Source organism: Canis lupus, chromosome 14, assembly GCF_048164855.1.
Source record: "Canis lupus baileyi chromosome 14, mCanLup2.hap1, whole genome shotgun sequence".
NCBI classification, from domain to species: Eukaryota; Metazoa; Chordata; class Mammalia; order Carnivora; family Canidae; genus Canis; species Canis lupus.
The window spans coordinates 33,975,277-34,047,365 of NC_132851.1; the positions used below are offsets into that span (position 1 = coordinate 33,975,277).

At 39.8% G+C, this 72,089-nt stretch overlaps 1 protein-coding gene and 1 long non-coding RNA gene across 7 annotated transcripts; one reads left to right on the forward strand and one right to left on the reverse strand.

Moving 5' to 3' along the window:
* The first annotated feature begins 25,925 nt into the window (after positions 1-25,925).
* LOC140603427 (small ribosomal subunit protein eS24-like) lies at positions 25,926-26,520 on the forward strand. The gene is made up of 2 exons (XM_072773888.1): positions 25,926-26,082; positions 26,163-26,520. Exons 1-2 carry the CDS (start codon positions 25,926-25,928, stop codon positions 26,402-26,404), a joined length of 399 nt encoding a protein of 132 aa, XP_072629989.1. The 3' UTR covers positions 26,405-26,520.
* An 8,005-nt stretch (positions 26,521-34,525) lies between these two features.
* Positions 34,526-52,696, reverse strand: LOC140603886 (uncharacterized). Of its 6 annotated transcripts, XR_012006875.1 has the most exons (7): positions 52,058-52,696; positions 45,495-45,740; positions 43,869-44,009; positions 42,376-42,578; positions 40,855-41,018; positions 35,287-35,452; positions 34,526-34,844 (listed from the first exon to the last, which is right to left on the reverse strand). It is a non-coding gene; the product is annotated as an uncharacterized lncRNA (long non-coding RNA). The 6 variants fall into 6 exon arrangements; XR_012006879.1 differs by lacking the exon at positions 40,855-41,018 and having other exon boundaries at positions 35,287-35,449; positions 52,058-52,687; XR_012006877.1 differs by lacking the exon at positions 40,855-41,018 and having other exon boundaries at positions 35,302-35,452; positions 52,058-52,686.
* Between the last annotated feature and the right edge of the window lie 19,393 nt (positions 52,697-72,089).

Genomic DNA, 72,089 nt, shown 5'->3' on the forward strand with positions numbered 1-72,089 from the left:
AAACAGGCAGATTAGGTCACTGCTGGGAAGAGCTTCTTCCATGGCCCATTGATTTGCTTTCATTGGTCATTTCTTTTCCTGGCAGAAAAGTCTGTCAATGATATTAGGTAGATGCAACTTACCATGCATTACAGAAGTTTAAAACTCTGGAGAAGTGAATGAAAAAGAGGGAAAAAAATAGCTATAGCCTAAAATAAGAATACCAGATGTTAGTGTATTTGTGTGTGGGGGTGGGGTGGGGAGGAGGTTACCATGGAGATCAAGGGCTTGCAACATATTTTGCATGATATAGCAGAACAAGCCCTAGACTGGAACAGGCCCCTGCACATCTCTCTGACATCCCAGTGCTTCCATCCTGACAACTGTGTACTATGGGCCAAACCAGGCACCTGTATGCCACCCAGGATTGTATCAGCTCATGGGGGAGCTGGATGAGAAATTACCAGCAACACAACCTCACCATCTGGTACTAAATGGATCTAAATGTTCTTGGAAATATCCCTTGAACCCATTATTTCAAGGGTTATGAAAAATAACAAGATGGCAGCCACCATTGATTGATCACATCCTTAGTGCAAGACATTGGACTATGTGGCTACATTTATTGATTCTCTAAGTTACATGCTGAGGTATAAATGTCTATGTCTGCCTTACAAACACAACTGAGGCTTAGAGACATAAAGCAAAATGCTCATGATCACTCAGTACCCAAGGGAGGAGCTTGGACTCAAACCACCAGCCATGCTTTTCTCATCCAATACTCTGGTTCTGCCTTTTCTTTTCTTTTTTTTTTCTTTTCTTTTCTTTTCTTTTCTTTTCTTTTCTTTTCTTTTCTTTTCTTTTCCGTTCTGTTCTTTTCTTTTCTTTTTTTCTTTTCTTTCTTTTCCTTTCTTTTCTTTTCTTCTTTTCTTTTCTTTTCTTTTCTTTTCTTTTTTTTCTTTTCTTTTCTTTTCTTTTCTTTTCTTTCTTTTCTTTTCTTTTCTTTTCTTTCTTTTCTTTTCTTTTCTTTTCTTTTCTTTTCTTTTCTTTTCTTTTCTTTTCTTTTCTTTTCTTTTCTTTTCTTTTCTTTTCTTTTTTTTTCCCTCACCTTGTTGACCTGGTTGTTGGAGGTCAGTTTCTTCTTCCCTGAACAATTCTTCATTACCTTGCTGGTTTTTCTCCTCTAAGCTACTCACTACTCCATTTGTGCTGAGACCTTACCCCAAGGTTGACTCACTTGACAGAGGCATCAATACACACAACTGGGTTTGCTTCCCAAACATCAAATTCCTTACTGAAATCCTGCACCTTCTTCTCTAAGTTCAGTGGCTAGGTCATGGTATAGCTCTCCCCTGATACGGCATGCTAATTTTAGGAGATGCAAGTTCTGGACTTTGCTCTTTCACTAACATGTGCAAATCATGAAGCACTTTGGGTCTGCTTCTGCATCTTAGGGTAGAGGGACCTTAAGATGATTTCCTTTCAACATTGAGGTGGAGATGCACATAATTTTATATCTAGCTCTTGCCATGTAGCAGACTGTGCTAAAGATATCTAAATGGAATTCAGCAAAAGAACAAAGTATTGTGAATGGAATAATCTGGGAAGCATTAGATTAAAATGTTTTTAGGATTGGGGATTCAATAGGTGAAGAAGATAGACCTGTAGTGCAGCCTGAGAAAACATGATGGACAACGACAGAAAGAACATGGAATGAGCTCAATGGCAAGTGTGGCAATGTAGCAGGAGCTAGTTTGTTGCTCAAGAAGGGATTGAAGCAGAAATTTCATTCAGTTTATTTTACAGATGGGACTATCTGGGAGTCACTGGGACTTAGCCACTCATCCAAGGAACTCATAATCAGTTCATTTCAGGGACATAATTAAATAGTCCAACTAACTGTTTTTTGTTGAATTGACTAGTTTGTCTTTATAAGATGATTAACACCCAAAGCTCTTGGAGTAACAGTTAAGATAACACACTTAAAAGATCACAAAGAAGCTAAGAAATCATTACTGCCAGGGGATACGACAAGGATAGATAGAAATGATTGAAAGAGTAGAGGCACTGAGGTGTTGCAGCATTTCCCCTAGTTGGCAACAGGACTTATCTATCAAGTTATCAAAATTAGATCCTACCTTTCTAAAAAACTACTCCCCCTGACTATTTTTTGTCCATGACTTTTTTTTAAAGATTTTTAAAATTTATTTATTCATGAGACACACACACACACACACACACACACACACACACAGATTGGCAGAGACATAGGCAGAGGGAGTAGCAGTATCCATGCAGGGAGCTTGACGTGGGACTCGATCCTGGGTCTCCAGGATCAGGCCCTGAGCCAAAGGTGGCACTAAACTGCCGAGCCACCCGGGCTGCCCCTGTCCATGACTTCTAAGTATGAAACAAGTAGGGAAAAGTGATCAATAAATCAAGGAATTCTGAAGATTACTTTATATGACCCAGCTTTTCCTTCTTTAGTAACCAAAGTAAATGATCCTACTACAGCTGCTCTAAATCCCCAACATCTCATACCATTTTGCAGCAGGGAGGCTTAGTTTCCTTTGGGCTAGGAATGTTTTGAGAATATAACAAAGGCTTTTAAGCCTGCATGGATACAGAAACCAGACCAAAAAAAAAATGTACTTAATTAAAAACACACAATATGTAATCATTTGATCTCTGAACTTTATATACTCCAAAAGCATGTGTGTCCACATGGAATGTTAATCCACTTGGAATTTATAAACTCTGGTTAAGGAATTTATAAACTCCTATTTTATACTTTACAAAATGAGTTCCAAAATTCAATTAAAATGTACAGCTCATTTGTAGTGATGAAGAAACTGAGGTATGAAGTGACCTTCCTTCAATCACACGGCTCATGTGTGGAGGAGCCAAACCTAGTTCCAGAGCTTTTGGTCATGTTACATGACGCTGTTATTACCTCCATCGTCCATGCAGTTCCTTTGATAAATTCTGGAAGGTAGGAATAAGTGAGATGTAGTACAGAGTGCATTTTACAGCTAATTGTAGAGAAGCAAGGGTCAAAGAGATGAAGAGTCATCTCTGTAAGCTGCCTCTTCCAGAAATGGCAGGATGAGCTTTTGAGAGTGTAAATTAGGCACACGCAGGGAGCCAACAAGAACACTGCATCATGTGGAAGCTCACATCCTGGTGTTCTTCAAATATTCATCTGCTTCCCTGTGTTGAAACATCAATTAACCATAAGTCAGTTTCCCCATCCCATTATGCTGTTCTTCCTTTGGCTACAACTAGGTCTCTCTCATTCAGGAGACAATCAATGAAAGATAGATTTGCCAGGCTTAATTGAATCTTCCGTATTCAAGACTGACTCTTCTATTTGATAAGAAAAGAGATATTTAAATAGACTCTTGTCACCTGAATGTCAAAATCTCTTCATTGGGCTTGCATAATGGATGTTCAGACCATCCGTTTCTTGCCTGAGCCACATATCTGCCTCTAAAACTCATCTCCTCTACCAGGGCTTGAGAATCATAACAACCCAGAGCATACCTTATTCATCTTTGTGTACCTAAGTTTTAGCATTTCATTGTTTATTTCACACATTTTTAAGCATGGACCTTGTGCAAGTCTCTGTGGATCTGATGGGAGATAATGGGAAGCAAACATTAGCATGAGCTTCAAGGCTCTCAAATGGCCCTGAACTGACTTTCCAACCTACCTGGTATGTTCCCTGTGAACGTTCATGCCACAACCACAAGGAAACACGTAATGTCCCTCACCATACCCACCCTTTGTTGATTCTGTGGTCTTGCTAACTCCCCTCCACCCCTGTAATGTCTTTCTTACCTCTGTCCCTGGGTATGTACTAAACTAACCTAACCGCCATGATTTCCGAACACAAGATGATTAGGGGCCATCCTATTCTCCCATCACGTTTACATTTTGCAAATTCTTCTTGCTTACCTGTCCTGTCACACATCTCCTGAGTATCTCTTTGAACCTTCCCTGCTTCCACCCAGACAGTGAGCCCCTGGTCGAAAGCGACCCTATCTTATTTACTTTTCTAGCCCAATCCGAACCTAGTATAATATGTTACACAATGTGTGCATTCAATCAACTTTTGTTCCATGTAGAACTGAATTGAAAAACAAAATGTGACAGAGAAAATGTCCTGCAGCCTGAAACCTCCACAAGTATCCTAAATGGCCTGAAAAATTTAATGAGTAGAATAATATAGGTTTCTCCTAGGACTTCCTTCCATGTCTATTCTTGTGAAGCAAAATGCTCACTTATCTACTTTTACAGGAAATGGATTCTGCCTAGAGAAAGAATAATTCTGGAGCCCATCGTCCTCAAATTAAAACCCAGTGTGGGGTTCAAGGACAAACATTGAATCCTGCCAACACTGGTGCGTTTGTGGGAAGGTTGCACGGCTCTTCAGACAGGAAAGATTTACATCAAACCAGCCAAAATGTATGTTGATAGATGAAGGAGAGGAAAACTGATGCTTCCATGATTGTTAATAAGTATACATTTTAGATACATTAAGTTAAGCAAAATGTCTCTGTTCTACATTTTGTAAGAGAACATAAATGATTTCGTTTTGCATTTATTAAATAGGTATCCTTTAGACATCTAGTACATCCCAGGTGATGTACTAAGGTGAGAGATAGAATAAAGAACGTGGGGTTGGGAGGTAAGGATCTGAGTCCCAGCATCACTGCTTATTGGTGTGTGGACTTTGGCATTTTACGTGACGAATCAGAGCTCCTATTTCCAGGTCTATGAAGTTGGAATAATAGTGATTCAGACCCCTACTTCCTTGCAAAGACTGGACCTTGCATTTAGGTTTTGGACATTTTTGATATTGTAAATAGCCATCCCCCCCCTTGGGATTTTTATTTTAACGTGAGATTTTATTTTCTCCTTCCAAAAGTATATATGTTTCTGTTCGAATGATAATAATAGTTTATATTAAGCATGACAGAGAAAAGTGGTCCTAGTTAGGTGAGACGAGACTAAGTTTAAAAATTAAAGTGTAGATAGATATTTATATAGGTTTAAGCAGGTATGATGTGCAGATAACATGCAGCAAAGCACACACATACTCTGTCCACAGGTAGGGATTATATCATCGCTATGGACATTTTTTAATAGAAAACAAGGTTCCCCCATATTATGCACCTTACGGCATCTCCATAAGAAGGGTACAGTGATACTTTATAAGATTTTGTGATAACGAATTGTATACTTATTGATAATCTTCACTTAGGAGCTGTTTCTTAGCTTATTCATCCACCAAGAATGGTAGCCAAAAGATGCTTATTCCTGCTGAGCAAGACATTACACTGACTCAGGTAAAATGCCATATGAAGGCAGGGTTCTCTATTGCTAGTTACATCATTTCTCAAATTGCATGCCTCTTTCTCTGATCATAGACCCCCTCTATGATTCTGGCTGAGTTGCCAGCTCTGAAGAGTTGGGACTCTCACATAGTCCCCACGCAAGTCAGCAGCAGTTCCTGGCTGGGTGCCTTCATGGAACTTCACAGATCCCACTTCCACGAGGACATGCTACTGGGAACTTCGTTTCCACCTCCAGAAGCACTGATTTCATATGCTTCAACCTCATGTTTGTTGAATTGAAACGCTTGCATCATACTTAATAGAATGCTTTCCATCATACCCAACATCCAATTTCACAGCAACCCTTGTAGACTGTCTCAAAATGCTATCTGAAGTCAACTTCTCTGAAAGTCTTGCTCTTGTAATCCATTTCACACCTGGAATACTTATTTTCCTGTTTCCACTCATAGTAATGCCTGGTTCATTGTTCACAAGGGTTACTCAATCATATCCTCCAATGGCTTGCCAGTTACAATAAGTACAAACTGCCCATCATGATTACAAAACACTACTACATCTGGCCTCCCCTGGGTTCCCATCGCACATCCTTCTGCTGTCCCTCCTGTTTGCTATGTTGTGACCACACTGGTGTTTCTGACTACATCAAGCTCAATTCCATTGAGCCTCGGAGTCACATGCCCTTGGACATGGTCTTCCCTTCATCTAGAAGGCTCATTCCTCTTATTGTCACAAGACTCTTCTCTCAAAAGGCCTCCTTTGGCATCCTAATGCTTTTCTTCCCACTTTCAGCCATTCTTTACTATACCAACGATACATGACAGGATCCAAGATGGTTTCTGTTTAGCATTTCCCCCTAGTGAAATAGTAGTTCCATGTGGATCGGAACTCTGTTTTGTTTAATTCCATATCCCTACCACTAAAAAATAACTATAGTAATTAGCAGGCAGTTAGAATGCAAGTAAGAAATATTTTTTAAATAACTGGAAAGGGCCACCATAATTTTGGTAGCACCAGTTGTATGTAGGTATAGTATTTATGTATAGCTGCCTCTGTATGTGTGTGTGTTTTCTTTTGCTTCCTTGAGGCTGGGTGTCAGTTATGCTCTTGATGTAAAAGGAGAAATTGCTTGTCCCCATGGGCTCCCAACAGTCTTGATACAGAGCTCATTACTTCTTTGTATTTTCCAGAAAAAGAAGCATACTTATATCAAACATAATAATCACTCTGAATTTCACTGACATTTCCATGGGGGAATGTGGGAGTAGATTTCCATTGCACATCACACAGAAAGCAAATTCACAAATTCCCACTAGACGTTTATATTCTTCCTAAAATCCCTCTTGGTAATGCCAATAACAGAGTGGCTGCTTCTGTTTTTATCCGTCCCTGTCTAGCTTCTATCCTCTGAGATCCAGAAACTTCCAATGAGACCTCTAAATCATCTAAAGTTTTATTATACCGATGAGTTTAATGGCACTTTGGCAGTTCCAAACTTGCACAGCCATCAATTAGAACCAAACCAAATCAAACCAAAGCAACTGAAAGTCTTTAGGGGACTGAGATTCACACAATAAATAATTTTATATCTCTAATTTTCTCTAATTATATATTAAACAAGATTGGATTTTCATATAGATGTATTTCCTGTCCAATTTGCTGAGTCCTCACTCTGAGTAAGAGAACTATATTCAAGCCCAAGGTCTTTGTGAACTAACAATGCAGCATGGGATTGTGGAGTTACACTCAGGAGGACCTGAGTTACACAGATTCCTTTCTATTGTGTTTGGGTAAGTTCTTCATCATCCAGACTCTGGTTTCTCATCTATGCAGCAAAACTGAAAATGGCAATACTCCCCATGTCAAGAGGCTGCTGTGGCTTTTAGTTGGCATAGTCTTTACAGAATGCTTTTCCCCATGCCTTTCACATAGTGCGCCTTAGTAAATGCAAATTTTTGTTACAAACTATGTGCTTTGGGTGAATTCCCTAACCTCTCTGTGCCTTGCTATTCTTAGTCAGCTGGGTATAATGATACCTCAAACGTTTTAACGATAAATCAGTGAGACCAGGCATTGGAAGATGTTCATGATTTGGGGGAGGAAGGTTTGTAAATTGGTAAAAGATGGTTTGGGGGACATTAGAGTGGGGATGAACCTGGCTTACCCGGCCAAGGTGGTTGCATGGTGCTTTTTGCAAAATGTAAAGTAACTAAAACATTTTACTTCTGTCACCCAAGATCCAATGACTCTGAAGAGGGGAAAAAATGCATGGAGAAGAAGAAACTCCCTGATGTCAGCATCTAATTCAGATCAGCCTAGTCCCAAGGTGATCCTCTGAGATACGCAGCGATTGGGAGCCCCTCACTACAGAATGGGATGCTCTTCTGCAAGGCACTCAGGCTCCACCTAAACCTGGTTCTCATTACATCATTTTCTACTCTGGTACTTCTCTCCCTAGGCTGCTGGGCAGGAAATAGACCCCAGGTAATCAGTCGCATTAAACAGAACATCCAGATGCCTGCTGAAAAGGAGACTTTAAAATTAGATTCTGCTTCAATTAGCAGGCAGTGTTCCTCTCTTCCTCAAGCCTCACTCCCCTTCAAGGAGAAGGGTGCATTCTGGAGACAAATGCACAGACAAGATTCCTATCCTAAAACCCACTGGGTCCTTAGCGGGAGGGGATTGCAGGCTAGGCTAGGATCTGCTGAGCCGAGGCTACTCACATCAGGGATGTTTTCCCTTCTTTGTCTCCACCCTCATTCAGATAGCTGTGTGAGAGTCCTCAGATTTCCTCAGCTGCTGTGGGATCTTGCATTAGGAGCGGGGAAACAAGGGGTGGCAGGAAGAGCGTCTCTAAGCTCCTCCACATCACACAGGCTGAAATGATCCTATTCACTGGTGCACAGGTAGCCATTTCTTTACCTTGATTTGGTCATTAAACTTTTCCAGCTGCTTCAATACATTTTCCCCGAGGCCCCTGTTAGGGTTGCTGCTTCTCCCATGATTAGAACACAGCCAATTGGCCTTCTGGACCTATTGCTACCCCTTTTCTAATGATCTTATAATGGCTGCTGGGTTTATTTAAGCCACCTGACAGATAATGATGTCAATTATGCAAACCCCAAATAATTCCTTCTCATTTGAAACCATTTCTTGTTTAGTTCTGTTTTGTAAGACATGGAGCCAGGGACTAGCAAGATAAATGCCAATCTCAGATATATGTCTTAAATTTCTCAAAATGGTTTGGGTTCAAGCTCCAATACAGGCATAAATTGCAATGGAAATAATAAAACTAGCTTCTTCCATAGATAGCATGTTGACAGAATTAAATTAAATGAGTTAATATACTTACAGTTCTTTGGGGATCATCGGTGATTACTACTTTGTTAGCTATTGGCATTGTTACTCATAACAAGTAGAGCATTCCTCTATTGGAATGTGCAAGGAAGTGAGTTCGAGGGAGTAGGGCAGAGGTGATTGTGGATGGAGAATGGGAGGGTGGTAAAAGGCGAGCTATTTGCTACTGAGTTTATTTGCATTTTATTTCCTATGGAGACAAAGGGAGTTGAATAAGGCAAGGGACAGATGACTTAGTGTTTTAGGTCATGCATCTGGAGGGCCATGAGGGATTTTCACTTAAGCTCCTGAAGCTGCAGCCCAGAGCACCTGCCCACATGGTGATGGGGTTGGCAGCCCAGAGCACGTGCATGGTGATAGGGTTGGCAGACCAGAGCACCTGCATGGTGATGGGGTTGGCAGCCGAGAGCACCTGCATGGTGATGGCATTTGCAGCCCACAGTGCCTCCGTGGTGGTGGGGTTTATAGGGCAATGGGAAACCTGGAGGTCTGAGCAGACACTGGCCCCCTCACAGCTCCACATCCTGTGTTAGTTCAGTCACCTTCACTTCACACACCCCTAGAACTCAGGGATGCTCTAAGAGCAGGTTCACATTCCTATTGGTTTGTCACTGACTCAGGGTTTTATCCTTCCAACTTCCATCCTTCCACTTTTGCTCTTAGCAGCTTTTGTGGGTGAATAGCGTAGAAAAGGAGATGAAGATAGGCTATTCTATACAGTCGTCCTTGGAGCAGTGACTTTTTCTTTGTCATTCATTGCAAATTGCCTAAGGAAAGGCATGTGGCCTCTGCACACCATGCCTCTAAATTGTCCGGTATTTTGGTGGAATTTGCTTTTGTGTGTTCTAATCTCATCATGATGAATTCTGACTCTCGCTCATTGAACTCCTCTTAGCTGTATTTTAATTTTGCTCTGCCAGGAAAGGGTTTTTTCCCAGTAGAGGTTTGACCAGGACTCTTGCTGGCTAAATTTCAAACCATTGTTCTTGGCAAATGGTTACTATTTCTCTGTGCTGGCCCACCTGTTTTTATGCATGCAGTGCCTTATGTCTATCTACTCTTTGGGGTGGAAACCAAATGTTTTCCTTCTCTGCAGACTGCAGCCCTTCTCAGTGTTTCACCTAAGATACCAACTACCCTTGCATCACTGCTGGGAATCAAAGAACTCCAAACATAGGTAATTTTTGTTTTCAATGTTTCCTACTAGTATAATCAGAAATTTTTGGATTTTGAGGTTCAGACACCAACTTAGAATGGATAATAAAGAAGGAAGGAAGGAAGGAAGGAAGGAAGGAAGGAAGGAAGGAAGGAAGGAAGGATAGAGAGAGAGAGAAGGGAAGGGAAGGAGAGATGAAGCAGTTACTGCTTCATGTGGCTTGGAAAGTCCAGGCATTTATCTAGCTTCAATCAGGGTGAAGTCAAGGAATTGGAGGTAGCCTAATACCATCAGTCACCTGGGTCTATCCTCAGGGGTCAGGAACCAAGAAATGTGGTTGCTTCTGGAAGCTGAAAAAGGAAAGAAAACAATTCTCCTCTAGAACCTCCAGAAGGAACACGACCCTTCTGATACCTTGGTTTTAGCCCCAGAAATCCAATTTGGGTTTCTGACCCCCAGAACCATGTGATAATACATTTATGCCATTTTGGTCATTTGTTTATGGCAATTTGTCATAAGAGCAGTAGAAAACCAGTGCATTTGTGTCAAGCTTTTTCCTGCCTATAAAGATTTTCATTGCACACTCATGTTGCTGTTTCCCACCAGCATGCAGAGAAGGTGGGGTGTGTGCCAGGATTAACTGCATTACCATCCTACAGTACTGGGGTGATGAGAAGTTTTCTTTCTTCCCTCACTTCCATTTTTTTCTCCTGCCCATCATTTTCAAGGTTGCCCTATGTACCCACCAACCCTTGATTCTTCTCTATAAAAAATAAACAACTTATTCTGCCTTGGTTGATACAAATTCAGTGTCTAAACCCCAGGATAAGTGGTATAATCTCAAGAAATGCTAATAGTATTCCATCTTCCCTCTTAAGAACTGGACTATCATTTACTTTCTTGTTCTCTATAGAAATATAGTTCATTATTTTCCCCTTCATTCAGGCTTCTCTCTTCTTGTGCATTTGTTGATTTGGCTTCTTTTGTCCATCACTTAAAAATCAGTGTGTCTCTTGGCTAGGAAAGCCCCAGTTTTCTGCCTCTTACATGTTGAAAGTCAACTCTCCAACTCTCTCCCTCTTTTTTTGAGGGGGGAGAGGCAGCGGGAGAAGGGGAGATCTTAAGTAGGCTCCATGGAGCCTGTCTTGGGGCTCAATCCCAGACCCTTGAGGTCATGACCTGAGCCAAAATAAAGAATCAGACATTTAACCAACTGAGCCACCCAGGTGCCCCAAAGGCAGCTCTCTTCTTTCAGCAGCTGGGATCAGAACTTGTGAGACATATTTGACTCATTTCTCTTCTTCTTTTTAGTTACCTGCATCAGATCCCTCAGTAAGTCCTGGTGGCTTGGCCTGGATTTCGTATTTACCCAAATCTGATCCCTTTCTCACAACCTCCTCTGCTACCATTGTGGTCCAAGCCAGCTTTTGTCTCTCACCTGAATGATGACATTCTTTTTCCCATCTTCTCTCCCTGCAACCACACCTGCCCCCAGGGCTATCATGAACCCTGCAGGCAAAGTAATCCCTGGAACATGAATCTGGTTATAGTACTCCTCGATGCAGTCCTAGCCCAGAAGAAAACCATGCCCTCAGAGTAGTTCACACAACCCATGCAATCTGGGCCTTCTCTACTTACCCGACTTCCTCTCCCACCACTTCTCTCATGCTTATTTTGCTGTGGCCGCACAGGCTTCCCTGTCCATCCCAGGTCACATGAGACGTGCTTCTATTCCATGGCGTTCAAATTTGCTACTTGATCTTCTCAGAACGTTCTTCTTTCTGATGTCCATATGGTTCACTCCCTCACTACTTCCAAGTCTGTGCAAATGTCCTCAGTTAGGCCTCCACCTGTCACCATATTCAAAACTTCAACCTCTGCTGCACCACTTGCTTTGTTCTAAACATCCGTGTAACTTACTCTTCCTACATGTTTACTATCAGAGCACACAAGTGAGATGTAAGGGCCAGGAATTTTGTCTACTTGCTTTTCTTTAAAGATTTGATTGTTTATTTAAGAAAGAAAGAGCAGGAACTTGAGTAGGGAAGGGGCAGAAGGACAAGCAGACTTCCTGCTGAGCAGGGAGCCTGACACGGGGCTCAATCCCATGACCCTGAGTTCATGACCTGAACTGAAGTCAGATGCTTAACTGAGCCACCCAGGTGCTGCATTTCTGTCTACTTTCTATTGACAGCTGTTTCCCTGATATTTGGAGCCTGTACTAGAGCACATGCTAAAAATAAATAAATTTGCCCATTCTATTCATTTTTCTGGGGCAACATCCTACAGTTGTATAACTTCAGCTCCCATTTGTGTGGTGAGTGTGGCTCTAGAGGATCAACACCTCCGTCCACTCAGTTGCCCCAATCAGAAATTAGGAATTACTCCTTCCCCAAGCCTTTACTGTGTTGAGCTTTCTTTTTGATGCTGACAGGAGAGGGTGGGTACTGGGATGGTGAGTGAGTTCCCTATATCAAACCGCTTCAGTGGGCACAAGATTGAGTGCTTAGTTTTAGGTTTTATTTTTTTATGAATGTCCAAATCTGTGCTTCCCCCTGCTTTCCCAGACTTGTGTGGCCATTTGGAAATGTCTGGTTTGTGTTCATCTCTCCCTCATTTCTGGAGCAGGGGCAGAGACCCCACCACATCTCCTGTGCTCTACATCCATGCCTCTTTTGAACATTAAAGGTCGATTGATGCAAAAAAAAAAAAAAAAAGGGGGAGGGGGGCAGGAAGAAAAGAAAAAGAAATTAGGGGTTACATGTATTTCCTTCAGCCCTTGAACATTCATCATGTTCCCCGCCTTGGCCAGCACAGTGCTGTAAACCAGGGTCACCCTTGCAACAAAAAAGAAACCATCCTTGCCTTCATGAGCTAATAGTCAAATAGCTAATCAGAAAAGAGAGGAACACTGGGTGGAGAAGACATTTACTTTACATTCTTCCAGTTCTCCAGGAGGGAAGGGAACTTTTTGTGCCCAAAGATTAAAGGATAGGAGTCATAATGACAGTAATAATAATGTTTCAGCCAACCTTAGCAATCTCCCACATTATATCTACCATGTGTCAGACTTTACATACATTACACCCAGCCTTGGGAGGGGGTAGTATTACTGTCTCCACTTCACCAGTGTGGAAGCAGGACAAAGAGGTTACTAGCTTGTTCAAAGATCCAGGGGAAGTAAGTATCTGAGTTGGATTTGGGTCCAGACAGTCTGGTCCCAGTGTCCAAGTCTTCGCCACTATAAGAACAATTCACTCTCTTCCTCCCGTCAGTGAGTAGGAAAATGGGAACAGGCATTTGAAGCTGAGAACACTCTGAGTTTGCTTTTTCTTCTTAGCTGTCCCAGCACTATCCCCAAAGGCTCCCCCTGACTGCTACCAGTTTCTGGAAGCATGCCCTCTTCTCTTCCTTCAATTCTATGTGAAGCCTCTGCTTTCTGCAGTGACTAATTTTAATTTTTGTTCTATCAGCTTTCCAACTCTTGTGTAACCAGTCCTGTGTACTCGATCTCTCCATTTGAAATACTCATTGTGGTCTTATTTTCCTGCCTGGACCCTGGCTGATCCAGCTTCACAATGTGATGTCTCTGGTTCTCAGGAGAACGCTACCTTCTGTACACGATTTTTCCCACTTTATACTGTAGAAAACCAAAGTTCAGATAAGTTAACCCATCTAATTTTCAAGGTCATACATACTCATCTGGGACTGACTATTTTCAATACCTGCACTAACTTCATGGGATGATGGTTGACATTTACGAATTAAACATTCAAGGACTTGCCAATTCAAAGCTGGACGTCTCACTTAAATTGTCCCCTTCAAAGCTCTATTGTTATCCTCAAAGTGTTTCAACATTCCACATCATTTGCTTTTAAATTTCATCAGTGGAAGGATATCTTCAGTCTGTCAATCTCCGAAGGAATATGTGTGCTTAAGAAAAAGTTGATAGAGTTAGATCTTGAATAAAATGATCTTATTATACTTGAAAACATCATTGGAATTAAACATGATATAACTGCAAAATGACAAAACCACATTTCCTGTGAGATGCTTGAATTGGTTCTGAATTCATTTACTGAGCTCCAGTTAAGCAGTTAAATCTGGAGTGGAAACACTGACTTGCAGAGTCAGTTCCTAAGGAGAGAACAGCTCATGGGGCTTGAGTGGATTTTCTTTCTTTTCTTTTTTTTTTTTTTTTTCTCAGAAAGGAATTTGAGGAGGGAAAATTAATGTTAATGCATGCTTGTTAAATACTAGCATCGCTCTGCGTGTATGAGAGACCCGTGTCACAGAGGTGACAGGTAAGAATAAGAAGGTGCATGAACTTGTTTTGGGTTCCAGGCACAAGTTCCTAGGATGCCACCGTGGAAAACGCTGCAAACAAGCAAACATACAATTAAGTTGTACAGCGGAGAATCATCTTATTTTGCCTGTCAGTCCTCAGCAGCCGTACGTCTCCCACAATCTTACTTTATTAAAATGTCATTCTTTACCCACTCTTCAGGAATTGTATACTACAATTAATCTTTCTTAGGGATGCAAATTAACAGGCAAGCAGAAAGGGTGTTTGGCTTGGTTTCCTAAGCAAAAAGATGCAGCTCTCACAGTCACCATGGCCTGGGAATGTTTGGGTGCCAACCCACTTTCCCTTTTAGAAAGCTTCAGGAATACAGAGTCTATTTCCATGTTGTTGAAAATTACGTGTCTGTATTCAACACCACCACGGTGCAGCTTGTGCGAGGAAGAGAGGCCGACCAGCAGATGAGCAAGGACCTGAGGAATAGGCAGTGGGGGGAGAAGGGGCTGGCTCCCTGGGAAGTGCTTTACAACAGCAAAGTGGGAGGACACAATGAAAACAGAAGCTGCAGAGAGATCGAGAAAAAGAGACACTGTTGATGTCTTTGGGTGTTTCTCTACCGTGAGAAACAGGACATTTCCCCTATCCAGAGAGACAGAGCTGGGACAAGTGGAGGCTGGATGGGAGCAGGTCAAGTGGGAAGGCAGTGTGCTCCGGGGATGGCTTGTTTTCTGACTTTCGAGTGGGAAGTTGGGCTGTTTGTGGGAAGGTGTTGATGGATGAGGAGAGCATTTAAGGTGGATTCTGGAAGATGGACTAAGGAGATGCAGTCTAGGGTCTCACAACTGAGGTACTCAATATGGACCCAAGTCCAAAGTATAGGGAGCTGATGGGGCCGTCACATTCTTTATCATCCCACCGGCCATTCTGCATCAGGACAGACCATTTCCTATGTGTGTCTTTCTCTGTGCTTCCCTCAGGCCTGGGGGCAGGGGCAGCTGCCCCGCTGGTTCATAGACTCTACCAGTTATGACTGTCCAGTGCCCAAGCCACACTGATTTTTTAATTGTAGATAGCTCTCCTGTCTTTCTGGGGCAGTCGAATGACTCACACACACACAAAAAAAAGGTATTAAAAAGCAATTGAATTATACCAATCATGTGCCCCTCATCCTGTGTGATGTTGTAAAATAAAAGAATATATATTTTGGTCTTCCTTTCACATTTCTGAAATAGCTCTGAGTGATAGAAGGTGAAAGGAGCATTTTGTTGTTGTTCTTCATGAGAAGCCCCTTTCAGCCTTACTGGAGTTTATGTTCATGAGAGGACTTTTGGAAAAGACTCTAAGGATGAGGGGCTGGTGCCAGGAGAACCAACCACTCGATTAGAGGTGATGAGAAGATTGGAAATTTCAGTTTCATCCCTACTCGGGGAAGGGGCAGGGTAGGGTTGAACTAATCTCCAACGACTAATAATTTCATCAATCAGGCCTAGGTAATGAAGCCTCCATAAAAACCCTTACCATTAGGGTTTGGAGCACTTTTGAGTTGGTGAACATTTTGAGATACTGGCAAAGGGATGTACCTGGAGAAAGCATGGACACCCTACACCCACCCCTTCCCACATACCTTATTCTGTGCTATTGGTGGCTCCTGAGTTGTGGCCTTTGTGATAGTCAGTAGCAGTTAAATGTTTCCCTGGGTGTTGTGAGCCATTCTAGCAAATGATCAAGCCAGACAAAGGGGTTGTGGGAACCCCCTAGTTCATAGCTCATCAGTCGAAATGTAGGTGACAACCTGAGACGTGTGACTGTGTCTGAAGTCAAGGGCCATCTTGTCTAGTGGGACTGAGCCCTTGATTTCCAGGCTGTGTGCTAAACTCCTGGCAGTTCATGTCAGAACTATTTGGTGTGAGGAAAACCAGCCTACACATTTTATGTGAGTAGAGGAAAACTGGTGTTTAACTTTGCTGGGTAAGACTTCCCTGCACAGGAAGTCAGAATGAGTGGCCTGCAGCTTCACTTTGGTCCATCTCAGAGGCACAGAAGATCCTTGACAGCCAGACTCAGTGGAAGAGTGCAGGGACAAGGCCAGGCACCTAGCGATTTTGACAGCTACAACTGCTCTGTTGTGCTAATGGGCTTCTCTTAATGCAGAGAGATCAGCCTTTGCAATTTGCTCCACAGCTCTGGGCCAGCTTTGCAGAGGCCTTATTGCTCCCACTCAGGCCATGCACACTGCCAGTTGGAGCAAGGGTGTGTAGTAAGTACATCTGTGTGGATAACCCTTCCAGGGCTCCCTGCACTCCAATTATTGACTGAGGCGGCTCCCTGAGCCTGGATAATTGCCCATAGAAAGCATCAATGCTGATAATTAGAACTGGCCAAGAGGCAAATGTGGCCTCTGAGAGTGACCATATTGGCCTTGATACCTATTTAAGAAAAATTCAACTATGTCTCCATTGCTGTGGCACAATTTTTCTGTGTGAGTTTATAGAAAGTGCTCTTATGGCTCCCGTTTTCCCATTTTCTCACTCATGGCCTCATCATAAGGCATCGCTCTGAGCTGCCCTCTCTCATGTGCACTGTATTCCCTGGAGAAGAGCCTTGCTTCTTTACCTCCGTGTTTCCCAGAATTAGTTGTCCTGCCAGTAGGGAGGCAAGAGTGTGAGCTTTGGAGTCAGACAGAGGTGGGCTGGGATCCCAGTTCTGTCACTTATGAGTTACATGATGCTGGGAGGGTCACTTCACCTTGCCATGCCTCAATATCTCCACCTGTAAGATGGGGTAAGAATAGCCCCCCTATATCAGAGTGTTGTGAGGATTCACTGAGTGAATGCACGTACGGTGCTGAGAACAATGCCCAGCATGTAGCAAGCTTTCCACAAATGTTAGACACTATTTCCCTCAAATTTGGGCCTTTTTTCAAGGGCTTTCCTGTAGGCTTGTTTTAAAATGTATGTTTTAGGGACACCTGGGTGGCTCAGTGGTTGGCATGTGCCTTCAGCTCAGGGCGTGATCCCAGGGTCCGGGATCGAGTTCTGCATCAGGTTCCTTGAAGGGAGCCTGCTTCCTCCTCTGCCTGTGTCTCTGCCTCTTTCTCTGTCTCTCATGAATAAATAAATAAAATATTTTAAAATAGAATAGAATAGAATGTCCATTTAATGTAATTTGGGTAGGGTGAGACCCACAGATCCTGAGACAACCACCTTTCAGACCTGGGTGTTGTATGTAAGTGATAAGCCACTGAATTCTATCTGGAAACCAATATTGTACCATATGGTAACTAAGTAGCATTTACATAATAAATAAAACAATGGTTTGTTACTCACAGTTCCCAACAGGAAGGGGCATCACAGCACAGGTCCCTCAAGGGGAAGCACCCGGGCTGGTCAGGAGGCAGAGGGAGTAGGGGGAGAATGGGAGTGATTGAGGACAATAGCCTTCACTGGGGCTTCCAGGGCTAGGGCACAGGGTCTGTCTCTAGTTGGCTGGCACCTGGCCCTACGATGATTAGGGCAGGTGAATAGTGGCCCAGAGTATAAGAACCCAATAAAGGAGGTAGTTGGGGTATGGACTCTGGGTTAGGTAGTTTGCATTCGTATGTCTTGCTCGTAGGAAGTCACTTATTATCCTAGGAGTAATTACCATGGAAGGCAGAGGCTTTCCAGGGTCAGCACAGCCCAGATTTCAAAGGATCAGAAATACAGAAAAGAGTAAAGCATGATTAATTCAAGTCTTTCCTCAGATATGTCCCCAAATAAAAGGGGAGAATCAAGAAAGTCAGCCATCTCTGTGTACCCACGCCATAGTATCCAAGAACCTTAGAAGAGTTGTTTTCTCGCTCATCTAAAGTTCACATCCCTCAGTTTGAGGCAACACCTCTCTACATCATTGCCCTGCTTCTGATTCCTATGGCAGTAGGGTTAGTATTCACAAGCACGGAGTCGAATGCTGGTTTCAAATACGTTTTCTTCAAGGTAAGGACACTATTCGTCTGTCCCTGGACCCCAACTTTGTCTTCAGGGATTTAGTTTTGTTCCTCTCCTCTGTTTACTCATGACAACAAGAGTGAGCTCTTAAAAATGCAAACTTTTTTTTTAAATTTTTATTTATTTATGATAGTCACAGAGAGAGAGAGAGAGAGAGAGAGGCAGAGACACAGGCAGAGGGAGAGGGAGAAGCAAGCTCCATGCACCGGGAGCCCGACGTGGGACTCGATCCCAGGTCTCCAGGATTGCGCCCTGGGCCAAAGGCAGGTGCCAAACCGCTGCGCCACCCAGGGATCCCTAAAAATGCAAACTTCATCATGTTATTCCCTTGCTTAAAATGATCTCTTCCTGGGACAGCCTGGGTGGCTCAGTGGTTGAGCATCTGCCTTTGGCTCAGGTCATGATCCCAGGGTCCTGGGATCGAGTTCCACATCAGGTTCCTCGAAGGGAGCCTGCTTCTGCCTCTGCCTATGTCTCTGCCTCTCTCTCTGTGTCTCTCATGAATAAATAAATAAAATCTTTTAAAAAAATGATCTCCTATGGCTTTAAGGAAAAGACCAACACTATTAACTTGGTCTACACAGCCCGCTAGACCAGGGTCCTGCTACCTCCCCAACATTGACAAGTGTGTTTCTCTTTTGATCACTGCCTACCCCAGGCTGCATTGTTGTTCCTTTCCTTCTGTCCATGCATCATGCTGTCTTTACTTAAATAACCTTCAATGTATCGTTTACATCACCTGAAGATAGATTCTCACCACCTACGTCTGCATATTCTCATGGCAGATTTTAAGATACCTTTCAAAACTCAGGAATTCTTTGAGAGAATCTTTTTTGTTCATCCCAAATGAGGTCAGGACCTTAAAAATCACTTCTATGGCATCAAATTTCTGCTTTATCATAGTTTAATTAAGTTGTTAAATTTAGAGACTTTAAAAAAGATTTTTATTTATTCATTTGAGAGAGAGAAACAGAAAGAGAGAGCAAGATAAAGAGCACAAGTGGACGGAGAGGCAGAGGGGGAGGTAGAAGGAGAGAGAGAGAATCTCTCAAGCAGACTCTCTACTAAGCATGGAGCCCAATGCACTCTGGATCTCAACCCCAAGCTCACAACCCCAGCTGAATCCAAGAGTTGGATAGTCAACCAACTGGGCCACCTGGGTGTCCCCAATTTAGAGACTTTTAGCGTTTTTAAAAAATGTTTGTTGGCTTGTAAATTATATGAAGCCAGGGTCTATGCCTGTCTTATTTAATTCACAATCACCAATGTACAATGCCTGGCACTTGTTTGGAAAATACCATGGCGATTTATCTCAAATCCTATTTTAGAATTTTATAGGGATTGCTGTTAAAATCAATTCCTTCTCTTTGACTTGGTAATAATTGTCTTGAATATGTCTCAAAGACTTGAAGGTTCTTTTTCACTTGTAAATAGTGATATTCAAAATGTGTACTTCATGGGATTATTATAAGAATTTAATAAAAACATTCATGTGAAAACATTGTATAAATGGTAATGCAATATACAAATGCAATGGGTATTATTACAAGGAGTTAATTGATACATTTTTTAAAAAATGCAGTCTTAGTTCGAGGATGCAACTCTGATTTACATAAATTGTTCATTTCATTGTGATTTATTTCAAGATAATTAACAGCTGATACAAGAACAATGAACTATGACCTTTGAGCTCATGATACGGAAAAAAAAAATTGTTTACAGGGAAAGGATATGATATCCATGCTCTCCCATGCCCTTTTAAGTGAGAGGACCTGATGGACCTGATTAGCAGAGTGTCTGATTAACAGAAGTCATCAGGAGCAAGGTTTTTTAGGTATGCATCTGGGATATTAGGTATCTGGATAAGGTAGCAGCACAGAACACCAAAGCCCAGAGGGATAACCTGATTAAAAGTACTTACTAGGACAACCTAGGTGAAACTATTTGAAGAATCACATACCTATGCCATGCCCAGAGTAGTGAGAAAAGAAGACTGCATGGTTCATCTTAGGTGAACTTACTCTCTTTGACGCTACCCCATGATCTCCTCTTCTAAAGTGTGCAGTGAGGAGTAGCTTCTGCTTGGGTTTTGCCAAAACACATAATGACCATGTGTTTTGTTTGGGCCCAATGAATGATACAAGTGTAAAGGTGACAAGTACCACTTCTAAGAAGAAATTTTAAAAGCCATCATTTGGGACGTCTACTGCCCCTCCTCAGAAGCCACAAATAGCTTGAACTCTCGTGACCACAAAAAGTAAATGAGAAAGAGGGTTTAAGTTGACACACAACTGGATTTGGAATAGGTAGGAGGGAGATAATACAGGAAAATTTGCTTGGATATCTCAAGACTTTTTTTGTTTGTTCGTTTTGTGTTGTTATTCCTAAATATATATAAAGCCAAGTGGTGCATAATGAGAGCTTTGTGTCTTAAAGGCCAAGAACCTGCTGGAAACATCAGTGAGGGAAGCCATTTTCAATGGGATGCTCATCTGCAGGTACGTGATAAACCTGTCACTGGCACAGGTCATTGCTTTGCCTCTTCCCTGTCATCTCTCAGACTCACTCAAGGATGCCTTCACCAGCCTCCTCTAGAATCTTTACCTGATGTACCCAAATCCAGGATATGGACTCCCATTCACTGCTTCTGTAGCCGCCCTGTGGTCCTTCTCCAGAGCACATGTCAAGCAACTACTCCTGAACAACTTTGACACTAGATTATCCATTCTCAACAGGGATGGTGTCATGCAGTGATGAAAATTAGTTCTCTGGGACAAAAGAGATTTTAGATGTTATAATGGTTTGTGGCCCTCCAAAGGGCCACAGTCATAAGCATGATGGTAAAATTAGGGACAGGGGATATAATATTATAGTTATTAGAAAGAGAGAGATTGAGAGAGAGAGAGAGAGACTCCTTAAGGCAGTGATGCTAAGAAAAGAAGCTGAGGAATAGTGCAGTAGACTCAATTCTTTTAGGCTATGTCAGGAGGGTTGACATGCTTGCTTTCACAGTGCACATGTTAGGGACATCATACTTTTGAATAAGGGAATCAATCAATGAATAAAACCCAGGTTGGAGATCTTTGGATAAAGGAAGACGGACTGACCAAGATTAGCAGGGGACTTGACCCCAGGACTGACATCAAGACCCCACCTACGTCTACCATATTGGTTCTTCAGGGCATGTTAGACCAAGTCACTAGGAGGCAATGCTGTAGACTCAACTAGGGGAAGAGTGGCGGCAGAAACAGCTCCCGACAGGCACTGATACAGTTTTGGGTGATTTTCTCATTTTAATCACTTGAGAAGGAAAAACACAACTCACTTGTTATTCATTCCTCTAATAATCTCTTTCCACCTTGACCTTTCAACACCGACTGCTGCCCTGCAAACTGCCTTGGAAGTGGCAACAAAAAAATGCGGAACTTTCAGAGTTCGTAATAAACTTTGATACATGTAAAATCAATTTTTGTTGGCATAATTTGAAAGGGCAGTTCATCGTTTGTAATTAGAAACCGTCATGAGGTTTGAAGCGCCAAGTGTTCTCACCTGGAGGAGAATATTAAACTTTAATGAAGGTCTTTTTCCAGAATGGTTGAAAATTTCTCGATGATAATGTCACTATAGGGAAAAATACCTTTGCAGAGGTGCTGCTTAGCTGTGTCTGGGAAACCCTGCTGCAGAAGGATGTGAGGATTTCAACTTCCTTCTAGCATGGCCACTGGGACCTGCATCACGGGTCCAGGCACCTCCTTCACGCCTGTGATTCAGGTCTGCCCTCTGGCAAAGGGTTTCAATGGTGGTAGCAGAGCACATTCAGTTAGCAAGTAGTGAGCCCTGTGAGCCAGGCATGGTGCTAGGCTCGCTGGGAAAGCTTTTGTCAAGTATCAAGTTACGTCCATAGTAGAGGTTCCAAAACACAACAAACATACTCCGTCCACCTTCCCTGCATCATATTTTCTTTCGTCTTCCCTCAAGAAGTCCCCATAGTCTGCTATCTTTCACTAACCAAAGTATATTTATAAATTAAGCTTCCTTTTGATCCTCACTTTAATATTTTACTTGTAAAACTAATGTAAAGGCATTACAAACATTTGAAAAAATAAGAAAAATACGTGCAGGAATAAAAAAAATCCACACTAACGAAAAAAATCACACTGATCCTCAAACTAATTAAAAGGAACGATGCCACTACTGATATCCACAGAAATTAAAAAAACAGCTCCAGATCTGAATTTCCCTTTCCAATCCATTCTATATGAATACACATATTCTATGTGCATATTTTAATATCCACACTAATTGAAAAAATATGTTTTGGTTTCTCTTCCAGTCCATTCTCTATGTATATTTTGCATAGTTATAAACCAAATGCACATGCAATTTTATCTCGATTTCAATTTTAAACATTATAACGGAATTATTTCCATTATTTCTATGGCTGTTTCTAATTGACATTTGCAACATGACATAGCAGAGGAATCCATCTCACTAGTGCCTTCTTGGTCATTTATGTTGCTCTTAGGTTTTTGATGTGATGTATATTGGTCTAGAAAAAGTAAATATTCTCATGTAAGCAGTCTTTCCTCAACCTACAGAATGGGAGAAGATATTTACAAATGACCTATCAGATAAAGGGCTAGTTTCCAATATCTATAAGGAACTTATTAAACTCAGCAGCAAAGAAACAAACAATCCAATCATGAAATGAGCAAAAGACATGAACAGAAATCTCACAGACGAAGACATAGACATGGCCAACAAGCATATGAGGAAATGCTCTGCATCACTTGCCATCAGGGAAATACAAATCAAAACCACAATGAGATCCCACCTCACACCAGTGAGAATGGGGAAAATTAACAAGGCAGGAAACCACAAATGTTGGAGAGGATGCGGAGAAAGGGGAGCCCTCATACACTGTTGGTGGGAATGTGAACTGGTGCAGCCACTCTGGAAAACTGTGTGGAGGTTCCTCAAAGAGTTAAAAATAGACCTGCCCTACGACCCAGCAATTGCACTGTTGGGGATTTACCCCAAAGATTCAGATGCAATGAAATGCCAGGACACCTGCACCCCGATGTTTCTAGCAGCAATGTCCACAATAGCCAAACTATGGAAGGAGCCTCAGTGTCCATTGAAAGATGAATGGATAAAGATGTGGTCTATGTATACAATGGAATATTCCTCAGCCATTAGAAATGACAAATACCCCCCATTTGCTTCGACGTGGATGGAACTGGAGGGTATTATGCTGAGTGAAAAGGAAAATTACAAACATTATATGGTCTCATTCATTTGGGGAATATAAAAATTAGTGAAACAGAATAAAGGGAAAGGAGAGAAAATGCTTGAAAATATCAGTGAGGGTGACAAAACATGAGAGACACCTAACTCTGGTAAATGAACAAGGGGTTGTGGAAGGGGAGGTGGGTGGGGGGTGGGGGTGACTGGGTGATGGGAACTGAGGGGGACACTTGACGGGATGAGCACTGGGTGTTATGCTATATGTTGGCAAATTGAACTCCAATAAAAAAAAATAAGCAGTTTTTCCTTTTAGATTATTTTCTTTACATAGACTCTCAGAAATAAGATTACCAGAACAACATTAGCGTGGTTTTTCAAGTAAAAAATAATTTTCGAAAAGAAATGTACACTAACAGTGGCATAGCTATCCCACATTTACCAGAACCCAGTTCTCTACTTATTGAAAACAAATACACTCAAAACAAAAACTCAACTCTTTTTTTAATAGTGAATGATATTTTAATCCTATATTTTTTGTTAATCAAAGAGATTTGCTATTTACTAGATCCCTAGATCAGCAGAAGCTGATTGGATTTATTACAGAAAGTTGAGATAATTATTAATTATTAATAATTATAATTATATAAATCATTGACATTTCACTTAGAGATTTTCTCAAGATTAAACATGATTTCTATTTGGCTTTTTAAATCATTGAAAATAACTCCAGGATCCCTCTTAGTAATTTCCCGACCACCACATGTGATCTTGCTGGGGGGCCACACAGGTGTGACATTCTACGCTCATAGACTCTTTGAGCTGGAAGGAGCATCATACACCAATCTGTTTCATGGCATTTATTTTAAACATCAAGAAACCGACATTTCAAATGAACCAGAGTGTTAGAGACAAAAGGGCCCACTCGGATCCCTGACAGTCGCTAAGTTGCTAAGCGATCTTTATTTTTTCTTTCTCTCTCTTCCTGGAAACACTCTACTGATCGTGATTTCAGCAGTTTGCCAGCAATAGCTCTGCGGTCATAGATTCTATGCTTCAAGGTGTCCCACCCAGAAAGGAGCTGCAACACTTTCTCTTTGCATGTGTCCCCTGGGGTTTGTATCCGTTTCCACAGATGTGTCCAAAGGTCAAGCCAAATATTTTGTCAACATATATACATTTAAAAAATAAATTTAGGCCTATAGAATTCTTCCAATTTAATCTATTGTGTGAAAACCCTAAGTATGTCTCCTTATATGAAATTTCAGCTCCAGGATAGGAGAAATTTCCCTGAGTTTTTTCTCAGCACACTGACATTCCAAGCAGAGTCACACTTTGTTCTCACACTCCACATCTTCCCTCTCCGTGCACAACTTAAAAGTTGACAAGACAGTGGATTGTAGAGCAAAGAAGCAATAACAGTTTGTCCAAAACCTGCCTGTATGTTCTCAAAATAAAAATAGTTCAGCTAAATAAAATCCTATAACATTCATTTAAAATAGATAACTTCTCTCTTCTCGTACTTCTGAGAGTAGCAGGGAACATTTCGGAGAACTTCTGTTGGTTAAGCTCATACTCACTAGCAGGTAGCTTAACAATGAAGAAGCTGCAATTTGGAAGAATGCCTTTGAGTTCCAATCTAAACTGTCCACTCTTTGAACTTGTGAAAATTGTTCTACTTCTTCATATTTAAGTCAAGGTTGGGTTTATTGCCCACTGAATGTGAGAAACAACTGAATTCCTGCAACTAACATGCTTAGCACTGAATCTGTCCAAACAGCACTGAGGGCTCCTGAAAGTGTAACTCATAGTAATGGTTGTCTTTTTATTACACGTGCACAAACTCACACACACTCTCCCACACACATCTGCCTCCATTCCAACCCAAAGTTCTTCTCACTTCTTAAATCAGATGCCTCTTTTCTTCCTTTGAACTGCAGCCCCCATGACAGTAAGTCAGCAGACTCAAAAATGATTGGAACTGTCCCCCATAAAATTCAAATGGTGGCATCTGACCTCTATGATGATTATGTTTGAAATATTTTTTAAAATTTAAAAAATAGAAGATTGTGGGGCTCCTGCATGGCACAATTGATTATGTATTGGACTCTTGATTTTGGCTCAGGTCCTGATCTCAGGGTCATAAGATCAAGCCTTAAGTCAGGCTCTCTGCTTATCGAGGAGTCTGCTTCTCTATCTCCCTCTCCCTTTATCTCTCCTGCCTGTGTTCTCTTTCTCCCTCTCAAATAAATGAATACATACATACATACATACATACATACATAAATAAATCTTAAAAAAAAACAACCATAGACAATTGAGTCCACAGGATGAGTACAGGACAACTTAAAAAACAAACAAAAAGGTTTGGAAAAAAGAATCAAATAAATTTGTGAAAGTGGAAACCTGCCATCATTAAAGTACATACATATACACATACATAAAAATTATAAAAACATGAGCTAAAGAGTAAACCTTCCAATACGGCATTGAAAGGAGAGTGTGTCTCTTCCTTCCATGCTGCTTGAAGCTTGGCCACCGTCATGAACGACACAGTAATAATCCGGACCAGGAAGTTCATGACCAACCTACTGCTTCAGGAGAAACAGATGGTCATTGATGTTCTTCACCCCAGGAAGACAGAAATTCAGGAAAAACTAGCCAAAATGTACAAGACTACACCAGATGTCATATTTGTTTGTCTGTTTTTATAAATTTATTTTTTATTGGTGTTCAATTTGTCAACATATAGAATAACACCCAGTGCTCATCCCGTCAAGTGCCCATATTTGTATTTCGATTCAGAACCCATTTTGATGGTGGCAAGACAACTCACTTTGGCAGTTTTATGATTTATGATTCCTTGGATTACACAAAGAAAAATGAACCCAAACATAAACTTGCAAGACATGGCCTGTATGAGAAGAAAAAGACATCAAGAAAACAGTTCAAAGAACGCAAAAGCAGAATGAAGAAAGTCAGGGAGACTGCAAAAGCCAATGTTGGTGCTGGCAAAAAGTGAGCTGGAGATTGGACAACAGAAGGAGTAAAGATTCTGCAGTGGCTTTATCTGTGGTGATTGTGCAGATTTTTCATGAGAGGATTAATAAACTAAGAATGTTAAAAAAAAAAAAAAAAGGAGAGTGTGTGAATAAACCACCCAGAATTCACTGTGACAACAGAACAGAATATAGAAGAAACTTGACGTTTCGATCGTGGATCAAAAAAGATGAAAGAGAATCCTAAATCCTGATTCCTTTCCTTTTTTTTTTTTCTTCCTCCCTTCTCCTCATCCTCCTCCTTTGCCATCACCTATTACCCCATTAACTACTTTTGGCTGACCTTTTATATTCTGTGCAATACTTTTAAGTGTATTATCTCCCTGGATCTTCACAGTAGATCTTTGAGATAATTGGATTTAGAATTGTTACCCCATTTGACAGATGAATTAACTGCCACTCCAAGAAGAAGGTAACAGAAAGTGCCAGGAAAAAGCCTACTTTTGGGTATTCAAAACCTAATTTTATGCATGACTTTGGATGAGACAAACATGCTGTGGGTCACTCTGCTCACGTTTCTCAAGAGGAGCCAAGGCTCCCTTTCTTCAGGACTGCTTTGAAGATGAAGTGTGATGAGCACAGAACTGCAGAGAGCGGTGCAAATCTTACCATGACTCCTTGCTAACGGGACCTCCTGGACGTGAGTGTTGTACTGTGAAGTGTTACAATGATGAAGTGATGATCCATCTCGGGTATTTTCTTTGTTTTACCCAAATCCGGTTCCCAGTCCCATGTCCCCATGTCACTCACCTCTGCAAGCTCTGGAGAGCCAGTTGGGGGTGTATGATTCTTCTGGATGCCTTTCAGCAGTCTGGCCCATTGCCAAGCAAATGAAACACAGTTGTGCCACATAGAAATGGGGTTCTCAATGTCTTTGCATCACTATTCTCTCCATCCTGAACTTCTCACCCAGACAGCAAGAACTTCCTGGAACTTGCTGGTTTCTGGCTTGGGGGCTCATTTTTCCGATCGCCATCTGACCCGCTTCTCAGCTCTTCAGTACACTTCTTTAGGTTGCCTGTTACTTCTGCTCAACCTTGATTCTTTTCGTTCTTTGGTTTTGCTCCCATTCATTATTTGGAGTAAATTGCATGCAGATCCAGCTGTGTGTAAAATCTCAAGATTTAAAATGATTACAGAGGCCTATAGCACAACCCCCTATGTTCCTCAATACACTTGTTAGATTGACAGGCAGACTTTGTTCAAACATCTCTAAATGCAGGGAGCTTTACCTGTGTTTACCTACCACACAGAGGAGATTTTTCATACTATGCAGACACACTTGATACAAGTTAGAAACATATTTTCTTATGTTTCTTCTGCCTGGAATGATCTTCCTAGCTTCTCTGCCTTCTCCAGACTTCTGTCTTCAAGTATTGGGTCCCAACGCCTTCAAAGAGACTTAGGCATTCCTCCTTGTCTGATCCCTGTGCCCTTGTGCAAGCCTTAATTAAAGCACAGATTACATCGTGCGAGACTGTGAAATCGTTTATAGGAAAAGCCACACAGTTGTATCTGGTTTGTCTGAATAGCACCTGAAACAGTGCCAGTTACATAGTCCATATGTCTTTGCTGAATGAATGAAGAAGAAGTAAATGACTAAACCGAATGAATAAATGAATGAAATACAGTGCTGGATTTTGAATGTGACTCTCCATAAAAATTAGCCCATGTATTTGAAAAATGTGATCTTCTTCCCTGATTAATTAAACAGAAAAAAATATGCCAATGTACTATCCTGGTATATCCTTTCTACGTTAGACTCTAATGGGTAAAGCAACCTCTAATTTTAAAATGATACTTTTAAAAAGAGCAAAATTATGTACTTTAGGTTTGCAACATAAAAAATGCCACCGTAATGACCATCTGCACCATGAGACTATTGAGCTAGATTAAGTCTGACATTAACAAGAATTCTAACAAGGCATTACCTCCTGAAATCACGGATAAGACCCAGGGACTCCAGCTCCTAAAATCCCAACAGGATAATACAGGTCCTAATAAGATAAGAGAAAACCAGAAATATCTTTTAATTCTGTGGAGTCAAATTGTTTTAAGATAAATTCAGTGAATGAAGACAAAGCAAAAGCAAGAAGAGAATTTGGCTGTTGTGATCATGAGCAGGGAATCTAGCGGTTAATAGGCTACTGTTTGCAATTCACTGCGACGGAAAACATCCTTGTCACAAACGTGATGTTGTTGTGGCTGCTATGTAAACCACCATGTGTGGGAGATCACCCTAATGCTGTTACTCTGGCACCCAGAAAAGTCGAGCCTTCACCGTGCATTGTATTGTTGTGCTCACTTTATGGATGAGGAAGAAGAGGCTCAGGAAGGCTGACTTACATGCTTAGGATCTCATAGCTACTGAAAGGAATCCAAGCTAACTAGAGAATGCATTATTTTTTCTGAGTTACGCTGCCTCGTCATGTATTACCAAGAAGAATCATATTATCTTTCTCCGTCTGCACCTGGATAATACAATTCAGGTAGGATTTGCCTGTGATTATCTGGTGACCTGATGACAGGGAATCAGAGGATGTGTGTTATGGATTTGGCTGCCTGCATCAGCCCCATGAAAGATGGGCTTCTGACCCCTTCCTTCCTCCTCTCTTGGTACAGCATCGATGTGAACCACATGTGGGTCACTCAAACCATTCGTTCATTCACTAATACTTGTGTTTTAGACCTAATGGAGACAATATTTTCGCATGTAAGATCTCTGTGAGATAGAGATTTTCCTAAGTCAAGAATATGGATACACAAGAGTTTAAGACATTTGGGAAGAAGCAAATCTATGAAGTAGTGGACCTTGATCAAATCCGCCCCTTGTAAATTCACTAACCATCCCATCTCCCTTACTTTAAGGGCTTACAAGGTACAAAGCGTAATGGCATAGTGGAAGAAAGAGAAAATAATTCATTACTTCTGCCCTTAAGGAGGATTGTGCTGTCTTCTGGTGGCATTTTTAACTAAGTATTTGAGTAAGCTTGGATCTTAACAGCCCAAGTATGGGGGATATTTATAAAGAGAGAAGGTAGCCCCTAGGCTAGGGTGATAGGTTTATGCCTATTTTTCACACAGGACTCCATGCTTATAGGAGGAGCCCTTCCTTTGGTTTCATACTCTATTGCGCTGTCTTAAAATCAGGAATAATTTGTTAACAAAGGACCCTGCATTTCCATTTTGCATTAGACCCTGAAAAGTTTGTAGCTGGTCCTGGATGGCCCTAAATCAGAGCCTTGAATCCATAGGGAGAATTAAAGTCAGAGGGACAAGAAGCCAGCCACACTGTAAACATCACATTATGATGCATTAGGTGCTGATTCAGATGAGTTCTTGCTTCTCAGGTTTGGATAGAGATGGTCAGCACTGTGGATCCTAAAATTATTTTATGTAACTTGCATATATATGTTTAGGTGTTCCAGGACAATTTAGCTTGATTATGCAAAATCAATTTTCATGATTTTTTCCAACTATTGCAAAAATTTTCAAACATACAAAAAAATGGAAAGGACGATACAAATACATGGTAATTGTGCATTGAATTATTTATATAGAAATACTCAAACCACACATATTTTGTTGAGCATTTGAAAATGTTTCAGGCATCATGAAGCTTTGGGCTTCCATATTTAATCATGCCTCTTTTAGTAATAAGAGCTATTTTGGGGCACCTGGTCGGCTCAGTCAGTTGAACATTTGCCTCAGGCTCAGGTCATGATCTCAGGGTCCTGGGATCGAGCCCTTCTTCAAGTTTCCTGCTCAGTAGGGAATCTGCTTCTCCCTCTTCCTATCCCCCACTGTGATCTCTCTCTCTCTCTCTCCCCCCAAATACATAAATAAAATATTTTTTAAAAAATAAGAGCAATTTTCTAAGTAACCCCATTGCTCTTGTAACTCCTAATAAAAGTAAGCAAATACCATCACTTATTTTTTAACATTTTTTATTTATTTATTCATGAGAGACACGGGCAGAGGGAGAAGCAGGCTCCCTGCAGGGGAACCAGATGCGGAACTCGATCCCAGGACCCCGGGATCATGACCTGAGCCAAAGGCAGATGCTCAACCACTAAGCCACCCAGGTGCTTCCAAATACCATCACTTAATGTCAAAATATATTCAAAATATCCCAGTTTTCCCAAAACATTTTTTATTTTCAGCTCAAGAATCTCACACCATTCACATACTGCATTTGGTTTTAATGTCTCTCTGTTCTCTTTTAATCCATAACAGATGGTGATATACCAAATTATTTTTTAAGAAAATAATCCATGATTACAATAAAAAAGAAAAACACCAATTGCTACTCTCAAAGGTGGCAAATCCAGCTTTCCTCAGTCTGAAAAAAAATTAATTAAAGGGAAAGAAGTGACATATATTCTGCCTTTTTTAGAAGGAATATCCAGATCATGAGGGAAAGAAGGGTCTTCTCCACAGAAGAATGACAACCAATAACTACAGAGAGAAGGACATGATTACAAAATGACACTTGTACAGCCTCCAATGAAATAGTTTAGGGAAGGATCATTTGTAGATGCATAAAACCATTAGGCACAAGACAGTTTTGGAAAAGGATATTCACTCAACATGAGATCACTCTGAGGATTACTTACTAGTCCTAAAATGAAAAATGTATCTTCATAAGGGATCTCCTTGGTCATCATCACTTAGCAAAGGCATCAAACATCATTGTTGTCCCTGGGACCACCTGATATTATGATCCCCCTGGGGAGATGTGATATGAAATAGATAGTATCACCTGAAGGAGTTTTCTCCTCCTTCCCAAAATTTTATTCTATATCTAAGCAGATGTGAATCTTAAACTCTAGCTTTTGGAAAACGTAGAGAACAGACTAGCTACCTAAATGATGTCATAGGCAAACAATTTGATAAATCTGGAGGGTAGGACAGTCCACAGGGCAACTCCTTGGGTGCTTAAAAAATATCAAAGTCCAAAGAAACACACACACACACACACACACACGTCAAAGTCATGGGGAAAAAAAGGTGGGAAGATATTTAATAGTTTAAGAGTAAAATGTTATATTGTATGTATGCTTCATCCTTTGTGGTTGGTTAAAAACATATATATGCATCTACATTAGAGTTTATTTAAACACATTTATTAACACATTTTAATTAGTAAATGAATATAAAATCAAGGGTTAGTTTTTAATAGGCTTGATTGATAAAGAGGGCTTCGTTTGGGATCCAAACCTAATATTCATTCTTCTTTCCCCTATTGTGCACTGTGATGAAAATCGGTATTTCTTAATTTGCTCATTCCCTTTTTGTATTTATTAAGGCCACATAATAATTAGTGTTATCTTTATTTAATTGTATGTTGTCTTCACCTTTCTTTTGCTTAAATGTAGGATACATCTAAATTAAATGTTTTATTCAGCTATTAAATCTGGGATTCTGAACAAACCCAAATATTCTCAGTGTCAAACACATCAAGCAAAAATAAGATTTATCTGGAACATATTCATATTCATTGAAGAGTCCTATATACCTTATGGTGGAAGCAGTAAGGAGAAAGAGAAGAAGGCGAAGGTAGTTTTCTAAGATGGAATTGGGTATGAAGGTAGATCTAGAGAGCTATATTTATTTAAATGTGTCTTCCTTCCCCACCTTTACATCACTTTCGTGGTGTTTAGAGGTGGGAGAGAATGGGAAAGCATGCATTAAATTGTGAAATACTCTGAAGCATGCAGTTCTTATCTTCTTAAGTCTTTATGAAACAGGAATCTCAGAACTAGGCCTAAGATGGCCATTATCTTTTCCAGAAATATATATATACATTATGATAGCCACTTACTCCTCTAAGAATCTCCAAACTAGATCCATCAAGGTTGTGCTACCTCACTTGAACGTCTGGCAGGCAACAGTAAAAGCATAGAGTTGTTACTTACGACAATTACAAATAAAGTCAGCGATAAATAATCATACTCTGCTAGAGCTGAGGACCTAAGAATTGTAACAAATGGGTTTTCTCTCTCTTATTTCTGTGACTAAAGGAAATGAAACTATCTACCGTGCCATGATTAAAGGTGGCAATAGTGAAATGACAGATTAATGAATCATGTTTTCAATATTTATCTTAAAATGAAAAAATGAAATGGCACTAGATTTATTTGAACACTTTGGTTAAATTAGCCAAGAGTTAAATATTCTGCATTTCTGTGACTCAGACGTGAGAGTATTATGAGACCCTTGACTGATATCTCTGTGTTCTGACACATGACTGTCACTTTCCCCCTCCACCTTCTTTCTCACCATTCTTACCAACCAATTTTAAAGGAACTACGTAGCACAGCTCAAATGAGCATGATTGTTCCAGTGCCTTTTGCATGTTTGTGATGGTGCTCTGCGATGATTAGGGTTACTACAAACCATTAGACTGAGGACTTGTTGGAACTTGTTCACTTTTAATGAGATTCTCCTGAGCAAAATATGTGTGTATATGTATAACAAGAAACTTCAAATGAAGTAACAGCACATTATCTGGAATTTTATCATCCAGATGGCTCAGGTGGAAAGGCCCCTGTCTCTGTAGGCTCTGCAGTAGCTTTTCCTTCCAAAATATGAATCTCATGCTGTTCCATTTCACTGCTGCTGGAAGATATCCAATCTCATCCCAGCAAATAACACCAATGAAAGAATGAGGTGACTGGGAAGACATTGCACAGCAACCTGGAATCTGACACAAATACTTAGTTTCATTTTCTTTATCAGCATTATTATTATTTTGGTTTCTCTATCTTTGCATATAAGCCAAGTAAAGAATTCAAAACTCGTGGAAAAATGTCCCTGCCTCAGCTCCCCCTCTCCTCTCCTAGCATGGGTAGAGCTCTTGTAGTCCATGTTTTTATGTAGGCACGTGATACCTATTTTTATCACTGACCTTACTGCAGTTACTACTTTATTGTGACTTCACTGTGATATGCTCACACCCTGACCTTCCTTTCTATAATGGGAGCTTCAAGAAGAAGGTAGGAAGCCTTTCTTGTCATTAAGTCTCTACCCTCTTTCTAGCAAATGTCTCACATGTTAAGAGTTGAATAAAATGAATGAATGGTTGGATGGGTGGATGGATGGATGGATGGATGGATGGATGGATGGATGGTTGGATGGTTGGATGGGTGGATAGTTGAATGTAAAGATGGATAGATTTTTGTTATCTCCATATATGTTCTAACATTTTGCCTCCTCTAAACCAACTCTTTTTGATGACAAGGGGCATCATTACTATATCTATATTCTTGAAAAAAATTTGACTTCCTATCTTTCTCATTACAAGTTGTACTATTTCATTAATTTCCTTCTTGTTTTCTTTCTGTAGATGCTGCTATAGATATAAATGCTCTTTAATTCCTGACGTTGGTAATGTTTGACCGCTATTTTTGTTTTATAAGTCTAACCAGATTCTTGATCCATTGATTGATCTTTTGGAAGAGCCATATTTTGGTTTTCTTTCTTTCTTTTTTTCTTATAGATTTATTTTTTATTGGTGTTTGTTTTTTTTTTATTGTCTATTCATTAATCTTCATATTTGCATTTATTTTCATGTTCTTTATTTGGCATTTTTTTAAGTTTTAGAATTTTTATCCACACAATGTTTTTGAAACCATTCACCTCCTGGGCATGTCATAAGGAGTGTGGACAGTAGAGCTACTGATTCTCTATTACACTCTAGGCTTCTTCTAAATTCCTCACTTGCATTTATTTCCTTTAATGCTCTTACATATTCATGGAAGTGTATGTTACTACTAGATTCTTTTTACCAGTTAGCCACATGGCCTCAGAGAAGTTGAATCCCTTTTCAAAGCTTCATAATTGGTTAGAGGCACCATTTAGTTTCAAACTGAGATCCTTTAGACCCCCAAAGTTGTTTTTTTTTATAACTATGTCACACTGCTTCTAATCTCTGTACAATATTCTTGTATAGAGAATAAGAACATGTTCCTGTACATACTCTGGTAAATACCTTGAATTCAATAAACATAAATGTCTCAGTATCTCTTTCTAATACTGTCAAGAAGACCCAATGTGTGTTTTTCATTCTTTCCCATGAAAAAAAAATGATATGACAATGTCTCTGCGGGAAGGTAAAACAACAAGGAAATTATATTGCAAGGTTTTTTTGATTTAATAACAGATTGACATTCTGAGGGGTGAAAAGTAGGAAATCATGAGATTCTGAGAAAAATATGTCAGAATGAATTGTCTCCATCACTCTCCCTGAGTGCAGAATACAGAGGCCAAACAGCCAAGCATCAGATATTGAAGCAATTGTATGTGGTACAGTGAAGCATGGGAGCAGGATGCAGTATCTTAGAATGTACACCATCTAAGAGACTTTAGATCAGTAGGCTTAATCCATGGCCTCCATTTTGCCTGCAAAAAATGTTTTAAAACAAAGACTCCAGAAGTGGAAAATGATTTGTCCATGGTCAAACAGTTCACTTCTAGTCATAGGTAAAGATACAGACATGCACACCTACACATACAAATGGCAGTACATACACATTTTATTCTACAATGTATCCTCTCCACTCTCAGCTTTTAAAACGCAACCTTCCAATCCCATTCTCAATAAAACAAAAATCTCCTAAAAAGTACATAGACAAACATTAGCTGAACTTCCTTTTAGATATTTTTGTAATAATGCATTTGTGTCCCTTATTTCATTCTCCTTGTTTTTTTTTTTATTTATTTTTTCATTCTCCTTGTTTATGTAGAAAAATTACATAATGGAAATAAGATAATGCACTAGTCAACTATGACCACAATAATGCTGCATAACAAACCCAGCCCAAAGCTCGGTGGCTTAAATCACCTGTTCTATTTTCACCTGCATGTGTGTACTGGTGGGTAGAGCTGGCCTGTTCCGAGCTACGCAGCTCTGCTTCTCACTGCAGGTCTGGAGGTTGCCTGGGGCAGCTCTGATCCACATAACTCTCATCCTTCTTCTCTGAATAGTGGGCTATCCTAGGAATGCTCTTCTTAGGGAAAGAGAGAGAAGCAGAGATATGTCAGATTTCTTAATAGACCAAGTGCTGTTATCTCTACTTTATCATATAAGGCAAAGCAAGCATAGCTAAAACCACAGTGAAATCACCGATACAGTTATTATGTCCATTAATGAGAGCAACTTAAACATCTCATGCTCAGGGCACGGGTACAGGGAAGAGAAAAGAACTAGGGCTGATGGTGCAATCTATCACAGGTAATAATCCCCTGTGAAGACTCCCTTGCATTCTGGATTTGGTGCATAACCTTACAGACCTGTAATTATATATGTTTTATTTTTAAAAATGCAGTATTTATTGTATAGGTATACATATGTATGTATGTATGTATTTCACATTGTATATATTACTTGCCTTATAGTCATCACTCAACAGTGTATCTTGGATGACTTCCTATATCAATCAGCACATAAACTCATAAATCATTACTTCTAACTGTTTCATGGTATTATAAGAAATGAATACACTTATTTACTTAGCTATTCCCCTATTGTTAGACGTTAAGATGAATTTGTAATGCTCAGTATTATAAACATGCTTTATTTTTAAAAAATATTTTATTTATTTATATGAGAAAGAGATAGAGAAAGAGAACACTACCAGGGGTGGGGAAGAGAGGCAGAGGGAGAAGGAGAAGCCGATTCCCCTACTGAGCAGGGAGCCAGACACGGGGCTCGATCCCAGGACCCCTGAGATCATGATCCGAGCTGCAGGCAGATGCTTCACCAACTGAGCCAACCAGGCACCTGTAAACATGCTTTAATGGGCACCGTTGTGCATGCCTCCTTGTTTTTCCCTAGGGTAGCCAGCAGAAATTAATATTTTAGGTCATGTAGACTGTGAACTTCATATTGTAAATATAATTTTCAAAATTACTTCCAATGTGGCCTATAAATCGACATTTCCTCCAGCAGTGAACGCATACCTACCCTCATTGGCCCTTACCAAACAGTTCATATTTTCTTTCTCCCAAATGAATGAAAAACTTGAGTTTCTCAGTCAACGATGTGAAATTAATTTTCCTTAAACATTGGACCTTCGTTCTCCACAAACCAAATTAACATGGTGCCATGATATACATTTAGTGCTTCCGAGAATCCCTTGCACCCTTGGCCCCACTATTCCTACTGTTCTTCTGCTGCGCTCCCAGGGTGTACTATAAATAGTCTTGCCTTGTGTCAAAACACCTTTTTTGATATTATCTCCCTGGATCAATGCCCTGACTTCAACCCCTATTTCTTTCATAACCAGAATGGTTGGTACAATTGTTATGTTTCTCCAATAATTACTGTCTCAAATGAGTACCTCCTCACTCAATACAAAAACCTCATCACCCCTAATTCTGAAAGTCTAGAGCATGATAATCTCATTCATCTCTCTCACATGGGAAATGCAAAACACCAGGCTCTAAGAAAGTGAGCTGATTCCTTATCTTTAACATAAGGGGTACAGAAATTAATGACATCCTGGGTTCCGGGATCTATGATGAATTATGTTGAGTGTAAGAGACATAAACACGATGGAAGAGTATGGTCTGATGGAGCGAGCACTTGAGTAACTTCTGGGAAAAATTGAACCCACACTCCCTTCACCCCAGATATACTCTGTGCACTAATTAATGCAGTAGCATTGAGAAAACATAAACTTCCTAACCTTATTTCTTTACTGGAAGAATGAAAACTGCTCTGAACAGGTTGTGAGCATCTAAGTAAGTGCATGTGCAGAGAATGTTTCTGAAAGGTACATCCCTTCACATACACACACAGCATGAAAACCATCAAGGTTAATTATTTTCACCAAAGCAGGATAAATTGGTCCTTAGTCATCTCCAAAAGAAGTGAGTTGGTGCTGGATTTAATACTATGAACCATCATTTTTACTAATATTGGCCTCACTCAGACAATTATAGATAAAGGCCGACTTGATCCAAGAAAAGCTTAAGACACCTGAAGGGAATGAGGAATCAGATCACATTTGTCTTCTCATCATCTAGCAGTGTGAAAGAAATGTGAGTCAACTGATCACCTAATGAGACTCTTCTAGTCAGTCATGCATATGCCATCTGAGGTGTTGAGAACAGTGCTCAACATTAAAAATGAACAGATCTGATGAGCACCGGGTGTTGTATGGAGGTGTTGAATCACTGGATTGTGTACCTGACACTAATATTGCACCGTATGTTAACTAACTTTAATTTAAATAAAAACTTTAAAAAATACTCTCTAGCTCCATCTAAAAAATGAATAGAGGGCAGCCCTGGTAGCTCAGTGGTTTAGCGCAGCCTTAGGCCCAGGGCATGATCCTGGAGACCCGGGATCGAGTCCCACGTCAGGCTCCCTGCATGAAGCCTGCTTCTCCCTCTGCCTGCGTCTCTGCCTCTCTCTCTCTGTCTCTCTGTCTCTCATGAATGAATAAATAAAATATTTAAAATAAATAAATAAAAATAAAAAATAAAAAATGAATAGAATTTTTGAAACTGAAACTCAAGAGTGATGATTGTGGGTAGGATGGGGCCAGTGTCATTCCTCCTCATTCACCCCTCCTCCTGAGCTCTACTAGCATGCCACCTCCCCTCTCGACTGATGGTCAGAGCAGAAGGACAGGGAAGGTTCGATACTGCAGCTCCTTACCCAGTGGGGTGCCTGAGGTAGGATAGGACTCTTCTTTGGTGGAACTAAGAGGTTGGATTCCATAGCCCTGGTGCCTGTCGTGGTGCACACTTATCTGAGACACGTAGAATTGCAGAATCTTACAGCATTGAAACATCCTGAGCAGAAAGAGGCCAGGAAGGCAGCCTTAGAGGTCAGAAATCAAAATGTAGGAGACATGGAGAGAAGAGGTTCTGACAGGCAAGAGGCACAGTGTTTGCAAGCTGAGAAAGATATAAAAAGAGAAGCACAATGTAATCCTGGTGGTGGGTGGTGAGGGTGGTGTGGTGACCAAGTGTTGAGTATGCAAGTTGGAATTGTTTTTATAAGTCAGCAGCATAGGTATCCACGAGTGAATCGGCCTACTTTAAAAAAAAAAAAGATAGATAAATATGGAAGCCAAGCCAGAACCTTTATCATCTGTCCCTAATCTTACTCATCTCTAGCTCTTATCACTGTGTGCATCATCCTGCTCAACCCCCACGCACTGCAACCCCACCTCACAGATCATTGCACCTTGTAAGGCATATGCGCTCCTGGGCCTTTGCTCCTTTGTAGTCTCTCTCCCTTCTTCACGAGATACTTCATCTTCTCTTTATTGCTTGTAAAACTCCTATTTATGATCTAAGTGTTGTCTAAATGCAACCGCTACTGTGAAGCCATCCATGCCTTTTCCAGGCAAAGCTGGTTCCAGTTGTTTCTGTGTTCCTGCTACAAGCCATGTAGCCTGGCATAGTAGTTTCCGAAAACCCAAACTTTCTGTTCAGGTTCTCAGCTAGGAAACTAGAACAGACTTTTAAACTTGCCTGTAATCTCTCTCAATCACCAGCGTCTGCCCCAGCCCCAAGACAGACTACTGCCAGAATGACCTTTCTAAAACACATCCTCCATCGTACTGCATTTCCATACGTATCATCTCAATATTGTTTGTGAAAACAACTCCCAGAGAGTTTCACGGCACATCCAAGGCTTTTTGTAAGTGTAGAGCTCAGAGAAGCAAAGTGATTTGACCGAGGTCAGAGGGCTAATAAATGGCAGAGAGAGTGTTTGAACCCAGATCTGCCTGAATGTAGAGGGCTGACCCACACTGCTGCCCCTTTCTACTGCACTGTGAGGGGCGGGACCTGCTTCCTGTGTGCTTGCCTCTGAACTGGCAATGCATGGGGGCACTTTTGGAAAGAGATGTTATATAAGCAACTAACATATTTCTTATGCACAATATGTCTTTGCAGCCTGAGCTTATTTTAAACCAGCCACAAGAATGTGTATTGGTGAATACATATTTGAGCTAACAGATGGGAGTGGGCACCTTTGTCACTCACAAATATAGCTCTTTGACCAATTGTGGAGAAAACTCAAGTGTTGAAAAGTACAGCTTATATATCTTTCCCATTTTCCCTTTTACAACCTCTGTGCCCTAAAACACACTCTGTCCCTTCCTCTTAATCTATGTCATACACACACACACACACACACACACACATACACACCCCATGGGTAAGTTGGTTTGTCCACAAAAGAAGGATACATAGGGCAGCATTTCTATAGTTCAGGCACAAGTGCACTTTCTGCAGCTAATGTGACTCTCACTTGGTTCTTGTTTCTATTCTTTTCCACTGAACCTGAATCTAAAGGTTCAGTCTTCAAGGTAGGCCTCCCTCTGGTGCATTTCCATGTGGACTTTTCATAAAGATTCAAATGCCAGGACCCCTGGGTGGCTCAGCAGTTGAGCGTCTGCCTTCGGCTCAGGGTATGATCCAAATTCAGGGATCGAGTCCCACATCAGGCTTCCTGCATGGAGCCTGTTTCTCCCTCTGCCTGTGTCTCTGCCTCTCTCTGTGTCTCTCATGAATAAATAAATAAAATCTTAAAAAAAAAAAAAAGAATCCTAAGCCTGGGAATGAGATATTCACTTCTATTCTTACTGATGGGACATCACATTTACCTCTTCAGTAGCACAAACTGTAGTATTATATAATTCACCTGTTTGTGTCTCGCTTCTCATCCAGTGTGAACCTCTCCCAAGTGTGATATTTTTCAATTGTCACCCATGTTCCTATTCCACATTATAGTGTCTGGCACTTCAGTCACACTTAAAACCTGTGGAAAAATAGGGCATCTGGGTGGCTTCAGTGGTTGAGCATCTGCCGTTGGCTCAGGTCCTCAGGTCATGATCCTGGGGTTCTGGGATCGAGTCTTGTATCGGGGTCCCCGTGGAGAGCCCGCTTCTCCCTTTGCCTGTGTTTCTGCCTCTGTGTCTTTCATGAATAAATAAATAAAATCTTAAAAAAAAAAAAAACACGTGGAAAAAGAACATTCCTAATCCAGAGTGGTTGGTGATTTGCCTCAATTTAATTGTGAAGACTCCCTCCAAAGGCCTGAGGGCAGTCATGTGCCAGATTAGTTAGATCTCCTACATAGAAGTAGAGGTGGGGTCAAGGCAAGAGGTTCTGGGCGACCTAAATCCATGCTGACATAGGAAGAACTTTCTTGTAGAACACATTTCAAAAAAAACGTTAAACGTCATCTAAGGAAATGACCACATTACGGGAGATTTTGAGCAGACAGAGAATGTCTTCTTGTCTGAGGTGCTTTGAGCAGAATCAAGCATCAGAAGCAGTAAATTCAGATAATATTTAAAGATCCAGTCATCTTTGTGCATCTAGCAAAAATATAGATATATAGGTATAGAAATATAGGTACTATACTCTAGAAAGTACTACGTACATCATGCTGGCCTTTACATTTTCTGTTCTTTTAAGCACCCAGTTCTCTGGTTCCCAGTCTCCCATATAGGATGTGAGTTCCACAGAGATGTCCTTTTCCTCTCTGCTGCATCCCTGGCATCGGGAAGCGGGTCCCCCCCGCCCCATCACCGCCGCACACATTTGCTAGGCATAGGAATAAATAAACTGATCACTGCATCGGAACTACTTGGAAAAGGGTAGGAATTAACCATCTATTTTACTTATGTGTTTTTCACAAAACCTTGGATTTGGTAGATTCTCATTTTAAAAATAAGGCAGTGGAGGCTGCAAGAGGCTCAGTAACTTGTCTGAGTCTACGCTGTCTGTGCGTAGAGGTGCTGCTTTCAGCCCTTCTGCCTCCCCTAATGGGCCCTGGCTTTTTGCCACTCAGAGCTCAACCACTACACCTTCTTGTTGCTGCCCCTAAGAAGAGCACCAGCACCCTAATACCCACTACTTGAGCAGGTGAAGTTGAGGAGAGAGAAGTGCCTTTCCTGGGGTCTGTAATGGTACCATATGTGCTTAAATTCTATCTACTGCTAGATACTATGGGTCATTTCCTCTTGGATGTATTTCTTTCAGGTGAGAACATGGATTGTTGGAGATGTTTCTATTGATGGAAAGATTCTGGCATAAATATTGAGTGCTAATGGCTTCAGGTCATCTGAGCCCCAAGGGCAGTGTCTATTGACACCCTTGAGGGAATAGCTCATTTACACAACACATCTGGTGAATGTCTCCTTCTTGCTAAGACCACAGCAACCCCAGATACTGGCCCCAGGGAACAGATATTCATAGAGCTATTCACTCACTCGAAAAGTGTCCAGAGGCATTATTACATTTTGTGTGTGTCAAGAATAATACGGCACGTAACCACGGGCAGAAAGCATGTTGGGACCTCAGTAATGAAGACCAAGGAGAGGAGATGGATTTTATTTGGAGAATTTAGAGGACTGCTAATACAACTTTTCTGCAGGTGCAATCCTCCACGTTTATCAGAGCATGATGAACTCCGAATCCCTTTATCCATCCTTTCAATATTGATTAAGCACCTATGGTCCCAGTAGAAAAATGTAGTCTCTGGAGCATGCTGCCTGGACTAACATCCCTTCTCTGTCACTGCTTAGCAATAAATACTTGGGCAATTTCCTTAGCCTCACTGAGCCTTATTTTCTTCCTCTGTAAAGATTTTTTTTAAAAAAGAGTATGTGTGAGAATATTGTAATGCAATGCATTAATGTATAGTAAGCGCTTATAAGACTTCCATAAAGGTTAGCTGTTACCATTTACTAACCATGGAGCCAGTCACTGAGGGGTGGAGGGAAAAAAAAAAGAATTAGGTATATAAAGATTAGAGGTAAAATGCAAGACAGCAGAAGGCAACGTCCTCATTCATCCAAAAGCCATTCCATATATCACAAGATTGCAGATAGTGTCTGGAGGCAAATGGAGAAATGATCCAGAGCCTCACATTTCCTCCCCGTGTCCCACCATTGTTTACCATTATAGGGCTTTGGAGTCCTGCTAAATATACAGTTTGATGCATTTTTTTCCACTTGACATTAGGAGACTACATATATCATGTCATTCACTTCTTTTTTTCCTCGTGGGCTCAAGGTCAACTGCACACAAATGAATTAGTTATAATCCTTGATACATGAGAGTCTCCTTATTGGTCTGTTCAAGACTTCTTTTCTTCATTCTCTGTGAATGATAAACGCTATTAAAAGTTTTATACCCAAATTAATACCAACATAAAAATGTTGATCCCTCTGTGATCCTTCCTCTGTCCTCTATACCCCCTGCCCCCCATCCAGTGTAACCACTATTCTAAATTACTTGTTCATACCCTTGCTTTGCATTTTAAATATATATTTTTTTGCATCTGTATGTATTCCCATTTTAAATTTCTTTTTTTCCCCATCCATGTGTATTCCAAAAAAAGTACATTTTGGTATTTGGTTGTTTTTCTGACATTATTTTGAAAAGATCTTAAGCAGTACATTTGGGACCTACCTTTTTATTGAAAACTATGCATCTAGGTTTTGTTCACATTATTGATGGAGCTGCAATCTGTTTCAAGTTTTAACACAATATTGAATATGCATCAAATCATATATCTATTCTGGCATCAATGAAAATTTGAGGTATTTCTAGGCTTTTTATATTTTTTAGACATTCTATGGACACACAACCTCCTAACCAGTGGATTTTTAACTTCTCAACTTTTACTATTTGAATGACCAAGGAATGATGTCTTGTGGGCTTTGTTCTTCTTCCCCTGAATGTCAGTTCAGAGGAAGATATCCTCTTAGGTTTATGTGTATCTTCTGGCCAATAACCATACATTGAGTAAGTTTCTCAGAATCACAGAGCCACAGGGCTAGTACTCAGGGCACAATCCTCCAGGTTTTAAAACCTAGCCCTTCCTTGCAGCGTGCCGCAATCATGGCAGCACCGAAGCAGAGCCCTGTAGTATTGATGTGGCCATCAGCTCTGAGAGTTCTTTGAACTTCTTGCTCATTTCACGGACAGCAGGTCTGTGCTCTCATAATGAGATATTTATAAACAGTCCTCCAAGCTAGATTCTTTGGATAAGGAGAAAAAAAAAGATCTTTGAATAACTTTACAGGGGAAAAAATGAGAAGAAAGTCCAACTTTATTTTGCATAATCATATAATTTCAGAGTTGGAAGAAAACTGGAAATGTGTGTAGGCTCTTCCAAATCTCTGCTCTGCTACTTTACCTTATTGTCAAGAAAGGTGGGAATTGTATTGCAAAGTGACTTCCTCAAGGTTCCAATATCCTGATGGAAGAGCGGCGACCAGAACTCAGGATGGGTAGAGTTCAGTTATCGAATGCTCTGTGACAATCCACTCCAAACTCCAGTGACTTTGAACCTTATTTATTTACTCATCGTTTAAACACTGATCTTATTTACTCGTAATTCTATAAATTTTCAGTGTAGGCTAGGCTCAGCATGGGGTTTCTCACCTTGGATGGGACTCACTTGAAGTACTTTTGTGATCTCAGTGGGTTGGTCCAGTGGTAGTAAGCTGGATGGCTGCCCTCTGTTCTTTGTGGTCTGGTCCTTTGTTAGCCTCGTCTGGGCTTCTCTTGGTGGCAAAAGAGATTCTGGCGGTAGAGAAGATAATCTCTGGTCTGCAAGCACGCTTCAAATCTCTGCTGCTTCACATTTGTTAGGTGTACTATTGGCCAAATCACATCACATGGTCAAGGACAGATTTAATGAATGGAGGGATGGACTTTGGTGATGAGAGAAACAGTAAAATGCCAATTGTTTTTTTTTTCACAATGCATCTTTATTGTTTTAATTAATTGATCTTATTATTGAAAGCAATTTTAGGTTTATAGAAAAATTAAACAGAAAGTATAGAAATTTCTCACAGACTCACTGTCCTCACCCTCTGCCCACAGTTTCTCCTATTATTGTGTTTATGTGTGGTGGATTCATTATAGTTAATGTACCAAAATTGGGGACATCTGGGTGACTCAGTGGTTTAGCGCTTGCCTTCGGCCCAGGGCGTGATCCTGGAGTCCTGGGATCGAGTCCCACAACAGGCTCCCTGCATGGAGCCTATTTCTTCCTCTGCCTGTATCTCTGCCTCTCTCTCTGTTTCTCTCATGAATAAATAAATAGTATATTTAAAAAAAATTAATGTACCAATATTGATACATTGTTATGAATAAAGTCCATAGTTTCCATCAGGGCTCACTCTTTGTGTTGCAGTTTTAGGTTCTGCTAACTGTGGGATGTTATGTACCTACCACTGAACTATCATACCTAATAGTGTCACTGCCCTCCAAATCCCGTGTGCACCTGTTACTCCCTCCTCAGACCCTCCCTCCCAGCCCCAGCAACCACGGACCTTCTGATTAATTTGCCTTTTCCCACGAGTCCCATAGTTGGAGAGTTTCACCATGTATAATATTTTCGGACTAGCTTCCTTCATTTAACAAAAAGGTTTTAAGGTTCCTTCTTGACTTTCCATGAGTGAATAGTTCATTTCTTTTTATTGCTGAATAATAGTCCATTTTAGTGCCACTTATTTACCCATTCACTGACTGAAGTACATCTTGATTGTATCCAGCTTATGACAATTATGAATAATGCTGCTGAAAACATTCATGTACAGATTTTTATGTGGACATATCTTTCCAGCTCATTTGGGTAAATACCTGGGAGCATGACTGCTGGATTGTATAGTAACAATATGTTTCCTTTGTTAGAAATTGCAAACTGTCTTCCAGAGTGTCATTTGCCCTCCAGCTAACTAACCAGTGGGAGTTCCTGTTGCTCCAAATTTTCATCAGCCTTTGGTGTTGTCTGCATTTTAGATTTCAGCCACTTTTCTGAGTGTGTAGTGGTATTTCACTGTTATTTTAACTTGTAATTCCCTAATAGCATAGGATGATCAGCATCTTTTCATATGTCTATTAGACCAGTATCAGTGTATAGATCAAGCTGGATAGAAACTGCATCTTAACATAAAGAAATGGGAGGGATCTGTAGCCTCATGTAGGATACATGTTTTCAACAGTTGTGTATCTCTTCTTATAGTAAAACATCTATATGCAGTTTATATACAGAAAATTTACCCGACATTTATTATTTCTTAGGTATGAGCTGGGAAGTGGCACATATTATTTTACATAATCTTCCCTCAAACACCTAGTGTTGGGCATTACGATTGTTGCTTCAAAGCCAAATAAGTCAAGGTTTCAATGGATGTGCTGTTGCTAGCATTGCTTGCTCCTGGAATTTCCTGGTTCTGATCCCCCGGTTTAGGTTACATGTCCTGAGCATCTGTGCCAGCCATCTTCCAGGTTTGGCGAGCAAAAGCACTAGAAATATAACAAAAGGCAAGAGAAAAGAAAAGCAAGGTCATTTCTCTCTTTCTCTTTCTGCTTCAGGCTGTGTGTCTCACAGCCTCTGTGTCTGATGTGAAGCATCATCTCTCAGCAGACTGGTCCACCTTGCTTTTTTATTGTGGAGAATCTGCTAACAATACCTCCTTCCTCTGTGCCACCAAGAGATAATAGAAGCCCCCTCCCTGTTAATATCTCAGTTGCCTTCCTCTCTACTGCATGGCCTCTCTGACTCTTTCATCACCTGTGAGTCCAATTCCCCGTACGAAACCCATCTACATTATTTATGGCTAATATTTTATTTTCTTTGGTTGGACTCTGATTCATACAGCAGCTTTCTCAAATTTCCATAGATTTTTAGAGATAAAGATAAAATATAGGCCCAGATTGAATTCCCAAGCCTCGCATTCTATGTTACCTCTCATGTGAAATATTTATGTATAATGTGGAATAAAACTACTAAAAAATAATTGATGTCCTCAGAAAGATTTGAGCACACAATGCCTCTATAAAATGAGAACAATAGCATTGAAATAAAAATAAATATCAACTTGATTCATCAGTTTAGAGACAAATTCAAAGAAAGCCCCCAGGAAATAAAACAGTCAAAAGAGATGGATATTTGGAGAGGAAACATTTACAGATTATCTGGAAGGATTTTTTAAAATCATGTAATATATGTACAGTTCTATTAATGAGGAAGTGGTTTGATAGAACTACCTTGTTCACAAATATTTATAAAAGCTGCACAAAAGATTAAAACTGGGGCACCTGGGTGGCTCAATTGGTTAAGTGTCTGCCTTTGGCTCAGGTCATGATCCCAGGGTCCTGGTATCAAGTTCCACATCGGGATCCCTGCAGGGAGCCTGCTTCTCCCTCTGTCTTTCTCTCTCTCTGTGTGTCTCTCATGAATAGATAAATTAAAAATCAAAACAAATAAGATTAATCACTTGTTTATTTGAGAGAGAGAGAGAGATAGCGCACAAGTTGGGGGGGGAGGGGCAAAGGGAGAGGGAGAAGCAGGCTCCCCACTGAGCAGGGAGCCAGATGTGGGGCTCCATCCCAGGACCTGGGATCATGACCTGAGCCTTCTGCAGCTACTTAACCGACTGAGCCACCCAGGTGCCCTAATAGCAAACTTTTTTTTGAAAGTCTCCCAAGGGGGGAAATGAAATGTTAATATCAACTGTCCCTTGAGAGATTTGAATTTTTTTTTGAGAGAGATTTGAAATTAGTGTGGGTTCTTTCTTTTCTTTTCTTTTCTTTTCTTTTCTTTTCTTTTCTTTCTTTTCTTTTCTTTTCTTTTCTTTTTCTTTTCTTTCTTTTCTTTTCTTTTCTTTTCTTCTTTTCTTTCTTTCTTTTTTCTTTTCTTTCTTTTTGAGGTTATTCTTCAATCTCCCCAGACTGTTTGAGTGGTAGAAAGTCACAATCTTTGCCATCTCAAAATAAAGAGTTAGAAGCAGGAAGGATAGATGAGAGGAGGTAAGGGAAAAGAGCTATAGGAAGGGAATGAACATGAGAAACCCTAACAAAAACTCTGGCTTCAAACTATGCATCAGAGACTTGGAGAGACATCAAGAGACTGAGTGAAGAAGCAAAAGCTGGAATCTGTAAGAACTCGGAAAAGCTTTCAGTTCAGAGACAAACAGTAGTGAGCTGACAACAGAGCAGATGAAATTTACAGGAATTTCACAGAAAGAAGCCTAAAACAAAATGCACAAATGAGCACATTCTTCATGGTTCCATTAACAGGACATTCCAGAACAGGCAAAACTAATTTATGGTGAACAAACATGGGAAAGATGGTTGGCTGTCTGCAGGAGTAGAAATTGTCTGGGAAGACACATCATGGAAATGGTTTATATCTTGAGACAGAGATAGGTTATATAACTGTATGCACTTGTTAAGATTATATGCCTAAAATCTGTGCTTTTTTAAAGATTTTATTTATTTACTCATGAGAGACACAGAGAGAGGCAGAGACATAGGCAGAGGGAGAAGCAGGCTCCATGCAGGGAGCCTGACGCGGGATTCGGGACTCGGTCCCGGATCCCAGGATCACGCCCTGAGCTGAAGGCAGAGCCTCAACCACTGACCTACCCAGGCGTCCCAAATCTGTGCTTTTCATTGTACAAAAGTTTACTTCAAAAATTGCATAGGATAATAACATGCCCGGTAATATAGTAACTATATTTCAATACCATGCTAAGAAAATATTATCAAAATTACCCAGTTTGAATTAGAACACTTGAATATAAGAGAAAAAAAGAAGACTTTGAAAATGTGAGTTAATTCTTAATCCCTAAAAGTGCACAGGCCAAGAAGGTTTACAGGATCAAGTGTCAAAAACACTTGTTTCTCATGTAAATTTGTTACATGAATTTTTCCAGCACAGAGAAATAGATGAAAAGTTCTAGTACATGTTTTTCAAGGCCAGGAAAATTTCAGTGCCCACACTGGAACAAAATGAAAGAAGGAGAGAGAAATATAAGCCAAAGTAATTTACAAATTCAAACTCATAAATTCCAATTAAAAATCAGAGGCCTTGGGGTGCCTGGGTGGCTCAGTTGGTTAAACATCTGCCTTCAGCACAGGTCATGATCTTGGGGTTGTGGGATTGAGCCCTGCAATGGGCTCCAAACTGGGGATGCAGCCTGCTTAAGCTTCTCTCTCTCCATCTCCCTCTGCCCCTCCCAACAGCTTGTTTGTGCCAAAAAAAAAAAAAAAAGACTCCTTTATGATCTGAGTCTATGGGAACTCAGAAATGCTACTAAGCTGCAAAAACTTAAAACAAGGATCAGCATTTCAAAGAAAAGCATAAAGAAAGGTTTAGATTACTGAAGTTATACTTTGACAAAGTGCAATTAAATTTAAAGATACAGTGCGGTATAAAGTTATCACATTTAATAAAATTTGTGTTACTGTTGTGATGCACTTGTTAGAAATATTAAATATTAGAAGTCAAATGTATTAGTTATTGCTCTTTTATTGTCATTTTCCTAAAGTCATGACATGCCTGAAATCCCTGTTTTCCATTCACTCTGTATTTGCTTACTGCATATTATCACTGAAGGAAGGATATTTTTGCAAAAATACTTTTGAAAGCTTCAACATTTTCTCCAACCACATCTTTTTAAAAATTTATTTATTTATTTATTTATTTATTTGAGAGCGAGCACAAGCAGCAGGAGTAGGACAGGGAGAGGGAGAAATAGACTCCCCTCTGAGCAGGGAGCCTGATGCAGGATTTGATTCCAGGACCCCAGGATCATGCCCTGACCCAAAGGCAGACACTCAACCACTGAGGCACCGGGAGTCCCTAATTTTTTTTTTTTTTATCTTAATAAAATGATGACATTTCTTTTGGCTGTTTTTGTGTGATACCCCTGACTAGTGTTCCTAAAATAATCACTCTTCCACTTTCAAACTCGGCGCCTTCTCTCTGCTTCTTATTTGCTCTTTCAGATCTTTATAACATTCATCACTAACTGGCACTTTTTTCTATTTTAATTCTATTATTTGGTCATTATTTTGTCTCTCAATACAATATAATCTGTATGTGGTGCCAGGATTTTCTCATATGGCTTCATTATTATATCCCAACAGACAAAATAATTTCTGACATGTAATAGTTGATTTACTAGTTGATTTATTAGTATTTATTGAATGGATTAATGATTTGAAGGTTTTTTGCTAATGCTTTATTTACTCCTAAATTTCTACATCTTATGCAACAGCTGTCATTTTATTTTGCAATCTGTTTATATTGTATTTATCATATGACTAGAACCTCTGACAATCAGCTACAGATAGACCAAGGTTAACTACATGGGCGATGACTAACAGTCCATGCTAAGCAGACAGAAATGTTTGAGAGGGAATTAATATAATTCATCAGATCACTAAAATATTTTATTTTCCTTTTGGTTCTTTAGAGGCAGTCTCAAATGCTGACTCACCTTAGGAATATTTAGATAATGAGCATCCTTGCTTTGATAATACAATTCAGCAATATGTCAAAAAAAAAGAAGATCAAACAAGATCAAACTTAAAGATTTTAATTCTAAAAATGCAAGGAAGCTCCAATAATAGAAAAATACATGGATGTGTTTCATCTCCTTAAAACATTATGGGAGAAAAACAAAGTAGGTTTACCTATATAGATAGTTAAAAAATAAATACCTGAGTAAATGAAGAAATCTACTTAGCCCAAGGATGACAAGAATCAATATTGTAAAGACCATCTTCCTCCCCAAATTGATCTATACATCTAAAGCAATCCTAATCAAATCCCAATAGGATTTTTCATGGACTTTGACAAAGTGTTTCTAAGATTGATACGGAAGAGAAAAATGTATAAGAATCCAAGAGGTTGGCTAATATTTCATTTAAAAAATGAGATTAGTTTGATCAGAAATTTAAAACAAAATATTTTAAAGTTTAAGTAACCAAAGGAAAAAGCTATTAATGCAAACTGCATACAGACTGGACATTAGAACAGAAAAGGGAGTCCATAAATAAATACTTATGCATTTGGAAATTCAGTTAAGAGCTGGCATTTAAGAGGGAAACAACTGTTCTACAATCCTGGCAGGGGGTGGGGGTGGGGGTTGGGGGGGTCTCTGTTGATGTCTTGTGGATGGTGCCCCCTAGCGAGGTGGACCGTGCATTACATGCAGGTCATACAAGCACGTTTTGTGGTTCAGATTCTTAAGAAAGGAGTAAATTAATGTGTTCTTTGGGATCACTTAGTCATGGACTTGGAGAACAAATGAAGTTGATCAAAACTTCATACATTTATACTAATAAATACACGATGAAAGGATACCATCTTTAAAAAGAAATTCAAAAAATATTGTAAGAAATTACATGAGAACATGATTATAAGGAGCTCTCTTTAAAAAGACACAAAAAATAAAATCAATGCAGGAAAAGATCGAAAAAGTCAACTGAATCAACCTTAACTCATAAGATGAATGACCTTGTAAACACATATTAAAAGACAAAATACTGAGGAAAAACATATGTTGGGATATATTGTGATGTCCAGAATATGTATAGGACATCTCCAAATAAATTTGAAAGCCATATAACTTTTAAAAATTCCACAACTTAAACGTTCTTCCAGAGAAGAGTAAATATAAGTCATAAATAAAATTTAAAAAGGTAACGTAATTACATACACAGAAAATTAAAACTCTGCAGTACTTTTCTTCCAAAATGGAATGGCAGTTTTTAAAATATTGAATCATATCAGTAAGCAAATTGATGGAATTGGTATACTCTCATAAAATGCTACTGAAATTGTAATTTAATAAAGTTTAATTTTATATTTCCATTAAAAGTAGAAGGTTCGAATTAACTATCAACCCATGTCACAAAAAAATTGTAGAAAGTGAATTATAATTCTGTGCATTAACCACAAAGGATTTCAAATCTTAATGTACTTGAAAGCAAAATTCAGAAAGTCACATTATATTATACAATTAAAATGAAACATAAATTCATGAAACATGTATATATTTTACACACTCTTATATGTATGATATCCAATATCACATACACAGACACACAGACATATAATCTCCACCCTTCCTTTAGTAGGTGAAAACATACAAGAGCAGAGGAACAGTCATTATATCTAAATTATTTCCTAAAAAACCACCTCAATTTAAAATACATAAAATTCTAAAATGATACAGATTAAATTATGTGATTACTGTGTGAAATACCTTTTAATTTACTTTCTAACTTCCAAGTCTGATATTTTTCTTTCTTTAGTGATATACATATGTATATATATATGATATAATATATATGTATTTAAGATTTTATTTATTTATTTGAGACAGAGAGCATGCAAAAGAGAGCACGAGTGGGGGCAGGGGGGAAGGGCAGAAGGAGAAGGAGAAGCAGACTCTTGGCAGAGCAAGGAACCTGCCCCGGGACCGGATCCCAGGACACTGGGATAATGACCTGAGCAAAAAGCAGACACTTAACCAACTGGGCCACCCAGACTCCTTCAGTGACTTATATTTTAATCCAGCTGAATTCTTCACTTATGCTCTCTCTAGCCTCCACTAGGCAGGGTGCAGACAAATTGCCTCTCACTTGGTATTTCTGTCTGGAATGGAGAGACAGGGGCCCATCTCTCCTCCTCACCAATATCCTGCCCATGGTACCTCTACCCCACCAGGGTTTTGCTTTGCACACTGCACTGTCCCATCCAGAGCTAAGAAGACTCATGAATTAAGCAGCTATTAAGAAAGCTTTATATTGCCTTTTATACTTACCTTGTAAATTTGATGCCAACTTTTGTGGGTTATGTACATTTTATGCTTAAAGGGAAATAGGAAATGCATATTTATGTTGAGTATCTCACTTATTGTCTTTAAATTCCTCTGAAACTCATTGTGACACCTGCTTTTTACATAGCATGTGGTTCTTGACATGAAATAAAATATTAATGCTTTATAGTTTCTACTGTAAATAATTGATGTTGTTGTCTCATGCGCTCTAAGTGATATAAAACTTCAATTTATGGCTGATCTTCAGATCAAGCCATGTCTTTTCTCCTCCTTGAATTTGGGAAGGTTTCAATGGAGAGGAAAGCAGGAGAGAAAGCATGGTAAAGGGGCGTGTTTACAAGAGGATCAGCTCTCGGTTCCGGTGTGTGAGGAGCTGGCTGCTATGGGTGGCTTGCAACTTCTCAGCACATTGTGAGCCTTGTCTGAATCGTTCCACAGCTTAATATCAAGTTTTCTTTCTGGATCCTCTTGCTTCGGTCACAGAACTTTAGAAAGAATGAACAATATTTTCTAGATGAGGATTTTGGTTGAACCACTTCTTTTCTCGCAGATCAAGTATGCAATCTGTCAATAGTGCCTCGTTTTGCTTGGTTGTATACATTTAATGTTTGGCTTATAGGACAGGGTGACAAAAGAAGAAAGGGACTGAAGTCCCTCTCTGGCAGGAGAGAGGGTACATGCATAATATTTTTGCAACAAAATTCTAGCTAGTCAGAATCCAAAGAAAATCATTTGTGACTTATTAGCCAACTTTTTAATAATTTCAAAAGATCAAATATATAATATTACCACCTTGCTTGCTACACAGCCATCTGCACCTTCAAACATACCCTTACGTCACCACTCAGCATTATATAGTCACACACCCATACACAGACACCAGCCCCCATTGACACACACACGTTTAAATGCCACAAATTCTCCTACCCACAGACACACATCCTCCCTTATCCATCACCGTGATATTGTGATTTATAATAGAAATATATATATTTGCTCTTTAGCCCCATTTCTGGCACATAGCTCCTAAAATTCTTGGGAATTTTTAAATGATAAGGGCAAAAAGGTGTCTTTTATTATGTTAATAAGGTGATATTTGGACCACCCCCTTGAGTGGGAGCTGGTTGTCAAGGCAACCAATCTTGTGGTTAAAGTGTTGGAACTTTCAGGCCCACCCCCTGACTTCTGGGAACAAGAGAGGAGCTGGAGGTTGAACCAGGTGTCTAAGGTCAATGATTGCTTCCATCATGCCTGTGTAATGAAGCCTCTATAGAAACCCAAAAGGATAAAGTCTGGAAAGCTTCCAGGTTGCTGAACCCATGGAGATGTGGAGAGATTGGCGTGCCTGGAGTCTGTGCTTTTGCCTCATGCCTGGTCCTATGCACCTCTTCTCTCTGGCTGTTCACAAGTTATAACTATCCTTTTATAATCTAGTAAGTAAAATATTTCTCTTGAATTCATTGACCACTCTAGCAAATTAAATGAACCTAAGTGGGATGGGGGCAGGGAGAGTGGAGGTTTTAGAGGTCATGAGAACCTAGCCAACCAGTCAGAAGTATAGATGACAACCTGGACTTGCAACTGGCATGTGAAGTCTTGTAGGACAGAGCCCTTAACTGGTGGGGTCTGATGCTGGCCAGGCAGACAGTGTTGGAATGGAGTTGAATTGTAGGACACCCAGCTCATGTAGCAGAGAGTTATTCTTTGTTGGTGGGGGTGTTGTGCCCAAGTTTACGTATCCGAGAAACAACCAAGGATGCAAACACGAGGGTTTATTTACAAGCTCGAGCTTGGGTCCAAGTATACCCGACACAGCGGAGCAGGGACTTGGACCCCGAAGTGGGTTCCAGCTTAGTTTTATGGGCTGGTCTAGGGGACCTCCAGAAGGGAGGGGGGGGGAGTTTCTCAAGTTCTGTATACATTCTGATATGGGGCTTTCAAGGGCATTAAGCTCTGTTCTCATTCTGATATGGGACTTTCTAGGGCATTAAGCTGTAAGCTGTTTTTTCCTGTAACTGAAGCAAGATAAAGTTCAGTTCTTTTTTTTTTTTTAATAATAAAGTTATTTTTTATTGGTGTTCAATTTGCCAAGATACAGAATAACACCCAGTGCTCATCCCATCAAGTGTCCCCCTCAGTGCCCGTCACCCATTCACCCCCGCCCTCCTCCCCTTCCACCACCCCTAGTTCGTTTCCCAGAGTTAGGAGTCTTCATGTTCTGTCTCCCTTTCTGATATTTCCTACCCATTTCTTCTCCCTTCCCTTCTATTCCCTTTCACTATTATTTATATTCCCCTAATGAATGAGGGGAATGTTTGTCCTTCTCCGATTGACTCATTTCACTCAGCATAATACCCTCCAGTTCCATCCACATTGAAGCAAATGGTGGGTATTTGTCGTTTCTAATGGCTGAGGAATATTCCGTTGTATACATAGACCACATCTTCTCTATCCATTCATCTTTCGATGGACACCGAGGCTCCTTCCACAGTTTGGCTATTGTGGACATCGCTGCTAGAAACATTGGGGTGCAGGTGTCCTGGCGTTTCATTGCATCTGTATCTTTGGGGTAAATCCCCAGCAGTGCATGATGGCGGAAGAGTAGGGTCCCCAAATAAAGTTCAGCTCTTATTCACAGGGGCCTGGGATGGCTGTACTTGTGCTAACGCTGAGCTTAAGGTGGAATGGCCTTAATTTTCTCGGCCTCCACGGGGGAACTCCCCTTGTCGCAGCTGGGCCCAGAACCCTCAAATAAACACTGACACATGCGCACATCCATAAATCCATCAAACCACCAATGCCACCACCATCACTCATTGTTTTCAACCAAATGTGACCTGGGGCAAAAGCATTTTCAAAGAAAAAAACACGATCTGAAAAAAATTACCCTTATCAGACAAAGGCCAAAGGGAAGACAGCAATGTTATCTCAGCAAGGGATGATACAATAAAGAGAAGAAGTAAAAAGGGAAACTTTCCTTGCATTCAGCTTTTTCTAGATCCTAATTGGCCCCCAACCCACGTCTCTGGATTTAATGGGGTGCAGGGTCTTCCCATCGGGAGTGTCATGGTACTACCCTGAATGTTTGCAGGGAAAGAAGGCATTCTTAGACTTTAACTATTGCTGTTGAGCCTCCTAAGTTTGTGAAATCAGAGTCCAATTAAAATGATGTGGGGTCTAGATGCAGAGCTTGCAACCCTAACCACTGACCTGCACTGCCTATTGGCAAAAGGATTCACATCACAGGCTTCTCCCTCTGACTCAAAACTTAAGTCTTTGGGACTTGGTAAACTTCACTGTTTTGGTTACAGTACTAAATAAAACCTACCACTTTTTCCCCCTTTTATAGGAGAATCTGCAGTGTTGCCAAATAAAATATAAGAAACACATCCAAATTCGAATTTTAGATAAACAATTAATTTAGTATAAGTATGATCCAAAAATTAAAAGGGACATACTTATTCTAAAATTTGCCTAGTTGAGATTAAAATTTAGCTAGGCAGACTGTTTTTGTTTGCTAAATCTTCACAACTCAAACTGTAAATGAGAAAGAGTATAGAGGAGAAAAATAGCAAAGTAATTTAAATTTAAAATACTAATTTAATTTCTAAAAATTAAAATTAAGGGCAAGATACAAAAACAAAGAGAAAAAAAAAGATGAAAACAAAATAAAATTGAACTAGGAAGCACATCAGGCTCCCAGAGCTTGGCTTCTAAAACTATTCTCTCAGAAAAGGAACAAGGGTTCCTTAGAGAAATGTCCAATTCTAGGACTGTGACAATAAGCACACAAGATGAATCTGAAGCATCTCCTAGGACCAGAGAGTAAGAAATGCTAAAACAAAATGCACAAAACAAAAACAAACTCAAAGAAAATCTCAACAAGTCGCCTGAGTAGCTCAGTAGTAGTAGTAACGTCTGCCTTTGGCTCAGGTCATGATCCCGGGGTCCTGGGATCGAGCTCCTCATCGGGCTCCCTGCCCAGCAAGAAGCCTGCTTCTCCCTCTCCCTCTGCTGCTCCCCTTACTCATGCTCTCTTTCTCTCTCTCTTTGTCAAATAAATAAATAAAATATTTTAAAAAAAGAAAGAAAACCTCAATAAGGTCGTTTGTCAAGGGGCCATTGGGAACTGAAAAAGAGCTTCCAATGGTCAAATCTGGAAATAGGGGAGCAAAATAAATGAAGTGGCTTCATATTATAAACCAAAGAATAAAGTAAATATCCATGAGGCCACATGGGTATAAACATATGACTAAATCAATCAATCAATCTAAACTTTACATGCAAAATTCCAAATAATTTATGTAGACACTACCCTCTCAAGGAAGTGGAGCATAACCACCTCCCACCGTCCTTGCCCTACGTGTGTGCTGCACATGAAGAGCAACTTTGAAGCAGAGAAGCCTATAAAATACCCATCAGCTGGGGCTCAAGCTCACATCAGCAGTGATAAGCCCCACAGGCAGTATCCGCTCTTGACGTGATTCAATGGGAATGGCACTTTGCCTCTGTACTCTTCCTTCCCCAAACTCTCAACTCCAGTTTAATCATGAGGAAAGCATCAGACATGTCCAGTAGAAGAGTATTCTACAAAATGCCATCAGTATTCCTTAAAACTGCCAAGGTTATCTAAAGCAAGGAAAACCCGAGAAGTGGTCATAGTTCAGAGGACCTTAAGGAGATATGACGGCTAAATGTGATGTGGCATCTTAGATAAGATCCTGAAACAGATAAAGAACATTAGATAGAAACTGAGGAAATCTGAATAAAATATACACATTACATAATAATAATGTATCAATATTGGTAAACGTGACGATATCAGTAATTGTACTAAATGTGCTATAAATCTGGGACAGCTGGGTATGATGTAAATGAGGAGTCTCTGTATCATCTTTATAATTTTCTGTAAACTGCCCTAAAAAATGAATTTTATTTGAGAAATTAAACCAGTATAGGCAGTCAAGGAAGACCTAATTATGGAAAATCTTCTATCCCTAAAAGGGTTTTTTAGGTTAGCTAAAAGCCCCCCTAATGACATGCTACGTGTTCTGGAGGGAGCTTTGCATGGGACTCTGTTGATAGTAAGGGAAGAAAGAAATCTCTGCTGTGCATCTGCTGATACCACTGCTCTGACCTGATAAATGGGAAAACCAACTCTTAGTGCTGTCACAGGCTCTGCCTCTGCCTCCCTGTTTGGAACAAATACAGTATGAATCATGGGTAAGTTTTACTGAAATCATGATATAATTATATCCAGAGAACAAGGAATGTTGAAATATGAGCCTCCTCTCCATGGTGTTCTGGTAGAAGTTAAACATGCAAAACCTAGAGAGGAGGAACCACTGCATCTTACTGAGCAATGCACAATGCTCACATCAAGATGCAGAGTTCTCCTAAAGTCTGGTTTGACTGATATATTGACAATACAGTATTTTGACAATATAGTAGGTCTTTTTCTCCTATTTCCCCTGTTAATCTAAGACTTGTGGATTGTGCCATCCTGTTGACTATCAGATGAAGGAAGGAAGCAAAAAAGGGAATGAGTGTGAAATGGCTGTACTTTCGGGAGGCCAGCTAGCTATGTGGCTGCCCTGAGTGAGGCAGGCCCAGCAGGATGGCAGAGACAGAGGCAGGGGCAGAGTTTCTGGTCTTGCTCTTTAAGACCGAGTCTTAGCCCTGCCTGTTACTAAATGCAACCCAATGACTGTTTCACATTTTGACCCAATTAGAAATGCCTTCTCCCCTGAAGGTAACCCACCAGGAATGGCGCAGAGACAGGCCTAGGCAGGAAAGAGGCTAGAAATTCCTCTTTTCTTAACATAACTTGGGAGAAAACAGTCTGTGCACCCAAAGAGTTTTCAAATTCCCCTGAGTTAAGATTTCTTTATTTTTAGTTAAAATAAATCTGTGTTCCTTTCCTAGATAACTCTGAGATCTCAGACACAAAAAGGATCCTGAGAAGTCCTTCTCAGGGACTGGGAGAGAGGATGGTTACTATTTGGGCCATAGATAAATAGATAAATGAACGGGAACGTCACAAGACAGTACACAGGAATAAATGGGATCAGATTCAATACAGACAGGCATCCTGGCAAAGAATCAATCCAAAAGGAAGTACAAAGTGAGTATCAATAATACCATGTTATGATATTTCTTATCACCATGTGGAGCATTGGATGAACATATTGTCATCTTATTGATTCCATACTTGAGCATGCAATCATTTCATTCCCTTAATCCTCCCCTATATAATGAGAGGATCACATTCTTTGATACTTTTCAGCTCTAAATAAAGGTTTCCATAAGGTGCTGTACTTACAATTGCAGAGATCAAAGTGTCAAAGGCATTTACAGGGATAGTTGGATCTGATTTAGATGGGGTCAGTTAAGATTAATGGCTCTATTTAATGTAATTTGTAATACAGCATAGTGTATCACCATGTAGTAGATGAAGGATGTATCAGGGCACCAGGACACCACAAGAATATAGCCAGTCTACAACTGGGACTGTATTATTTAGCATGCTTCTGGCTACAAGTAAGATAATAACTGAATAAATGTGTCTTAAAATATCATAGATTATTTCATTTTATGAGATGACAATAAATCCAGAGACTTGGTTCACAGCTCAAGCATGTCATAAAATTCTGTCCTTTCTGATTTTTTAAAAAGCTACTTCCTTAATCTGTTGGCAATATCTCAACAGATTGTAAGACATGATTGTAAGGGGGCTGTGACAATGCCAAGGATTAGGTCTTCGCAACGCCAAGGATTAGGTCTTCACACAACCTCAGCACCTCTCTCTTTTAATCAAGAAGTGATAGCTTGCCTAGAAGTCCACCTACTTCTGTCCACCAGAAGACGTCCCTATGTCTCATTGACCAATAGTGAGTGCCCTCAAAATGAAGAAGGAATGATAGAATTAGGATATAACTATTTTGCAAGCTCTAATGTATGAATGGATCTAACCAATAATCATCTGTGACTATGAACATCACCATAAATGAGATAATCAGACAGACATGGTGTGCCTCCTGCTGAGTGAAGTCTTGCCACAAAGATCAAAGCTGACCAAGTTTCTACATCCAGCTATTAATGTGAAGAAAAAAAACAACCCCTGAAAAATGATAAACTACACAACAAGAATGCGATCAATAAGACCCACACATTAGAAAGTCCATCAGAAAAATAATCAATTTCTTCAACAAATAAATTGCAAAAATTAAAATGAAAGAAATGAGTAATCTACAAATATACCTATGAGATCTAACAAGTGTACAAACATTATTTGGATCTTGATTGGAACAACCAACCCTGAATATAAAAACGATTATTGTCAATGTTAGACTATTTTAAGGGATCATTTCTGCCAACCAGAAAATGAGGTGACCATCAGTGCTGGTTCAAGCTTTAATAAGCCATCCTACATGGACCATCCTACATGGCCTGAGAAGTGCCCATGTTGCCACACACATTAGGAAAAGTTATTTCCAAACAGACATATTTTAAGGCTCATGGTATTCTCACGGACACTTTGCTTCCGGCCTTTCCTTTCCCACTGGGACTTGTTTCAGAAGAGCCAACTGTTAAAGAAGTATTTTGGGTCCGGAGCTATTCAAGGAAGTGTTCAGAATCTCTTGAGAGAGTCTGTTCTCAAGAGACAGGCAGCATTAAGGCTGTGGGGCTCCGAGATGTGTGATGCCATAATGCCCCCTGAGAGGGAGCAGCCAACTATGTCCTCCTAAACTCAGAGGAGAGGTAGTGGCATGGGTCTCTACCTTAAAGCCACCTGCAGTTCAGCTTCAAAAAGCGAACACTTCTAGCTTCTTTTAATCTTCAGTTCGTTCACCCATGCCTGGCTCTTGAGCAATATTTTTCTTATTCTTTCCTGACTTGTATTTCTTCAGCTTCTCTCACAATTGCGTAATGTTTAATTTTCATGTAAAATTACTTGTAATATAATATCCAGCACTTCACTTCTCTGAGTGAACTCTATTGATTCAATTATTAGTCCTCAAAGTGTTTCCAGGGAAACATAAATTTAAAGATGAGAATCTGAAATTGATTCTCCGATACTATTATATTTAAAGCCTCCGATGTTCATTTTATCAGTTATAAAAGGGACATTGACGGTCCACAGCATACTGTGATGACACTGTTATAAAAATCATCCCCTCTGAAATTGTAGGCACTCATAGAAGGCAAGCTTTTGGTTGATCAATGGGTTCTACCTTTGAAGGCTAAGAACAGAATAAGTACTAATGTGAAGTTATGTTTTGCTTCTTGGCATGCCAAAGAACTTGAGATAGGAAAATGCTTAGCCCACGTATTTCAATCATTGCCTCAATATCTGGTTAAGGAAGGTCCTCATCAGCAAGCACAGCAGTCATCTATTAAACTGGAAAGGCATAGGGTCATTTGATCACCGTGTGCTCTTCAGGTCAGTGAGCCAAACAGGCAAGAAGTAGAATTACTATCCTGGCAGGGGTGATTGATCTTGATGATCAAGGAGGAGTTGGGTTGCTAGACACAATTAGGATAAGGAAAGATTATGCCTGGAATGTAGGAAATTTCCCTAGATGCCTCTTAATATTCTTTTGCTTTATGAATAAAAATTAATAGAACTTTAAAGAGTCCAATACACATAGGACTGCTAATAACCAAAACTCTTCATGAACCAAGATTTTGAACTCCTTAAGGAATGATGAGCAGTTAAGGTGTTTGCCGGGGGCAAAGGAAATATGGAATAAGAGACATGGAAGGACATTATAGCTACCAGCCACAGACATGTGACCAGTTACATAAATAAACACTATAATAGTTTTGTGTATTTATTCTTAATTATAGCATAGGCTACATTTGTGATATATCAACAAATTTCCCCTTTTCCACCTGCTAATTGTGATAGGTTAATAGTGGTTAACACTGTATCTCAGTATTTATAGTCAAGGACATTTAATGGGTAATGTGGCACAGTTCAAAAAGGGAAGAATATTATCCAGAGATGAATAAAGTAGCATATCAGACATGGTATTCTTTTTTTAGAGGGGAGATTAGCATGTTTTTATTTATGGGTGGGATAGTTACATCTTTTTACTAGTAACTTAACCTGAGAACTAAACTAGATTAACAGATTATATATATAAAGATCTCACACAATTACAGAAATTGGGGAAATTTATTTTATATATAAATATAAATATATACATATTATATAATATATTTTAAATATATATAAATACACATATAATATATTTATATATATAAAGCTATCCAAAGTGATTTGTGGTGATTTTGTACTTTGTGCTGTGTTAAATTGGCTAAGCTATAACTAACTTTCCCAGAATTCTCTTTATCAGATTGATCAGCTTCAGTATTGGCCACGAGAAAAAATGTGTGATATCTAGGTGGCAGAAGAAAGCACCAACCTTTAAACCTGGGAGGCTGTATTCATGATTGACAAAACTTGGAAGCAACCAAGATGCCTTTCCTTAATTAAGGAAATGGACAAACTGTGCAACATCCATACAGCAGAATATTATCCAGCAATAAAAAAAATGAGCTATTAAGCCAGGGAAAAGCATGGAGGAAACTTTCATGCATATGGCTAAGTGGAATAATCTGGTTTGAAAAAACTGTATGATTCTGGAAAAAGCACAACTATAGAAACAGTAAAAAGATCAGTGTTTGCAAGGGAACAGGGGATGGGGGAAAAAGGGGGAAGGAGAGATAAATAGATGGAGTACGGGGGATTTCAGAGTGATGAAGCTACTCTGCACGGTCCTGTGATAGGATTATGCATCTGTCAAAATCCATAGAACAATATATCAGAAGGTCTGAGCCCTGATGTAAACATGGACATTAGTCAATAATTCTCAATGCTGGTTCGCCAATCAACCATAGCAAATGTGCCCCACTAAGCAAAGTATCAATGCTAGAGGGAACTGTGGGGAAAGAGTGTGTGTGGAAAATCTCTGTACTTTCAGCTCTATTTTTCTGTAAACCTAAAACTGCTCTAAAAAATAAATATTAATAAACAAAATATCTGAAGCTTATGGTTGTGAAAAAGCAAGTGACAAATATCCTTGCTTCTCCCCACCTCACATCCAGCAGTCCTTCCTCTCTTCCCCCACACTGGTCAACAGCGACGCCAGTTCCACTATCATCAGATGCCTAGCTGAAGTTCACGGAGGTAGGTGCTAGGAAGACTAACCACCAGCTATTGTCTTTTCCCTGCCCTTCAGGACTACACACCACTGGCTGTGGGGGCCCAGCTTCCTGGGAGGTGTGGTCCATGCACCCTCACCAGGACTGCCTGTGACTCTTCTCTGACCCTTTTCAGGATGTTACTTCCCCAACTTCTGTAATTGTGTGAGATCTAATTCTCTCTATAAAGTCCTTATTCCATGATATATATCCTGCTTCTGTTTCCCTGGTTGAACCTTAATGAATGGGTTTAAAAATATCCTCTATTTCCTATTCTCAAGACCCCTCAGCGAAATCAGGGTAATCATGTCTATGATCACACAGTGAAATTAAAAGAGCATTGTGGAAACAGGGAAGAGAGTCCTATTGCTTCATTTCCTGGTCCAGGCCTTGGATATGTGTTTCTCGTCTGTGCGCCAATGAATAAAGACTTGATCTGAAATTGCAATGTATATTTAAAGGGAGTTGCTATTAGGCTTCTTGTAGAATTGGTAACACGCTCCTCTCCAGGCCACTTAATTTGTATACCTTATCCAGGCACACATTTTGCATAATAAATAAATAAATAGTAACTCACTCCTCTGCTTGATAAGTGACTAGGCATTGTATATTTTAAGCAAGTAGACCACATCTAATTCAAACTGCTTTTAATAGCGTATATTTTTCTCCCAACAGCTGTTCCATGCAGTAGAGATAACTCTGAACCAGACCACAGTGTTTATGTAAAAACTCCAGCACAGGGTGTATTATCTGGCATAATTACACCTTCGAAAGATGCAAATGTGAAAGCTGAAACCCTGAACATCCAGGGAAATGTGTTCTAATTAACTAATTCCCAGTGTTTCATGGCCATTGTTAGAGATATCATTTTATGGATAATCAGCCTGTTGTGACCATGCGCGTGAGCGTGTGTGTGTGTGTGTGTGTGTTCACATTGTGATGTTTCAGCGGTGTCACTATTTCTGTTAGCTGCCCCATAGCTATCTCCTAGGAGACGGGCACAAAATACAATTCCACTGTCTTTAACACTTCCTGTCCATTCGAATGAGGAGCTGCTAGTCACTTTGAGAGCAAACTGACAATAGAATTCTCAACAGAGTGTTTTCATAGTGTTTGACCTAATAGGATCCTTACACAACATACAAGGACCCTCATTATCTAACCTCAGGCTGCCTCTCTACCCTCATCCTTTTCTTTACACCGTGTGCTCCAGACATCTTTGGTTTCCTGAAGTTGCCACGTTTTGTTCCTCTTCAGGGTTTTACTTTGTGCTGTAGCATACCTCTGAGATGCTTTCTCCAATCTTTCTTTCTACTTTGTCTACCTAATTTCTATTTATTCCCCAGGATCATCACCCAACTTCATCTGAAGCTTTTTACATGTCAGTTGGCATGCAGCAAATGCCTGTAGGTGACTCATCCTGAGGATCACTTTCGAGCTATTTTCATTTGTAATTTTTGTTCTATTAACACCTCTCCATGTGGTTCTGTATCTTGACTGGAGATCCTCTCCCAATGTGTGTGCAACATTGCAACCGAGGACAGATTGTTCTGCTCGATGTTCTGCCCATAATTCCCTGGGCACAGTTCTGTTGTTATTCACCTTGAAGCACTTTGATTCTATGGAAATGACTGAGCAAGCACCTCTGTTCACCACCTCCCTAGCCTTTCTTTGACTCTTAGCATGGGATAGAGAAATCAGACAGCACCATCAGGAGACAAATGGTCCATCTGTAATGACTTGGATGCAGCTAGACCCTATAAAGCCAAGCGAAATAGTCAATACCACATGATTCCACTCATATGTGGAATTTAAGAAACAAACCAAATGAGCAAGGCAAACTAAGACACAGACTATTAACTGTAGAGAACAAACTTGTGGTCACCAGAGGGGAGGTGAGTATGGGATGGGGAAAATAAGTTATGGGGATTAAGGAGGGTACTTGTGATGAACACTGGGTATTGTATGGATGTGTTAAATCACTATGTTGTACACCTAAAACTAATATTACACTCTGTGTTAAATAACTATAATTTAAATAACAACTTTAAAGAAAAAAAATAGAGTATTTACAGCCCTTCTAAGGAGAAGAGAACTGAGCACTATAAGTCTAAGTTGGGATCCCTGGGTGGCGCAGCGGTTTGGCGCCTGCCTTTGGCCCAGGGAGTGATCCGGGAGACCCGGGATCGAATCCCACATCGGGCTCTCGGTGCGTGGAGCCTGCTTCTCCCTCTGCCTATGTCTCTGCCCCTCTCTCTCTGTGACTATCATAAAAAAAAAAAATTAAAAAAAAATAAGTCTAAGTTAATTCATTGATTTTTCCCCCAGCCATCTGAAAAAGATATTATGTCCTATTTTCAGTGCAAATTTAATTAATGAATAAAAGAATTATGACATAAGATTTATATTCACTAATAAAAATAATAAGAGCAACAATGTCTAACATTTATTGGACACTTAAAATAATCTTGATAGAGTTCTAAGTGCTCAGCATGTGTTAACTCTTCTAATCTTCGTTAAAAATTAAAAAAAAATAGTTACTATAATTACTGCCATTTCACAGGATGAGGGAATCAAGGCACAGAGAGAGTCAGTGTGAGCTTTATTTTAGCAATCAAGCAATTGAAGTTCAACACACCTATGGATGCATTGAAGTCAACAAAGGCAGAACTGAACTCACAAATTTCAGTTTCCAGCATAGGTGCTTTCTCTGACTTGACCCCACAAAACAGCAAAGTAAGTCACTTTGGCAATTCTTATTGATGTCTCCAGTCTTAGCTTAAATGAGACTTCCTGAGAGAGAGTCTTTCCTAGCCATTATCCACTGCTACATATTATACTCTGCATATTACATAAACACCTGTTTTTTCTTCTCTTATCAAAATCTCTATTAAGATACTTATTTTCATAATTTGTTTTCTACTTTCTGTCTGCATCACTGGACTAGAAAGTCTTCAAGAACAGAGACCAGATGTTCACCACTAGACCCAGGCTCTAGCTCAGTATCTGTCACATAGATGCTATTATTGAATATCTATTGAATACAAAAAAGTAATTATATCCATACATGTATTTCATCTCTATTAGAAAAAAATTGGCAGTGTTTTAAATTATCTGTTCTATAAAAATTTGAAGACATGAGACACTGGGTACCTCAACTGCTTAAGCATCTGCCTTTGGCTCAGGTCATGATCTCAGGGTCCTGGGACAGAGCTCCTGCTGAACTTCTCCCTTTCCTTCTGTCCCTGCCCATGCTCTCTCTTTCTCTCTCTCTTTCTCTATCTCCCTCTCTCTCACTCCTTCTCTCTCTCCAATAAATAAATAAAATATATTTTTTAAAATTTTGAAGACTTATTGTTAATACCAGATATTATTGATGGTGTGTCAATTCAGAGTTTGAAATTAGAAGGTTCTTCATGGTAGGCATATAGCATTTAGAATTTCATGATCAAGTCAGTGGTATAGTTTTAACATATAAGAGAAAAATACTAGTTAAATTCTAATCAATACTTGTTTGTTGATGGCAAACATGACAGGTTTTGCATGAAATCCTGAGATACACAAGAAGTAATGTGGTTCCTGCCATCAATGACTCTATAGTGAGATAAGGGAAAAATACAAATTTTGAGGAAGGACTCAAGTTATTCCTTGTCTTTATTTAGGTGAACAAAGGAGTGAAATAGAACAGTGCCTTATTTTTTCTTATACTTCGCACAACCTAAAGGATCACTATGATGCAGAACAGAGAATTCAATTAGTTTGCTAAGAAGAGGATGCAGAAATAATAACCAAGTCCTGAGATTTCCAATAATTTTGTGAGATACATGTACTCTCACTAGGGACTTCTTAGAAAGTCAATAGCTGCAAACACCAAGGCTGTAACTCAATGGTGGCATGCACTGTGGCGGCATCTCTGCACAGGAAGAGACAGAGCTTCTTTAGAGAGCATCACCTCTTTAAAAGCCAAAGCTGATCTCCTTTTTGGGCACAGTAGAAGCCTTCCAGTTTATTAAACCCTTCCCAAGTCTGAATGTTTCCCTCATTTCAACTCAAAAATCAATAGTCAAAGGAATTTTTTTATCTGGGCCCCACTGGTTCTATTAATGTTTCTTTGGTTCATTTATTCATTTGCTTATTCATTAATACCTATCGGATGTTTTCTATGTGTTGGGCATTCTTTCACTAGAGATCCAGTAATGAACAAATATACAGCAAACAAAACAAAAATACTGTTTCATGGAGCTTATATTCCAATGGAATATAATAACATTTATAATATATTATTATATATAATGTATACTATATAAGATAGTCATCATCATTATCATATTTGTGTATCAGGCTAACAGTGAAAGAATTATCTATAATGTACAAAGGAGGCATCTATCCCAGACACCTCACTGGATTTTGAAAAAAAAAAAAAAAAACAAAAAAAAAAAAACAAGAGAAGCAAACTAGCTATTAGCAGCTTTACATTCTATCATTTAAGATTTATAGGAAAAAAAAAAGATTTATAGGAAATGCACTTCTTTTCACATTTCATGGGACTCTCCTTTACCCACCCAATATCTACAGGGATTCTTTCTTTGGTGGGAGTTTGGAGGAAACTATTCCTACACTCATCTGGCCCTAATTTTCAGCTTCCACTGAATTTTCCCATGAAGCCAGCTTCAGGTGGCTCCTCCCATTTTTAGGCTGCTGTGTTTTGACCTAAATGTGGAACACAGTCCCTTTGCTTTCAATTCCACAAAACACTACTCATAACAGCCCATTGTGTCGAATAGACTTTCTAGAAATTCATAGTAACAGAAGGTTATTAAATTACTGCAAAGCACAACAACGCATGAGAATGGAGAAAACTCATGATTGCATGTTAGCTGGCCTCATTCTTAAATCCTTCAGTAACCTCACCCCCCTACCAACTTACTAACCCCACACAACCCCCACCTGAAGTGAGCACCACCTCAGGGGCATGTGCAAATACATTCAGAAATGAACCTGCCTGTGCATCATTCTCTGCTTGGGTTCTAGCCTCTTTCTATTTTGCTGAGCATTCTCTGTTTGACCTACTTCTTCCCTAGTTGCCTTACTTCCAATAGAGTGTAATCTCCGAAAGGGCAAGGAGTTTTTGTTCTGATCTGTTTTGTGTTAAATCTCTAGGGTTTAGAGCAGGGATCTACAAAGTGTAGCTTCTGAGCCAAATCTGGCCCACCACATATTTTTGGATGACCTGTGAACTGAAAGTTATTTTTATATTTTAAGTGGCTGAGATACTAATTCAAAAGAACAATACTTAAGGGCACATGAGAGTTATTTAAAATTTCAATGTCCACAAATAAAGCTTTCATTTTTGTTTGTTATTTGCAAAGCCACGCTCATTCTTTCACAGATCATGTATGGCTGCTTCTATGCCACAGTGGTGGTGACCTTGTGACACAGACGGTGTATTTACTATCTATTCCTTTATAGAAAACATTTGCCAACCCCTGGATCGGAGCATCACCTGTTAGATGATTCAAAGGCATTCAAAGAGTATTTTCTGAATATTAAATCTAAAAAGGAGCTATCACGACTAAATTGAATCTGTCTCCCTATGTTCATAAATAATCACTTAATAACCAATGAGTCTCAACAGCTTCAACTACATTGTATGAGTAAAGTTTAAACCACATTGGCAATCTCAAGAAGCCCTGAGGGTCAAATGAAATGTAAAAGTGCTTCAAAATCTGACTAACTTCTAAATCTACATGGTGATCGGGAGGGAGAAGAGAGGAAATAAGGTCAGATAGTAAAGAATATGTAAGATGTTACAGGGTTCCAAATATCTTTATAGTTCAATGAAAATGGCCAAGGAATTAAGTCCCATGACTAAATTTCTCTATGGTCTCTGACTTCACAATTATTATTAATTTCAAAAATGACTATATAATCATTAATAAATTAAAACAGAGGAAAAAGCCTAAGTATTCATGGAAAAACCAGCCCTAGTCACCTAGTGGGCTATCTTCAAGCAAGACCATGAAGTAGAAAGAGAATAGAAGCTTGTTTAATATATTTGAGCTGATTGATAAACCTTTCTGAGGTTCTGTTTTCTCACCTGTCTAAATTTTCCTTTCCTTCGCAGTGTTGTTTAGGTGAGGGACTATACCATCATGGTCCACACATTGCCCCATGATCTAGCACATAGTAGGTGCACCCTGCTGAAATATGGTTTCTTGATTCTGAAAGGAGTTTTGACTGAGGTTCTAATTTGTCAAAAAAAAAAAAAATAGGCTAAAGAGATGTGTTGCTTGGATCCAGCCCCAAATGTCTCAGATTCATTTCTAGAAGGTAAAGTTCAAAAAGTATGATTAAATTCCACAAAAAACAACTCAGAACCCCCCAAACAGATGAAAGTGTCATCATGATTAACCAACAGAGCACATTTTAATGCTTTTATAATAAACCAGAGTGAGTACATTGCATTCCCATCAGCAGAGTGAGCAGTAGGGATATTGCACATTAATGTGAGTTACAGTGTCTGAGAGCTGTTATTTCCAAAAGTATATTAATAATCCTCATGCCGTCTCCAGGGAGGTTGCCATGGGACTCCTCTGAGGTGCTCATTGCAGAAATCTGGAGGCCACAGCAGGTCTCTATGGAGAAAATGAAGTGGACGAGAAAGGCAGGCTTTCAGATAATTAAGCAACCCACCTTGTAAACATTTGCAAAGGCGATGTAGGTTAGCCAAGGCCTCCCAGACTTTGGTTTATATCAGAATTATTGAGAGAAGTTGGTAACAATTAAGATGTCTTATGCAGATCATTGGAGGCAGATGCAATTTGGTTGCTACCCTCCTGAAAACGTGCCTACTTCTCTGATGGTTCCTTTTCTCCTTCTCTGTTTCTCCTTTTGCTTCGTTTGCTAAATATTCCATTGTTTCATCCACCTATTGATAAAAGAAAAAAAGTTTTCTGTGTCATTTTCCAATACTAGGCTCTGAGTATTTATTTTTAAATAAAACAAACAAGATCATCGTCCTTGAGTTATGCATAGCACATAGGGCCTATCTCTTCAATTTTTCAATCTCTACTAATGCTAATCCTTTATTTTGATGCCCACTCAGCTTTCCAAGGCTTGTCTCCACGTGGGAAGATGTGCACTCGGAGAGGGGTTCATGGTCTCCTTGGGACTCTTTCAACATACTCTTATTTGTTTCTCTATGAATTCATTTATTATTTACTGCTTTAGTCCACAGCTATTCATTACATACTCCTGTGTGCACTTGCACTCTTCGAGGTAATAAAGATAACCCACTGAATATATCCTCAAGGAATTGAAATTCTGATGGGAAAGACCAAAAACAAACAATACTGATACACAGTGAAATGATCTATACAAAAGGCAGCACATAATTAAATGTTTATTCAGAGGAGAGATTGACTCATTGACTATCAGGTACTGTGAATGAAGTCTCTGAAAATGTCTTTAGAAAAGAGAAATATTAGAAGTAGTACACACTTAACATAGAGAGTTTTATTAGCTGAGTTGTGTTTCCCCAAATTCACATGTTGAAGTCCTAACCCCCAGGACCTCAGAATGTGACTGTTTTGGAGACAGGGGGTTTTGAAGTGTTGATTAAGTAAAAATGCAGACATTAGGGCAGACCCTAATTAAATGTGACTGATGCCTTATAAGAAGAGAACATTTGAACACAGACACATTGAAAGCGAAGACCATGGGAAGACACAGTGAAAAAAAAATGGACTTTTATAAGCCAAGGAGAGAGGCCTCAGAAGGAACCAATGCCACTGACACCTTGATCTCTGACTTCCAGCCTCCAGAAGGGTGAGAAAATACATTTCTGTTGCTCAAGCCACCCAGTGGGTAGTACTTTGTTATGGCCGCCCAAGCAGACTGATACTGGGAGGGACTTAGGGATTCAGCTTCTCTTCAGTGAAGCATTCCCCTGTCACTCCCACCTTCATTGCTTTTGCTATAAAAGTCCTGGACTTCTTTTATTTTTTTTTCTTATTTTTATCCCATGTGGGGTTACACTGTTGTTTTCTGCCTTATAAGCTTCACATTTACTATGTTGGTATTTAACTGTGTTGTAACATTATTTTGGAGTAGGAAAAGGAATCTGCGTCTCAGGACCCCATAAAATTCTTTTTAAAATATTTTATTCTTTATTTGAGAGAGAAAGAGAGAGCGCAAGCAGAGGGTGAGGGGCAGACGGAGAGGGAGAAGCAGGCTCTCTGTTGAGCAGAGAGCCGGACACGGGGCTCGATCCCAGGACCTCAAGATCATGACCTGAGCCAAAGGCAGAAACTTAACCAACTAAAGCAGGACCCCATAAAATCCTGATTATTCCACCTAGTGATCCTAAATGAATGCCTTCACAACTTTGAGTGCCAGTCTGGGCTTGCACATGCAGACAGCGTCTAACCTACTAGATGGTTGTAAGGAATAAATAGACGACTACAAACCTAAATGCCCAGTAGACACTTACTGTATTTATATTCTAGTAGTATTGCATCTGAATATCTTGAGGCAGTTTTTTCCCATTTAATGAAACTGATTTATGGAGGAAAATATTTATATTGAATCCAAACTTAAGCAGGTAACATTTACTTGTTAATGCAAATACTGCTCTCAGAACCAGAGCACAATATCTCTCCGTAGAGTCAGAAGAGTGAATTGAATATATATCTTTTTTTCTCCTTGGTGTTCAGTTTTACTCTCTTCTGGTTATTTAGCTTCATGCTCCACTGATTGGTGGGGGGACCAAGTCGATCTTACTGGATCACAGTCGAGGACAAAAGGAGAGCAGGAAGAGTCAGTATTTGTCATGAGATGGTTGTTGTATTGAAACTGCACTTTTGAAAGTACAGAAGCACCTGTGGAGAGCATCAAAGAGAGCCGAGTGGAGCCGAGAGGAGACTGGAGAGTCAAGGAAGAAAATAGTGAGAGACAGCAGGTGAACCACTCCGATGAGAGATGGGTGCGTGGAATTCCAGAGGCGTTTGTCAGGGTTCCTACTGACATTTTTTTTCTTTAAATCCTCTAATAAAAAGGATGACTTTTCTTAGCTCAAAAGTTATACTAATTTAAAATATTGTAACTAATTGAGATGAATAAGTAGAATAAATAAAAAGTTACCCACAACCCTATCATTCAAAAAGAAACATTATTAGCTTTTTGCAGTCTTTTCAGCCTATATGTATATAGATTTTTGGTTTAATTCAAAGAACTTTATTGTATTCTGTAGTGTCAGTTGTAACCTACTTGTTTGTACTTCATAATGGCCAAAAATTAAATATCTTTATATGCACACACATAATTTATGTGGGACATCAGAATCGGTGTATAATATTGGCAACCTTATAAGTGATAATTTGTTAATATATCAACAGATGAAAGTGAGTTATCCTTTTGGCATCAGTGGTCTTACTGATGCTTTAATTTGTATTTCTCTGATGAGTATTTAAAAGAATGGATTTTCCATATTTTCATTGGCCATGTCCCTGTATTATTTCTTGAGTGGAGTATTCATGCCTTTTACTTATATTGCTACTATATGTTTATGATTACTCATTTATTGGCAAGGTGATTTTTATATGTTAAGTGTACTAATCCAGTGTCTGTTATATATTATGCCAATTTGTCATATAACTTTTTATTTTATAAAGTTAGATAATTATAGATTCCAATTCCTACTTACCTTGATGGGTTAATCTAGATATGTCGTGTTAACAAAAAATATGGTTTGGCTCAATTTTAATAATTAAAGAAAAAGGAAGGAAGGGAAGGAGGGTGTGAGGGAAAA

Coding starts and splice junctions, on each gene's coding strand:
- LOC140603427 (XM_072773888.1), top strand. CDS start 25,926: ATGAACGACACAGTAATAATCCGGACCAGGAAGTTCATGACCAACCTA. Junction 26,083..26,162: donor ACCAGATGTCATATTTGTTT/GTCTGTTTTTAT, acceptor CATCCCGTCAAG/TGCCCATATTTGTATTTCGA.